Below are 72089 nucleotides of genomic sequence, written 5' to 3' on the forward strand. Positions count from 1 at the left end.
TGCAAAAGTTCTCATTCTGGGTTCATGGCAGACCTTACATTCACTGGTTTCCAGTGTAGCCCTGTAGCCCTACAGCCACTAGATCCTACTATCTCTCAAGCTACAAGCTGCACAGATAAACAGTTGCAAGCTAGGTCTCTGAACTGACCAGTGCTGTAATGGGTAAATGCCCCTAAAGAGCAACCAAGTCTGGTTTCTCTTTATGGTAGGTGCTCACCACTTTTCCTAATCCAAACTTCACTATTTGAATAAGCAATTCCAAAAAGATATCATAAATAAACAAGGAACCCTAAACAACATTAATGCAATCACATTGAAACAAATATATTTCATGAGATTTTTGATTTTCCAGGGTTAGTTGGGGGTGCAGAGTAAGGTATCCCACTTAGAATTAAGTCTAAGGTGGAAGAAAAGATTTTTCTCTGGAGAAATTCAGTGGCAACAGGACCTGCTGTTCAGTAGGAAGTGCTGTAACTATTCGCATTTATTTTCAAACAATAATAGTGTGAAGAACATTGTAGCTGAGGAATTATGTTTGTATTATAGCTTCTTTTCTCCAGCCATAAGACTCACTGAATTGTACCATGGAGGCTTAATTTTTCACTCCGATTTTCTTTTCTATGGTTTGCAAATAGTCTATTTATAATTACTTTCAATTAACTCAGCCTTAACCAATCAACAGACCATAAACAGAACTTAAACTGTTATGAGCTGTGCTTTGTGATGAGAATTTATCCTTACATTAGGTGTTAGTTCATTAGAAAATCTGAGCCCAGGGAATTACAGAAGCTAAGTACAAGTTTTAAATCCATCACAACATAGATCTAAAATGTTCAAAGTTCTTCATTGCAATTATCAGTTTAACTGCAAGGCCACAGATGATAGCTGTTCTCCATTGGTCCTGTTAGGATCCCTGGGATATTTTTAATGAAAAATAAATGATGGAATGTGATGAAAATTGAGTGAGAACAGACACTGTGAGCATAAAATTGACCATAAGACAAACGTGCAGCTTAGCATTAGCTGTATTCCTCAGTAGGCTTTAGGAATGGGTCTTCTTCCAAATATATAATGCCCCCAGAAGGTTAAATTAATATTCAAGTATATACCAAAATACTAGAATGACAGAATGACTTGGGTTGGAAGGGACCTCTAAGTCATGGACAGGGACACCTTCTACTAGACCAGGTTGCCCAAAGAACATCTAATCTGGCCTTGAACACCTCCAGGGATAGGACATCCACAGCTTCTCTGGGCAACCTGTTTCAGTGCCTCAGCACCCTCATATGAAGTAATTTCCTCCACATTTAATCTAAATCTACCTTCTTTTAGTTTAAAACCATTACTCCCTGTCCTACTTCTACACTCCCTTAGTCTCAACTGTTAGTTTGTAGAAAGCTCTAAGGTTTTAATCTCAATTCCAGGAAGCCAAAGCTTTTGCATGTCTTGAGTCAAGCCAATGACCAAAACTGTAAGAGGAAGTTAACATTTTAAATTACTTATCAAAGAAAATACAGGAGATAAAGGAATTACCTTACAAATGTGATAAGTGAAAGACAAAGGGAATACTGGCTCCCTGTGATGAGGAGGATATTGAAAAATGAAGCAATACTAGAGAGGAACAGTATTGCAACATACTGGATCAATAGTATTTAATGATGGAAATTTAGAATATATTTAAAAACTAACTAACAGCCTATTCTGCCAGAACTGTGGCAATAGAGGGCCATTTATTCAAAGTAGATACGACCATCTGGAATCACAGGACAAACAGCACAACATCATTGCCCAGAGCTGGCCACCTGTTGGGTTTTCCAAGTCCCTTTTGTATCCCTTTAGGATTTCATTACTAATGCCACCGCCTTTGGTGAACACAGATCATTATCATCACGTTTACTAGTAGCAGCATCATTCTCCTCTGCTCAGAATTCAAGGCTGAAAATACCTCCTTGGCAAAATAGAGCTACATATACAGTGAAAATAAAAAATTAACATGTTCAATGAAAAGTACACCAGAACAACAAAAAAACAAACAAACAAACAAACACACACACACAAAAAAATAACAAATTAAAAATAAATCTCTCTTTACCAAGGATTTATCTGCTCTAAAGTTTGATGAACAGCCCTCTATGTTTTAACAGCACTGACACACTGGAAAGTGGGTAGTAACTTTGCAAAGTTTTTCTTATATGTCTTTCTTCTGTAGAGATCAATAATAATTCTCTAGTTTCCCTCTCCTGGATGTCCCTCCCCCTTCACTGGACACGTTGCTTTCCCCATGGAGTATCTGGGAGCCACTTTCTTTGCTGACAGCTGCAAGTTCTGGATGCAGGCTTACTTGCCCCCTTCTTCTCCAAACAGTTCTCATGTGTTCAGCATAACTAGTACCAATGACTTAAGATGTTCTATTTCAGTGAAGGTAGTCAAACACTTGCGATAGGGACTTTAACTTCAAAACCTGGATAATCATTTGTTAGTGCTTCCATGAGCCAAACTTCAGTGAAAGTTCCTTAAATAATGTGGCAGAAACACGTAATTATTCTGCAGACTCTGCCCTTTAAAATACATGCTGTATACTTAATAGAATGATCAAATGTTGTATCTACAAAAGTAACATAAGTACATTCTTGTTTATACTACCCATTGTTAAATATATTTGCAGAAGCAATTTCTCCCTCAAATGATCTATGGTTGGCAAAAATGTAATATGAATATCACAAAACACAGATAAAATTGTCATTTATTATTTTCTATAGCGAATCAAATTATCCCCCATTTGAAGGCCATAACAATAATTTGAGTTCTTATTACCTGATGCAAAGATGATAAAAAGAGACAAAAGAACAGGACTACAGTGTAATTTCTGAAGAGTAGGATAATCCTCTGCAGTGCTAATATTTTTTTTTTTGGTGGTGATATTAATGTAATGCTACCACACAATGAAAATTTCCTTTACACTCAGAGCCCCTGATTTTCACTTAAAGATATCAGTGACAACAATGAACTAAATGAGAAGGTGTTAGACATGAATGCAAAGTAAAATCACAAGCAAATTGTGCAGTGACTGAATTATACAACTAAAAGGGTTAAATCATATGTAGAAATATTTCATATAGCTGACATATTTCAAGATGTATATTTACCATAGAGATTTTCATGTACTTCAGCAGGGCTAATTTTTCCGGCATCGAGCCTACTTGAGGGAGCCGCCAGGACCCGGCAGCCCTCGTGAGGGAGGCTGACGAGGCGAAGGCGGAGCCAGCAGCGCCCCCTCCCCAGCCGTTCAAAAGCTGCCCCTAGGGAGCGCGAGCGACCAGGGCGGGCAAACAGGGCGTGGCGCGTCAGAAGGGAGTGGCGCGGCAGTTAGCGCGGAAGTTCGCGCAGGCAGGGCGAGCAGGAAGGGCAGAGCGCTCCCCCCGCCCACACGAACACCTCCTTAACGACAGCCGTTAGCTAGGTGATAATGGTCTCCACCAGGCACGGTGCGCTCTCCAGGAAGTCGGTACACACGCAGACCGACTACCCCTTAAAAAATGCCGCAGTTCAGGTCACCGGATGCAGGGAGTGTCTGAGCCTGTGGCTGCCATCGGCGGGAGGCAGAGAAACCGCGTGCGTGAGGTGCGAGCAGGTGGATGACCTGGTCCGCATGGTGGCGGAGCTCAAGGAGGAGGTGGAGAGGTTGAGGGCCATCAGGGAGTGTGAGCGAGAGATGGACTTGTGGAGTAACTCCCTGCAGGGCCTCAAGGGGAGGTACCGAGGTGAGACTCCTCAAATGGGGGCAGAGGGAGGGAATCTGGGAGTTGAGGAGGAATGGAAACAGGTCCCTGCTTGACATCGCAGGCGATGCCCTCCCCTTCCAGCCTCACTTTCCCAGGTGCCCTTACACAACAGGTTTGAGGCCCTGGAGCTCGACAGACCAGTAGCTGAGGAAGAGGTAGCAAGTGTTCCCAGGAGGATGCCTAGGGCGAGGAGGTCGACTCCACGCCTCAGGACTGCCTCCACCAAGAAAGACAGGAGGGTTATTGTTGTTGGAGACTCTGTTCTTAGGGGAACAGAGGGCCCTATTTGTCGGCCTGACCCTACCGGTAGGGAGGTTTGCTGCCTCCCTGGGGCCAGGGTCAGGGACGTTGCCAGGAAGCTTCCCAACCTGGTACGCCCCTCTGATTATTATCCTCTTTTGATAGTCCAGGCGGGCAGTGACAACATTGAAGAGAGAAGCCTGAAGGCTATCAAACGAGACTTTAGGGGGCTGGGTTGGTTAGTGGCTGGAGCAGGAGTGCAGGTGGTGTTTTCATCCATCCCTACGGTGGCAGGGAGGGGTACAGAGAGGACACGGAAAGCCCACCTGTTAAACACGTGGCTCCGGGGCTGGTGCCAACGCAGAAATCTTGGGTTTTTTGATCATGGGGCGCTTTACTCAGCACCTGGCCTGATGGCCGCAGACGGGTCCCTATCTTTTAGGGGAAAAAGGATCCTGGGCCAGGAGCTGGCAGGGCTCATTGAGAGGGCTTCAAACTAGGTAGGAAGGGGGATGGGGCTGAAGCTAGGATTGTTGGGGCTGTGCCAGGGGGAGCAATGGCAAGGCCAGGGGATAAGGCCCAGCTGAAGTGCATCTACACCAATGCACGCAGCATGGGTAACAAACAGGAGGAGCTGGAAGCCATCGTGCAGCAGGCAGGCTACGACTTGGTTGCCATCATGGAGACGTGGTGGGACCAGTCTCATGACTGGAGTGCTGCAATGCCTGGCTATAAGCTCTTTAGAAGGGACAGGCAGCACAGCAGGGGTGGTGGTGTGGCTCTCTATATTAGAGAGTCTTTCGAGGTTGTAGAACTCGAGGCTGGGAATGACAAGGTCGAGTCCCTTTGGGTTAGGATCGGCAGGGACAACAAGGATAGTGTCCTGGTCAGGGTCTGCTATAGACCGCTGAACCAGGATGAGGAGACTGATGAGGAGTTCTACAGGCAGCTGACAGAAGTTGTGAAATCTTCAACGCTTGTTCTCGTGGGGGACTTCAACTTCCCTGAAATATCCTGGAAGCACAACGCAGCCCTGAGAAAGCAGTCTAGGAGGTTTCTGGAGAGCGTGGAAGATAGCTTCCTGACGCAGCTGGTTAGTGAGCCTACCAGGGGTAGTGCCCCGCTAGACCTTCTCTTCACAAACAGAGAAGGACTGGTGGGAGATGTGGTGGTCGGGAGCTGTCTTGGGCAGAGTGACCACGAAATGGTGGATTTCACTATTCTTGGCGAGGCCAGGAAGGGGACCAGTAAAACTGCTGTATTGGACTTTCGGAGGGCTGACTTTGAGCTGCTCAGGACGCTAGTTGGTGGAGTCCCTTGGGAGGTGGTTCTGAAGGGCAGAGGGGTCCAGGAAGGCTGGGCGCTCTTCAAGAGGGAAATCTTAATGGCGCAGGAATGGTCTGTTCCCACGCGCCCAAAGACGAGCTGGCGGGGAAGAAGACCAGCCTGGCTCAACAGAGAATTGTGGCTTGATCTTAGGAGAAAAAAGAGGGTTTATAATCTTTGGAAAAGTGGGCAGGCCACTAGGGAGGACTTTAAGGATGTAGCGAGGCTGTGCAGGGACAAAATTAGGAAGGCCAAAGCTCATCTGGAGCTCAATCTGGCTACTGCCGTTAAAGATAACAAAAAACGTTTCTATAAATACATCAACACAAAAAGGAGGACTAAGGAGAATCTCCATCCTTTACTGGATGCGGGGGGAAACTTAGTTACAAGAGATGAGGAAAAGGCGGAGGTGCTCAATGCCTTCTTTGCCTCAGTCTTTAGCGGCAATACTGGTTGTGGCTACTGTAACGTAGTAGCCACACTATTTACAGTAGCCACTACTATTTACAGTAGCCATATAATGGCTACTGTAAATTGTTTCCTTCTTGCTGGTAGAATTTAGGCTGTTGTTTCATTAAAGCTAGGCTGCTTTTATATCTTTTGGAAAATATGACTTTCTCTTTAAGAAAGTTTCTTTGGGCAGCTGAAGTTCATGATTAATGGAAGGCTTAAACCTACCAATGTTTGTAATGCATAGCATAGCTAAACATTGTATGTAGAGAATCCCACAGCATTCTCCTCAAGAAACTGGCTGCTCTTGGCTTGGACTGGCGCACGCTTCGTTGGGTTAGAAACTGGCTGGATAGCCGGGCCCAAAGAGTCGTGGTGAATGGAGTCAAGTCCAGTTGGAGGCCAGTCACTAGTGGCATCCCCCAGGGCTCGGTGCTGGGCCTGGTCCTCTTTAATATCTTCATCGATGATCTGGATGAGGGCATCGAGTGCACCCTCAGTAAGTTTGCAGATGACACCAAGTTAGGCGCGTGTGTCGGTCTGCTTGAGGGTAGGAAAGCTCTGCAGGAGGATCTAGATAGGCTGCACCGATGGGCTGAGGTCAACTGCATGAAGTTCAACAAGGCCAAGTGCCGGGTCCTGCACCTGGGGCGCAATAACCCCAAGCAGAGCTACAGGCTGGGAGATGAGTGGTTGGAGAGCTGCCAGGCAGAGAAGGACCTGGGAGTGATGGTGGATAGTCAGCTGAATATGAGCCAGCAGTGTGCTCAGGTGGCCAAGAAGGCCAACAGCATCCTGGCTTGTATCAGAAACAGTGTGGCCAGCAGGGCTAGGGAGGTGATCGCCCCCATGTACTCAGCTCTGGTAAGGCCGCACCACGAGTACTGTGTTCAGTTTTGGGCCCCTCGCTACAAGAAGGACATCGAGGTGCTTGAGCGGGTGCAGAGAAGGGCGACGAAGCTGGTGAGGGGCCTGGAGAACAAGTCCTACGAGGAGCAGCTGGGGGAGCTGGGCTTGTTCAGCCTGGAGAAGAGGAGGCTCAGGGGCGACCTTATCCCTCTCTATAGGTACCTCAAGGGAGGCTGTAGCGAGGTGGGGGTTGGTCTGTTCTCCCACGTGCCTGGTGACAGGACGAGGGGGAATGGGCTTAAGTTGCACCAGGGGAGTTTTAGGTTAGATGTTAGGAAGAACTTCTTTACTGAAAGGGTTGTTAGGCATTGGAACAGGCTGCCCAGGGAAGTGGTGGAGTCACCATCCCTGGAAGTCTTCAAAAGACGTTTAGATGTAGAGCTTAGGGATATGGTTTAGTGGGGACTGTTAGCATTAGGTCAGAGGTTGGACTCGATGATCTTGAGGTCTCTTCCAACCTAGAAATTCTGTGATTCTGTAACGTCAGACAGACTAGTTAATCTAATCTGTTTTTTTTAGGGTTTCTACTTTGTTCTAATTTGCAAACACTAGTTTAAAAGACACCCAGTGAGACTGAAATCCAGGTAAACTAGCGCTAAAACTTCTGTAACTTTACTAGGCCAGGCATGATCCTTCAATTTCTAGGGGATTAGAAATTTCTGAAGCCCAGTAGTGGTCACCACAGCATGTCCATATGAAAAGGAAACTTAAAGCAGAATTAGAAGCAGGTACTGTAACAGCAACAGTTTTACCAGGATAAGCCACAGCACAAAGAAAAGCTGAAGCTTTTCAACAACCCATGCCTAATTTTCTCCTTTTAGAAACAGTGGTATGTATTGCCTAAATACCAAAATTACCTCAGCTTATTACACCAGACAAGTTGTTAGCAATGTCAGGTCTTTAGGTGACAATGCTGAAGGACACATGAAATTGCACCTAATAGTGTAGGGCTTAGCCACATGGTAACCACTGAACGTAGTGGAAACCTGTGGGCAAAATCCTCATGCAACAGGATTTGTGAATGTAAATTCCAGGTAAAGCATTTTAAAATGTAGAGAAGTCTAATAAATTATAGAGTAAACACCACTAAACTCATTCAGATCCTCAACAAACTCCTACACAAAATCAGGAAAGATGAGGACCTGAAGTGCTTTTGCTGTTCAGAGCAGCTGCGTATAGTCTTGGAACAACCTTGCCTTGTAAGCTAAAGCAACCAATAGAAAACAAAAACCCTATGCACACAGAAACAGAAAAACAAAACAAAAACAAACAAACAAACAAACCACAACAACCCTCCCTTCACACTTGCTCCTCACCATTTCCCCCCCAGTCATATTTTCCTAAAACCAAAGAGGCATATAGTTAGGGTCAGTTCAAAATGGGGTTCATCGAAAATAAAAAAGTGCTTCACTGAATAGGAAAAGCGTATGCATATAGAATGCTCTGATGAAATTGGTTCCCTACTTCTAAAAAGTCTTTGCAATTTGAATCTAGCTTCAAAACTTTGTAAGTCGGATTTTAAAGGCCAGGAATTACAAGTTCGTCTTCATGTTAGATTATTCCTTAAGTAGTTAACAACACAAAAATTGCCTCTCATTACTTCATAGAAAATGTTCATTTTTACTTTTGATCACAATGTTTAAACACTGGAGTTCAGATACAGCTACAGAAACAAAAGTGCTACCAAAAATGTGTTATCAGATGCCTTGCATGTTCCTGGCAATGCTTTGTGCTTGAAACAATAGCTCTGTTCAAACCATTGTGACAAGATACTGAAAAAAAAAATTTTTACTTGTTCTGTAGCACATTCCCTCTTCTTGACATGTGCTCTTTCTGCCCTTTTCCTTTGTTGTAGCTTTGACCTAAAGCAATTGAAGAATGAATGGTGAATTTGTATTTTCAGAGCAAGAAATCATGGTTTCAAGTGAGTTTCAGCTAGTTCAGTGAAGTATCCTTTAAGATGGTAATGATACATTGACAATAAAATGGTGTAACAACTGACTCAATATCTCTACTGGTGTATAAACCCACATATGTATATGTATGCATATATATATATATATATATATAGGCATACCAGTACATACACACACTGTGCCAAACAGAGAAGACTGTGGAAGATGTTCTTAGAAAGGCCAGTCTGCTTGCCTGGCTAAGAACATGCAGAAATCAATCCACCAGTGCAGCTCTTGGATCTAGGACCCTAGCCTGAAAAGTGCTAAGTACATGTGTTGTCAGTAAGTGACTGCAGTCAGTACTTTTCAAATGGAATTTCTGAATGTGACAGTGTGATCTTGTATTAAACAGGGGTCTTAAAAGTTACTAAAGTATATAAAAAAAAAAGATTAACTCTCAAATATTTTATCAGCTCAGACTGACACTTAGTTTGCTCCTAACTTCATATCCCCTATGGATTCAATCCATTTTATGAAAATTAAGAGAGCAATTTTTTTTTTTTTTTTTTTTTTTTTTTTTGGTGGAGAGTGAATATTCCAGAAGGAACCGTTGGGAAGCTTCAGTAGATGAACTTGCTTTCATTTCTAGTTCCACTGTAAATGTGAGGATAGGAGATGCACCCCATGAACGAGCAGTTCTATGAATGACTCTGCAGCACTTGCGGTGACAGCTGGAGGTACAAAATACTTGCCAGGAGAATCCTGCCTTTGAGTAGAATTGACAAAGGGAGACATAATGAACCCAGTAACTGAGGGCAGGGTAATCTCTGATCTTTCTAAGGCAGCAGATGTTTCTTCACCTACACACACACACACACACACACACACACACACACACAAATAAATAATAAAATAAAATACTAGGCATAAGAGTTGTTGTCTTCTTGCTTTTCAGTGTGATTTTCCAGAAAAAAAAAATAAATCAAGAAAATCAAGAGGATTTTATGCTAACTGCTCAGTGAATGTAATGAGTCCTTTCCCTGCACTCAGATTTCCATCACCTTTAAGTAAACTGGGGAACTCTGTGCTGTACTTACGGTAGTACTCGGGACTGAGACTGTGTATGGCTTCCTCTGTGTTTTGTCATGAACAAAAAAAAAGAAGACAGACTTCCCATTCTTCAGGCTACATGATATTTCCTGTATATGGCACCAATGAATCTTTACCACGGATTATAACTGAATGATTATGTTGTTTGCTAAGTCATAAGTGTAAATTCATTCCATTTCTAGGAGGCCTCTGTCTGCATATAGAAGGTAGCTGGCCATGCTGTAATGCATGCAATACACAGTAATATCTGAAAGTTTCCCATCCATATTTTCTCATATTAGTCTTTTTTTTTTTTTTTTTTTTTTTTTTTGTTAAAAGGGATGTAATCTTCCTATTTTCTTGATATAACTTTCTGTACTTCTTACAGAAAAATCATTACACATTACTGAAAACAAAGTATCAGGAAAAGCATTCCCCTCTCACCCCCCCTTCTGTTTATATTATGCACACAAAGTCTTGCATTTTCATTACTGTTTTTCCCATTTCAGTTCACTCAGCTAGATCCTAATGTTTCTTATAGGGGTCCTTCCCTTAATAAGGGAGGTTATAATGACAGTGTAAAGAATTTCTCTTTGTTTATGAAAAATATAAACAGATATTTCCTAGTTGGGCTGAAAGTCTGTTTGAGTTACCCATGCTACTCTCCTTCACTTTCACATGATGTATCAATGGCTGCTATCCCCAACTAGTATCAGCCAGACACTTGCAAGGAACACTAAAAATGATCACTATGTCCTGGTCTGTTTTCAGCTATTTATGAAAAATAACAAACCAGACAGTTAATCTTGATAGATTCAGCTTTCAAAAATGATGTCAACGTAGAACTTAACACTGTGTTAAACTAAAAAAGGAAGATGCATTAAACCAACACATAAAGGATAACTTGCTCATAAATCCTTAATTTCTGACTGACTGATTCACAGAACCCTGGCCTGAGAATAACATAGTAGTTGCAATGAGGTCAACAGGAAATATCACTAAAAGGCAAAGTCTGAAGAGCAGAACAGCCAGGTAGTAAATAGATAGAAGGTGTCCAGTTGGAACTGTTCTGTGGACAAGAATGACCTTAACATATTAGGTACCATATGGCAACCAGCGTGCTCAAATGGGCAAGGTGACCACATCCTTTTTCAGCATAAACTTCTGAAAGTTGAAGTATTGTAAAGTGACAGCTGACAGACAAGGATGCCAGAACCCTTCCCAACCAAGGGCAACTTTCAGCTGCTATCATCTACTATTGTTCGATAAGCTGGAAGTCAGCTGAAAAAGTAATTATTTGTGTCAACAGCTATGTTCGAGTCAAAGGAAGATGTTTATTTTCATTTAGTCATTGACAGAACAGAGTTTCTTAATATTTGCCTTCTACTTTGATAAGTTTACCAACATCTGAAGAGTAACATGCCATCCAAACACATATTGTACCCAACATATTACTCACATCAAAGTCAGATTTGCAACAAGCATTAGAGATTTTTTTCCTCTGAATTTCTTAATTTTTTGATTTATTTTCCTCATAAATTTCGTTTTTGGCTAAATGTATTGCTGATGCAAATGTGTCTTTCCTCATCTTGAGAATTCCTGGTAAAGATCCTGTATCAGTCCAAAATCTTTTGCATCAATTGATGACACAGCCAAATAAAATGCTGTAAATGGCCATAAACTGTCATAGTACTTTCTGGTGTTTCTCACATACACCTTTCCATTTCTAGGCAGCATTGCCCTTTCACGGTGCACACAGGAAACCACAGTGCCTGAGTGCTGGCCTGGTCTCACTTCTGTCACGGGAGAACTCATTTTCAGCCTGGCATTTCTTCTATTTCCTGTGTACACCACTGCAAAGGTACCGAAGTGAGGATGCAAGACAGATCTACAGAATTGCAAGTCAAAGCTTACGCAGGCATTTGTCGTGGTTCCGCTCGAGTGGGCAGCCGAGCTCCACCACAGCCGCTCTCTCACTCCCCCTCCTCAAAGAGGAATGGGGAGAAAATATGTGAAAAGTGCTCAAGGATTGAGATAAGGATGAGAAAATCACGCAATAATTATTGTAACGGGCAAAACAGACTCGGCATAAGGAGATAGTAAGATTTATTGCCTACAACTAACAAGCGAGAGAAGTGAGAAAACAAAGGAAAAAAACCAAAAGCACCTTCCCCCCCCATCCACCCTCTTCCACCTCCTCCCCCCGAGCGGCGCAGGGGAACGGGGAATGGGGGTTATGGTCAGTCTACAGCACTTCTTCTCTGCCGCTCCTTCTCGGTCACTCTCGTCCCCTGTGCTGTGGGGTCCCACCCACGGGATGCAGTCCTTGATGAACTGATCCGGCGTGGGCTTCCCACAGGCAGCAGCTCTTCCAGAACTGCTCCAGATATGGGTCCGTACCACGGGGTCCATCCCTCGGGAGAAAACTGCTCCAACCTGGCTCCCCTACGGGCAGCAGCTCCTGCCAGGTCACCTGCTCCTGCGTGGGCTCCTCTCCACGGGCTACAGGTCCGGCCCAGAATCTGCTCCGGCAGGGGTCTTCCACAGGCGGCAGCCTCCGTTAGTGCAGGGCCACCTGCTCCACCGTGGTCTCCTCCACGGGCTGCAGTGTGGAACCCTGCTCCACCGTGGTACTCCATGGGCTGCAGGGGGACATCCTGCTTCACCATGGTCCTCACCACAGGCCGCAGGGGACTTCTGCTCCGGCGCCTGGAGCACCTCTCCCCCTCCTTCTACACTGACCTTGGTGCAAGGCTGTTCTCCCACTCCCTTGACTCTCCCGGCTGCTGTGTGGCGCAGCGTTTTTTCCCTGTCTTAAATATGCTCTCACAGAGGCGCAAAACAACATCGCTTATTGGCTCGGATCTGGAAAACAATGGGGCCCTTACCAAACATGGGGCAGCTTCTAGATCTTTCTCACAGAAACCACCCCTATGGCTCCATGCTACCAAAACCTTGCCACGTAAACCCACTACAGCATTAGCTAACACAAACCTCACCAATTATGGCATTAGTTTTACACTAAAGCTGTGTTTAGTCCAGTTCTCTGAACACGAGAATGTTATTTCAAGGATAGCTCTATGCAAACTTGGACTGACCTTGGCCTATCAGTTTTGTCTGTAGTGTGTCTGAAGCTGAAACAAGAGCTTATCTCTAGCATTAAATAAGGAACAAATGATTTTTCCCCTCTCTTAATTATTTATAGACCATTGTACCTCTCCCTTTTAAGTGTCACTATGGAAGTCCAATCATTGCAGTCAATGTTACTAGACCTGTTATATTGTCTCACAGCAAAGCAAGAACCTGGGGACAGCAGAGTTTATTGTGTGCCTTTTCGATCTCTGTGTACAATATACCTTCTCCACCTGTTTGGAAAAAAAAAAAAGAGTTGTTTATAACAGGAAACAAAAAGACCTCTTTCTAAGAAATAAAATAAACACAGGGTAATGACCCCATACCAAAAAAAGTGTAAGAAAGTGGTAAAAGCCTTTTGTATTACTATAGCTTATGAGACAGTAAAAGAGGAGAGTTACAAGATTAGAAAACTAAATCACATGAGAAATGTGTTACAACTATACTATTCTCTTCTTTCATTACAGTCATGGAGCTCTGTAGTAACTTCATGTTGACCTGTATTTACAGAGACATAATGATTTAGTCTGTAGGAAAGCCAAGAAATCACTACAATGGGGAAAGCATAAGAAATTAATGAAGTACATGTATAAACCTGGCAGATGAAATGGATGCTTAACCATAATTCGGTGAGGGCTTGGGGACATATTAAGGACGATCTGGGGAGCAACTCATCAGCAGGCAAGTGTTCATGCATATGGTGACTACATCGGAACAGGCACCAAAACGCCTAATGGCATGCTAAGAGCAATAGGAATGTTTTGCCAACTTACTTAACTACTGTCTTCTCAGAAAAATACAGCATAAGAACAATTTTAGGGGCTTCACCAGACCTGGTTGTACAAGTACAAGGACAGAAAACGGGATGTGGGAAGTCTGAACAGTCAAACTTGTGGCAGTCATTTGATCCTATTCAGCAGTTATGCTGACAGAGATAACACTAGATGAAAATAGATCTGAAGATGTAACTGATGGTAGTAGATGGGTCAAGAAATTTCCACTCTCAAGTATGCTGTTCTGTTTCTTGCCAGTTTTGTTCCTGTCCTTTTCCCAGTTTCTCACCATAAATAGGAACAGAACACAAAAAAAGGAAAGTCAATCGGGTTGGGTTGATTTCTGACCCAAACCATGCTCCTATGCAAGTAGCATATCCTGGGCAGCCCAGCGCCTTGTTCCTTCACACAGCCATCACACACTTGCTCAGCCACGAGGTATCTTTTCATAAAAGTAATGTGTTTCCACAACTTCTAGCAGCATGGTCTAAATCCTGTCTTTCCCCTTCAAAGCTCAGCCTGTCCCTAATGCTGTCTACCTGGTATAAAGGTGTTAAACATAACCCCAAATCACAATTCTTTACACTGCTGCATCAGTAAAAACAGGGTAGAAGACAGCCTTTTGGTGAGCCTGTTCTACTCTCACACTTCCCCACCAGGCACGCACAAGCTAAAGGCTGCACCTGGCAGTGGGTGCTCCCCCAGGTGCCTCTGAGGCAGCTGCCTGAAGGCCGCACTAAGCCTCAGCTGCCCTCGGCACTTCCATGGTACTCCCTAGGCTGAGCTCCAGTTGCTCAGAAGAGTACCAGGAGGCTGGCTTGCAGCTGCAATATGCTTAGAGAGGAGAGCACTTTTGGAAATATCATTGAGCATTTGGGAAAATAGTAACAAGTGCTCAACGGAGCTAACAGTGGATCTTCCTCTATTCAACAACAGAAGAAAAATAGATCCAATTTAGCACTGCTTAAGGTTGTATAAAATTCTGTTATCTTTCTAATACTCCTCTCCACGTGCACAAGGAAGTTATTTCTTAAATGAAGACACTATAGCTGACCATCCAAAAAATGAAAATGCATCAAGCATAGCACCTTTTGGAAGAGCCTGTATCCTGAAATCTTATGACATCCTCAAAGAAAAAGAAACAAAGAAATTAAATAACAAGAGTTAACGAGCAGTTTTATTTTCTTTCAGCAAAGGTCGTCAATCCCACAGCAGCAAATTAATCCCAATTAGTCATGATATTTTGTCTTGATATATCATGACACTTTTGATTTACTGTGTTTCCAGGATGCAGGCAGCAAATGTTAATGATTCAGTTTGCTGGGAATTTATAGTCCTGCTCATTTCCCATTTGCTGATCAGTTGCAGCTTGTCAAGACTTGGCTGCTTCAACTAATGAACTGACGGCCTCGCAGGAATAATGGTGTGTTCTGCAAGCCTCATTTTTTTTCATGCCATCTGCAAAAATGCAGGTTCCTCTCTGAAAAAACATTCCTGGCAGCCAGGAAGGAGTGATTATGATCATATAAATGTCACTTGTAATTTGTATTTTACTTGTGTAATAGTATTACTGCTAAATGAAGGTTTCTGTAGAGAACAAAACTAATTATAGTAAATTCAGCATTTTTAGGAGAAATTCAAGAAGGGAAGCATACCTAGTTGTTTTCATTTCTAAAAAAAAATAAATAAATCTAATAGAAATTATGTATTTTTACATGATAATTTATCTGCTCAGCTGGTCTAGTTTGAATTAGAGCTACACAGAATGTTTCTTCAGAGGCTTATGCAGGCAGTAAACATCACTTTTCTTCCACACAATAAATGCAAAACCCATTCAAGTTTACAGCAAATGTTGTACCAAAGATGTGGGGAAGTTTTCAGTACTTATAGCAATAATTTTTATGACTGATTATTCTGTGAAATGGTTTATCTAATTGATGATTGCTGGAAAGTTTGATAAAAACACTTTGCAAAACCTTTTAAAATAAAGGTCACTGATTTTCATGCAGACTTCATATCATGCTATGCTTGCATTTAAGCAATGGTTAAATCAGCAGTAATGATGAAGTCTAGGCACCCACATTCCTGAAAATCTAGCTTCAGTAAAAGGGAAACTTCCAACTACATGACATGACAAAAAGTTCAGATTTTTGACTGCTGTGAAAGAACTCAGTAGAGTTCTAATAGATTGCACCAGAAGAAAATCTGCTCTGAGCTCTGGAAGTAGGCTGTGTTTTTTCTTTAAGTCTTGATTGTTTATTTGGGTGTTCTATAGATTTCACCTCAAAGTATAACAGAATTAAGAGTCACATTCCTAGCTATAATCAAGCTATTTCTATATCATGAATAAGTAAAGAAACTGCCTTCAAAATTTCAAAACTGACTTCCTTACATATTAACAGAGCTAGATGGAAACTTTGCATGGAAGTGAATGAAAAAAAAGGAATATATTTTTATATATATTCCTTCATAAGAGGAGGAATGTGAAAAATATTTGATAAGCTCTCCACCCCTTCCACCTCCCATTTTTTCCTTTTTCCAAAACCATTACAGCACTGTTGCACTGCTATAAACAACTAATTACAAAGAACCTATCTGCACCGTCTGTATCTTATAGCTGATTAAATAGCCTAAACACTAGTTTATCTCTGTTAGGCAAAGCAACAGTCAGATAGGGTTGCATAGTGTTCTTTTGGTCACACCATGATCCCTTGATGAAGGCAGTCTGGGATTTTAGGAAAGAGATACACTCGCCCAAGAGGATATGGTCCATTCCATAAAGAAGGTGCTAGCAAAGGAAGGAAGTGTCAGAAGTGTAACACTTTCTAGACAGGTACCAGCAAATCGCTACCCTGCTGCACTGACATCAAGACAGTAACAAAGTTATAAATAACAACTTCCAGTAATTTAAGCCAAGAGGCAGTCTGAGCTAGTGGGATCCCCTAAGCAGATGGCCTGACACATTCAAAATTTGCATTCCTCAGAGAATATGCAGAGCTTCAGACAAAGGGTATCTACAGTTATAGTGTTGCTGGGAAATTATTGTTCTACTTTGCAGAGAATTTATGGGCTGAGCAGAAAATATCTGATTAAGATGCACTTGATAGGCCTCAGAACAGTGGTTCCCAACATTTTCATATAATGCTCTATCTGGCAAAACCCTGGATAACATGAGCTGCATTCACCCTACTGAAGGTTAAGCTGCTGCAAATCCTGTTCTCGTAACCAGGGCAAACCCTGCTGGGAGCCTCCTCCCATCTTTACCCCAGCAGAACTTCAGCCAAAGCCAAACGGCTGCAACCAGTACTTTTTACATTAAGGCATCCTATCTAGGTTATTCTAAATAAACGTGCTCATCCTCATCACAGGGGTTGAAAAAGTTGTACATGTACCTTATGTGGAGGAAATAAAACACAACCCCTACAACTCAGAAACATTTCCTTTGAAATTGCTGTTACAAGGCCAGTCCTTCGATCTGTATGAGCAGAAATCTTGAGAAAGGAGACCATACGACGGATGCAGACACACTATACATAGAATGCTATATTGCTTATGTAGTCGGTGTTAAAATTTGTGCAAAGGGACCATGGAATAGCAGTAGTTAATGCATTTTGAAAACCTTATTTTTTCCATGTGCCAAAAAAACAGGCTGGAGCTAGTAATACCCACCATCAATTATAGGACATTCTCTTTCAGGGCTTAACGCAAGCCTTATAAGAAATTTAGATAGTTGTTTATTGCTCCTCGCACACCTCACTATTTTTTTTAAATAATAGGAAAAAAGTAGAGGAATATTTTTCTCTATTAGTATTCTGGGTTTCCATGTTTAGAAGCTAAACAAATAAAAATAACTTTACATAACCTCAGAGGCTCCCACTCTAACAGTTTAAAAATACAAGCACAATATAGAGTTTTGTACATACTGTATCTATAAAAGATCATTCATGAAAAACACATATATAAGTAGGCCTTTGATAAAACTTTTTTCTTGGATTGCCAGTTTAAGGAAATTAAAAACAAAATAAGAAAAATCTAGAATATAATATAAACTATATCAGTTTAAAAAAAACATATGCTATTTACTATTTAGACATCTATCCCACCCCTCAATCCAAGGAGGCCAATTAGCTATTTTAAACTGGCAAAGAAATATAGGATAAAGTGGTATCTGTGTAAGTCCCGACCTAGCTTGGAAAATAAAATGCTGCCAATAACCGTTTTCACTCTCTGCCTTTGAAGAGAAAATTCAATTCAATTTTTAATGTAAAATGTTTAAAATGTCTTAATGGAAATAAAAACTTAAGAGTGTGAAATACCCTTTAAAACAATTTCAATTAAATATCATTGTCCTTCCTTCAAGGTATTACCTTTAAATGATTTAATCTTAATTTGTTTCTTCCTGGCACAGTAATTGCCATTGATTCTAATTAATATTCAGCTGGCCTTTTGCTGTAAAGAATTACTGTCCTATTTATTTCTCTCTGATAAGACTTTCCTTTGCTGTAGCCCTTATTTGTTGTTCTGGGACTCTATATTGTGAGTGCAGGAACACTCATGTTACAGGCCTGGGTTAGCTCAGCCATGGCTGCACCTAATGCCTGGACGGGCTGGCCCTGTTGTAGCAAGATGGCATGCCTGGCCTCACTGTGCACCAAATCCACGGGGTTCTTACACAGCAGCAGAATTCATAAAGCCCAGACCACTACAGAGCACAGCGTGAGAGCGGATAATAAGATTTGAAGGGAAGAGTTAGTCATAATATTAATTCTTGCTGTCCCTCCACAGAGAAATACTGGCCTTGGGGAGGTTTAGGTGCTCAATTGGCACTCTAAACACCCAGCATCCTCTTGTCATAATGGCATATAAAACAGCCTGTTTAAAAGCATTGAGTAACAGTGAGGGAAAGAGATGGTTCTGCGCATTTTCCACTCACTTGCACTGTTGTTCAAGCATTTGCACGATGTGGAATACCTAGTTTCAACCTGAAGGGTCTCACGACCATGTCCCTCCGAGTTTGCCTATCAGCATCCTTTTCACTGCCTCAGCTCTTCATACTCCATCCTGGCCAGATGTCAGAAAGCCTGTAAAAAACAATAGGAGTGTACTCTCCTCACCCACCCAGTTTCTTCGCCCCATGCAACAGTCCTTTCATGAGTCATGTACAGGAAGATACCCCTACAACTCTCCCTAGACCTTCAGGGGGTGCCAAGACTCACAGGCCTGCTTCTCAGTGGAAACACTGCTTCTGCCTCCTCATCATTGGTTTAAGATTTTGGCTTTCACTGCACACACACATGCTGAATTGGTATTTTATTTAGAATTAGCCACAAATTATTACACTTTTGAAACTTGGTTGACTGGAGCATACCATCGCCAGCTGTTTCCGTTTCTCTTACTGACCATAAAAGCTTGTTTATCGATAACATTTCAACATTTTTCTCCCCTACTGAATTCTTACTTATACTCCGACACCAGACTTCCTATTCAACCTGGCAGGCACCTCTCATGCCTTGGCTATTAATTCAGGACCTATGTCACTACTGTTGTGGTTTCAAGAATTTCATCAGTTTCCCCATTTCAGTAAAACTGAGTCAACTCTCTACCTAGACTTAGGTCACTCCATTGCTTTTTTGACCAAACTGTGACATAGAATTTTTATTTTCTTAATCAAAATTTTTTTTTTTTTGCACTAAGAAGCATTGATTTTCAACACTGGATTACAGAGAAAAAAGTCATAAGTATGGTGCATTAATTAGCTGCACTCTAATGCGTAGACTTGGATTTTCATATAAGGTTACCCTGAAAAGCTCTTCCAAATGGCTGTTTAGAGCAAAGACAAGCACTCCCTTGTTAGTGCAAATTATCACTGCACTTACTGATACCTTTCTCATATGCCCTGCCAAAGATGGGCAGAATCTACTTGTCCTCAGTGCAGAGGAAGCAGAGGAGCTGAGATTACATTACAGGAAAAAACCTGGTGGTGAGCAGAAAGCTGAGATGAGCTCTCATATCAGTAAGGCCCCATATAGAGAAGGCTGGTTTGTCACCTAGTATAAATCAGGAAAATTCCAATGGCCTCAAGAGAGCCACATGTAAGAACCTGTCCAAAAAACCTATATCCAGTAATCTAAGGGCTTTGTAAATTAAATATTATAATTTTGCTAGTCAAAACACAGGACTGCACCTCAATTATTACTTCACAGGGGTCTTGTAGCATCAGTAAAAGCATGAAATAGAAGCAGAGTAAGGAAAGCAGACTGACCAAAACATTTTAGGCCTTTGCCCTGAAAGAACAGTGACACCATTTGTGAGAAACAGTTTAAACCTGCAATAGTCTCTCAGGTTTCTAAGCTAAGATACTGGGGGCATGGTAAGATACTGGGGGAATGGCAGCCTCAGCTCAGCCTGGATGCAACAAAGAACGTGCAACTCTGAGAGCAGTTGCAGTGCCAGCTCAGGTTGAACTTGAGATCTCTGTCAAGAACAAAGCTATTATGGAGAGATGTGCATCAGGTGAGATTCACATCATGCACTCCCAAGTTGATAGTGACAGTGCCACCATCATCTCCCTGATCTTAATGACAGAGAGACTGATAATGAGGGGGAGAGAGAGAGAGACTATTATCTCCATCAGGGCAAACAATTATGGTGGCATGTATGGTGGGTATAATTTACCGGTACAGGAATGCTCTGCTAATGACCTGATATGATGTCAGTGACTGAGTTTGTCCACCTGGGGATGCTCTAGAGAGTTAATCCCATTAAAACTTATTTAATGACTTTTTTCTTTTTAATATACACTGATGTGGATTTTCATTCAGATGTGAAACAGCATCAATTCAGATATGCCTAATTAATTTCCACAATGAAATTAAGCCAGTTTAACTGACATTAAACTGGAGGAGCTGAAATTCAACTAATACAATCATAATAACATATTAACTCTGATTCATCTCCCCAAACCCTTGGTTTGACCTTCTAGGTCTCCATGAAGTCCTTGCCCTCTGCTCCAGCTAGCAGCACAGCCTGGCAGATAGCATCAGCATGATGAGGATGCAGCACCATTGGCAGGGACATGAAGAGCTCCTGCTGCTGGTGCTTCAGCCAAGTTGCATGGTATCAAACCACATGCCTCCAAGCACAGCAGCTCTCATGCCAACATGCAGGGGGTGATGTTGCCTTCATGTTAATGGGAAGACTGAGGTCAAATCCCATTTCACCAGCTCTGGATGAGATAGGAAGACGGACAACTTCCTTTGATAGTGGAGAGATGTGTGGCCTGGGTACCATCTGGGCAGAGGCTTTGCTGCCCTACCTGCTCACTTACAAGAACATTTCCAGCTCCTTGAGTCTGGCACATGAGGACAGGGAGAGCTGGAGCATTTCAATAGTTGTGGATTATTGGCCACAACTACTGTGGGTTGTTGGCACAACAATTACTGGCCAGGATAAAGTGGCTTCAACCCTGCTGCACTCCCAAGTGGAGCATATGCTTGCAGTATGTCCTGTTCACCAATTCCTCTGAAATCCCCATGCTGCTAAGCGATATGATCTTTGTCATGGCCACAAATGGCACCAAAATTAATCTTCACACGTTCCATACATTGTAATCGACAGTGAGAGAAGAAAAAATTAGCACCATAAATGTAAAAGTACCTCTTTCTTATACTCCAGCTGATTCCAGCTTATTAAGATACCTTATGCAACTTCTGGCATATGTATTGTATACAGAATGACAATAATGGTCACAGATAGCTAACTTTGCTTTGAATACAGGAAGACAAAGTTCCAGCATCACTATCAGCACCTAGAATAATAACCCATAATCCAGGGCTAGGGATAGTAGAGCAGAACTTCATTGTGCTAGGATCTAAACTAACAGTTTCTTTACTCAAACATGTTTCAGCTAAAATCCTCATTTAAGTGGATGAGGTAATATTTCTAAAATAAACTTTAAAAATAAAATTAGGTTCTTGGTGCCACTTATAGTTTCGCCCAGATAAATCATGCATCTAATTTGGAGAAGTGGTGCTGCAAATATCACTAAACACCTAAAAATAGGTATCTCAATACTTTCATAAATCTGGTTTCTACATGTTACTATCACCTTCTTGCTAGTAAAAACACTGATGGAAAATGGTAAGTGCACTTATAATACTGTTTTGTAAATCCAGCCAGTAAAGAATCTTGCACAAATATGGAATTGGCTAAAGTAGAATTTTAACATTTATCTCAATTGCCACTGATGCCTGGAGATAGCTTGCAAAGTATAAGCAATATCGTATCTTCTTCTGATGGTCCCAAAGCACAACAGGATTACAGGTGTGTATGTGTGAAAACCAAGAGTGAAGTTCGTTATCTGTGCCTCCAGCCACAAAACTTCAGCCACAGAAGCAAGCTGGAACACTGATATTAATTGGTGGTAATGATTAGATAGACAGATCATTTCACCTGTCTTTGAACCCCAACTGCAATGCATTCTTAGAGATTTTAGCAAAAGCTGCTATAGAAAAGCTAAGCATTATTTTATCTTATCCAAACTAAATCACTTCTCTTGCTATGAAGTCCCTGGTTAGGGTAAGCAATACTTATCTCCACTCTTACATACTAGGACTTTGTGAAAGTAAAATTCACAGCTACTGTCACCCAATACACAAATTTCCCTTTCATCTTGAAACTTCTTAAACACCCTTTCTCAAAGCAGTCATACTACAGATTCATTTTACCTGCCTTTTCTTTCTGAGCAACAATTCTTACTCCTTCCTCAGCACAAGCCATTGCATCTTCATTTCTGCAGCTGTTCTGCTACACGACTTTGTCAGTGTGCCACCCTCATCTACATGGATACCACTACATCCTTACTACTGTGATTGCGTGGAACCCATCTACTGTCAGATTTGCAAATAACAATCGCTTTACATATTACATAGGATACAGCATCAAGAAATGGCAAGTACCACAAGTGAAGGAAGGAACTGTACTTCTCAACCTTTTAGAATTTCTGCAGTGAGAAGCAATGTCCAGGCTATCAGCATCACTCACATCTACAGAAACTGAAGAGGTCTGACCATATTTCATAGCTATATCATAGCTATTATTTCAGCTCAGAAATTCAGGTTGAGTGACCAAATCCAACAGGAATTCTAGTCAGATGACAGGTTCATCTAACTAGAAAATGCACTTACAGTTTGGCAGTTCACTTGTCACCCACAGAAAGACAGATCAGTAAGAAGATTCACTGCCTGTAGAGATGAATACATGAAAACATCCCCAGGGATGCTTCAGGTACCAAGAGTCATTAGGGGCAGGAAAAAAGTCCTTTCTCAGCCATGGTCTCTCATGCTCTTTTCTACCCAATGTATGCAAGCTAGCTAAATTATCCCAGAATTACACTTGCAGCAGTACTAAGGAAAAACAGAGCTGATAACCCGCTAAGGTAAAAGGAGCCAGAGAACTTCCATTTGTGTCTCATATCCCCTCAAACAGCATTCTTTCAGTTCAACTTAATCAAACTGACCAATCTTTGAGTTCATAGCCACAGAAGGGAGAAAACCACAACTTAAAAATTAGTTAGAATCAATGGAATGAACAAAAAACAAACAGCAGAGTTTGCCATATAAAGATGACCACGCTTGCATTTACTTGTGTTTCAGATTGCCCTCTGGAAGCTCTGACTTAGAGGCAACTGTGACATGAACTAGCCATCCCTGTGCCAAAGCCCACTGGAGATTAATTATACAGTGTTTTTATGGTCTTGTATAATGTATTCCCTGGAAGAAGTATGTTTTATTAGTCATGATTTGGAAAACTCCAGGTATTTCATAGATTATAACAGGCTGGAGTTCAGTGAAGTCCTTTTTCTTTCCTTTCTGAATAGGTTTCTAAAGAAACTAACCGAGCCACATATCTGCAGATTGTGTACCAGAAATACCCCATTTCCTAAGTGATCGCTCCAGAACCTGCTGAGCCTGTGGGTGGACAACTCCCTCTAACACCTGCAATCATTTGTCTTCTGAACATCCACATCTTTGTCATTTTGATTCTCTCTCTTTGTTGTGCTATTTCTTAACAATAGGCATAAAGTGAGCTATAAAGATACTTCTTCACAGCAGTACAAATAACGTGTTTAGGATTTTAGGTAATCTATGTTACCCTAGTATGATGCAATCCTTTTTCAATATAGGTGGGTAGACAGACATAGTAACAGGATCAGAACATTGCTTTTTATGAAACACATCCAACTTATTTATATGAAATAATTTCACGCACACACCTCCCCCTCTCCCCCTTCCCCTGTAGCCCACAGCCTTCTACCTCAAAAATAACTGATGCAAGCAAATGTGAATATGAAATAAGATGATGTGATTCTTTGAAGTCATTTCAGGAAATTGCAAGTCTTTCTGAAATGAAACATCCTTGCAAAGTCAATCAGCCATTGCTAGGAGGTCACCAGGTAGCCGTGCTGTGTCAGCCTATTTGCTCACTGGTGCCAGGAGATGCAATAATGCACTGATAGACCAAGTTTAATCACGAGGATCTTTAAAAAAAAAAAAAAAAATCCACATATACAAAACTCACAATTACTTCAGACTTGCAACAGCTTTTTTAAGGTATTTTCTCACTGGAAAGTCAAGCTGAGCAATGATTCCATGAGTCCTGTCACCTCTTCTATAGACTATTATAATATACAGCCCCAAATTATTGCATTTAAATTCTTGTTCCTGCTCCTCTTGAGATCTGCTATTGACTTCAAGAAAATCTGCTATTGACTTCAAGAAAACAGGAAGAGGAATTAAATATGCTTTTTGTTTTATGTGTGCAGCATATTCAAACTAAGCCTACTGGTTTCTAAATTTCAGAAGTTTTCAAACATTTTACATGCTGGCATCCAAACACAATTTGGACGAATAGGAATAGATTCACAATTTGTTTTCTTTCAGGCAAACAAAGAGCTAGATACTAATTCCATGAGAAAATAAATACCTTTTCAAAAGCAAGAGACAGCAGCAATTAGAACATGGATGTAGACATTCATAAGAAAAAGGGAGAAAAGAAAATGAAATTAAACAGCAAGTTAAGTGTAGATGAATATTCCTGTTTCCAGCAACCTTATGATGGGGAAAGAAACCATAGAAGGAAGGAAGAAAAAAATATTAAAACAAATCTCCAAGCTTCTTAGTAGTTGGTCAATCTACATTCCTGGGTACCTGCAGTGTTTGGAGACCAAAAGTCTACCACTTGGGAATGTCAACTTATCTTCATGCAGTGATTTTTCCTTCTCCAGTCACATAATTTCGAAATGAGTTCATAAGGAAACCTGATTTGTACCCATTCCAACCATCAAGGTCTCTATGTTGATTTGGAACTAGCAAGAGCAAGATCAAGAACAAATGATTTTTGAAAGATATAACTCAAGGAAAGGGCATCAAATGTTCTGAAAATTTGATTAAATTCTAATGGGAGAAGGAAGTTCTTCCTTCTGATATTTTTCACAGCCTTATGTGAAACTTGCTCTCCTTGGAATATCTAGGTAGCATGTCAAGTCTTTCCAGGTATCCTCTGACTGCATTACTACAGAGAAAAATAAATCTCAACAAAGCAATTATCTAGTTACTGCTTTAGAAGTTATCCTAATTTCAGAGGAACAGTGTTTCATAGAAGTTGTCATTCATTTCCACACTGATAGATCTCTTAAAGAAGTTATTAAATACATAAATTCTGTATATTATAATTACTTTGACCCCATTTTCTTACCTTTTCCTTCAATAGATTTGAAATAATGTGCAGGAACTTTATGAACAATGGTTCCTTGAAGCAAACTGAATTTGCAGTCGTGTTAGAAATTTAAAAAATCAAAGTCATCCTATTTAGGGAAAAAAAAAAAAAAAAGCATAGGTGATTTAGGCAGTTGTCAAATACCACACATCATTTAAAACTTAAACAAATAAACCCACTATGTGAAAGTAGCAGAGTCTGCAGCACAGCCTAGAAACCATTAACAGTTTTTACAAGCAGTACTTTTCATTCTGTGGTCCACCCCTTGATTAGAAAGGTCTCTTTACACCTTGAAGATGAGACTGACTTTTCATGCTCTATTCCACTTCTGAGATCTTTTGTTATTATCTTACAAAAAAAAATATATATATATATATATATAAATCATCTGTGCTCTGACTTTGAAGCTTGCAAATAAAGATGACTGTCACCTGTGAAACATTCAACTCTCAGCTGATTCACATGGTTGCAAAGGAGTAGGCAGGCAGCTGCGATAGGTCTGAAACAGAAGGTATCAATAACACTGGAATGAATAGTGCCATGCTTGACAGAGGGCAGTAGGAGATATCTAAGGTGTCCAGATTCTGGAAGAATTAATTATACCTTCTTGTTATCTGCTGAACTTTGGAAATATCACTGAACACAGAAAATCCAGTGAAGACAAGAGACCCCCACTATTTTACTTCAGTTGAGACAGAAGTAAGAACAACCTGTTATTTAATGAAAAATACCTGAAATGTTATACCTGTGGCTGTGGTGTGGGGAGAGTGCAAGGGAAGGACAAAGCAAATGTTAATTGCAAGAGATTGTAATTGAACTTTATCTTTCGCTAAAATCTTAAAGTGAGTCAAAGTTTTCTGACACGGTCCCTGTACACACACCAAGCAACTTGATCCTCAGCTCACATAGAGGAAGATCAGCGGCACTGCAACATTTGCTTCTCATAATTAGCTAGACTAGTTGCAGTGCATTTACAGAAAGACAGTGAAAAAATTAGAGATTGAAAACAAAAAATCACACCCAGGTGCTAGGAGAGAGGAACGCTAGTGCTGCCTCCCTTTGAGTGGAATGTAGTTTTCAAACAGATTTGGCTGAGTTTAGAGGTCCACTGATGGTCCACCTCAGCTCTGGCATAGTGTGAGAGCATTCCTCTTATTCTTGAACCCACTCACCCAGTGAATGCAAAGTTGGACTTAAGAGATGAGTAGTGCAAGTTGCAGGCATTTCAGCTGAAGTGAAAGCAACTGAGTAAACCCAACCCTTGTGATACGAGACTGCATACCTTGGGGGGTTGCCTGAAATCTTGCTTTAGTGTAAGTGCTCATGTAGTCATTCATTGTAGGCATAATTTTACATATAAATTCAATATTCTTACTGAAGTGATATTTTACACTTCTAAAGTGATTTTCCTAATCTCACTGGAGAGAGGATAATGAAAAAAAAACGTCAGCAACGATTGCAGTGTTTATTACTTAAAAACAAACAAACAAACAAACAAACAAAAAAAACAACAGCAAGGGACAACAAAAAAAAACACAGTCCACACAACTTAACAAACTCATCACCTTTGGAAATCAATCAAGGGATTTGAAGCTATTAAAAAAAAAAAAAAAAAAAAAAAGGAGAAAAATTATCCTGAAATCTTTCAAGATAAATTTTTTCATTCCCTACAAGGCTGATCCATTTTAAACCTGCTGGTGATTTGAGGAAGGGCTGGTGTCATGGTTAGCTGGGGTTATAGCTTTGGTTGCCCAGAAGAGACCTGGAAAAAAAAAATGCAAAACAGATTAGCAACGTGCAAGTAGGATGCAGAAAGAGTGCAGAAATATGGCAAAGAAGAGTGAAGAGACCTTTCAAATTAAGAAAAGATTTGACACTCAGTTTGAATCTGCTACTGCAAACATCCCCCATGCCTTTCCCTTGGGAGATTCCACTAGAGAGGACATCATTTTTAATTTCTTCAGCCAAATCACGTTACTCAGCAGTTATCATGTTTTGAGCCCTCCCCAGGAGATGGGGGAACAGGCATTTCACACTATTGGTGCAATCCATTTCTGGGCAGAGTTGCCAGCCACTGTGGTTTCTGGGATTCATGCCAGCAGGGATAAGTCTGCTTGTCAGTATAAATCCTGTGTATACATAGGCCATAAACTTGTGCCAGATTTTTTTTTTTTTTTGATTTGCCCTTCCATTCCAATTCAACAAAGCTCTCCCAGTAGCTAGAATTTTTTCCTTTTTACATTGAATTGCCCTTGGAAACCACAAGGGTTTATAAGTTCAGGGGAAGAGGAAGAAAAATACAGTGTATTAGAACTAGTTTTGCAGACTCTGAACTTCAGCAAGGGTTCAGGTGGTTTGGAAAAAAAAAACAAACTCCACAGGAATCCCTCAATCCTACTCAGAACGCAAACCTGGCAGAGCTGCTTTTTATCTGATGTTACCCCCCACCTGGTGCAATTTTTCTTTCCTAAATTTTTCCAGAGAACCAGGGTCAGGATTTTTTTAGGTGCCAAAAGCTGGATTTTGTACTTGCCACCCACACAGAAGAGTCTGTTTGCATATGGTATTTATGCCACTTTTGCGTGACATATGTTTGCGTGTCTAACTCCCAGAATGGGAAGTCTCAGGCAATGGGTAGGAGGAACAGCAGGCCAAAGCCTTCTGCTTTTGAGTGGAAGAGTTATGAAGCTCCAAATGCTTTCATTTTTGTTTTTCTGAAGAAAAGGATAAACAAGGGCAAAGTGCAGAGGGAAGAGGCACTGGTGAGTAGGACTTCATATCTATTGTGCGCATACACAAGAATGAATACGTGTGTACACACATGCATAGCCATACATACGCACTCCCATCTTATTCGTAAGAGGCCAGTCACAAGAGCTCAAGATTTCTTTGAGACCAAAATGTTACAGAGGAATGAATACAAAAAAATTTCCAAACTAGAGATAGTTCTGAGCCATATTTACCACTGATTGCAGTAAACTCTCTGCCTTCTCATAGCCATTTTAATGGCAGCATTTTTTTTTTTTTTTTTTTAATTCCAATACAATGCAGGGGGGAGATGAATAGGGAAATATATATATTTCACAGGCAACTAACAGCCTATTTTTTCAAAGAAAACAGTTAACTAATTTTATGTGTAGCTTCAAATAAATGTGACCACGGTTGATTCATTCCAGTAGTTAAAAGAAAATTCAAGTGTTAGGGAAGATGGCTTACACAGTGCACCACTCTCTCTGAGTGCTCCTGGCCTATGGCCCAGTTCATAAGCACATACATGCATCTTTAATATTATCATCCTGTAGCAGTCTTCTAGCCTGACTATTAGTATCAGCAAAGCTAAACAGTGTGTTTACTGGGTGATCAGAGGAACTAACTGCACTCTGCCCTCCAAAACAACGAAAGCTAAAGGAAATGTCAGATCTACACACCTTTCCATAAGCCTTTTGTGCCTTATATTGCCAGCTATGCTGTGGTGATAACCACATTTGATTGCAGGCTATAATGGTAAATAACTTAATTACTGTGATGCCCATAAAACTAATGTGGAGTGGGCATGAGTTTTTAAGTAAGATGACTTGAAGCCATTTTGTCTCATATAAGTTCCAATCAAAATTGCCATCAAAAGACTGAAACTTGTGAAACAGAAGCACTGTTGTTGAAACAGAAGGCTATGTTGTAAAACTTCTGCTATTAACTACCAAAGTGGAAATATAGCTGTATTAAGTGTCCTGAGGTCAGCATTGAAAAGCTTCAGAAAACATTTGTGAGAGCAGAAATGTGTGTTGCAAATCAGTTGTGATGGGGAAAGCTTCCAACCACCTCCTTGCAAATCATCAGCAAGGCAGTAGGGCAGCAGAGGAGGAGGGGAAGCAATCAAGTCCTTGGTATATACCAGTGTTAAGAACATTTATTAAGTGAACTTTATTTCCTTCCCCGCCACCTGCACCACGAACATCAGAGAGGCATGTGATAAGCCAGGCCCCCAGAAGAACTGCCTGTCACTTGCTACAACCTGATATTTCAGAAATATTTGAAAGAGAAAAAACATACAGTCAGGACTGCCTAGGAATCAATATGGAGTAAATGGATTCCAACTCAGCTCTCGCTCTGCACAGTGTTTGATCTAGGATGTTTGCGTAGCTGATCTGTGCCACTTGTGTCAAGATAGCATTATTCATTAAAGCTAAACAGAACAAACACTTCCCATGATTGTCCCCAAGGCTGTTCTACACAGAGTCTATTTCATGGAGTAAAAGAGAAAGTGGAAAATTTCAGAGCAAGGCCAGGGTATGTATCTATGCAGGCTTGGCACTGGTGTAGCTGAAAAAGCCGAGGAAGGTGATTCTAAGAATAGGAAGAAAGATGCTGGGAGACATGAGAAGTAATTTCAAGCAGGCAGGAGAGGTGGTATCCTCGATAAGTCAAGCCGAAGAGAAGACTGAGCAGCCACCCCGCTTCATGACCTGGACAGGAAATTGTGGCAGCCAGGTGGAGACCCAGTAATCTTCACAAACTTGCTCCACCATTTCTTTCCCAGCTCACCAACACATTCAGTCTCCTGTCCCAAGTAACCCACTCCCCAAATTCTCTGAACCCGCTCTTAACTTTCCACAGGTCTCCTAGTACTGCGTGTCTTTTTGCCTGAAAAAAGACAATCCTCACAGCAATGTATTCTGCTTATGAGAGTAGATAAATCTGATGGCAGGCACTAGGACTGCAAATCCAAGAAACAGATTTGTGCTAACCCTTTTGCATATTCTGTATGTTTTTCATTTTAATTTTCCAGTAACAGCAATAAACCTCCACATCAAGATGAACAGAGCTATTTCCCCTTAAAATACCACAACATCCACATCTTATTTCTGGTCAGAGCATCAGGTGGACAAGTGTCTGAGATTATTCCCTTTTCTGTCACATCACCACAGTTAACTAGGGGACTTCCACAACCTGTCACCCCTGTGTGTGGCTGAAAGTGGAACTAACAGTATGAGGATAGGAGTGGGATTCAGCAGCTGGAATTAAACAAGACATAAAATCTAAAATGAGTCAAATTTATAAATCGCCTGTCCACTTTCTGTCATTCTACTTGTTTTCATCAGGTTATGACAGTCTGACTCCTTTGTCTGCAGAATTTTTTATGTTAGAACTATTCAGCACAGAAGTATGAGTAGATAAACACATTATTCAATACATTTTTTTTTTTTTAATTGCTGCCTCAAATCTATTGAACTAGGAGATGTAAATACTGTAAGGATATATGACTAAGTAGATAGCTGCCTTGTGGTCAATCCTTTTGGACATTTCTCTCCAGCCTTAAAAATGGTATAACCACATTTCATTTAGTGGGAATACAAAGCCTTTGCCAAACTTACCTTGGAGTCATTCCCCAAACAGCATGGATAGTGTGGTCCCACTGGGTAGGACTAGAAGCTCTAAGCTGGCTCTGCCACCAATCTGTTAATTAGGATGCACAAACCTGCTTTCAAGTCACAGAATATTCCATCTCCTCTTCTGTTGCTTATCTAGAAGCTGCAGGTTCTGCTGCTTACACGTTATGTTATCCCACTACAACACAATCTCTGACACCCTCAAGAAAACCATTTTGTACTGTAGCTTCTTCTCTACAGTCACAAATAAGCAGTGGAAGATTATATTGTTTCAAGTGTTTCAGGCACCAGAGCATCTTCCAGTAAACAACAATTCTGTGGACTGGCTAGTGAAGTCTGTGCACCTTAGAACAGCATCAAAATTTTTCTACTGTTGCACAGATCATGGACTGGAGAACATCACAGACGTTTAAAGGCAATTTCACCATTGTCTTTAAATCAATCTATTTTATAGTTTAAAAGCTATTCAATTATGCATTTTTTTTCTATCCAGCTGTAGTGAGATTGGGTTTATGCCATTATCATTCTTAGATTTGCATGCTCTCCATTTGCAAGTGAGCATTCCTCATGAGTGGGAGGTATTTTAGGTGGGGCAAGGACAATATCTTTCTTTCTATTCCAGAGCTTGCCAACAGAAGCATATGTAGTCTGGGTGGATTCCAAAAGTCTCTTGAGCATATGGAACACCAGTTTACAGTGTGCTCAGACCTCCCGCTCAACTTGGTATGTTGGCAGAGCTCCCACCACAAGCACCCCATTTCACAGTCAAAATCCTTTCTGCCATTATGGGTATCAGTCAAAGCACCCATAACTCGCACGTAATAACACAAACATTTTTGTTCTACAATTAATGATGCAGGGAGTTATATACATCCATGTTTAAATTACAAAGCATAGTGGAGAAGTGCTGCTGTTACTTTTTATTTTATGGTAGTGCTGACAGTGTTAACTTCAACTTTGCAAGCATAAATGAATCCAAGAGTTACGCATGTGCATGAAGCTCACTTCAGACAGGTGCTGGACCTTTGGACGTGAACTGCAATGTGATCAGTTTGAAAACTTTTAATAAACGAAGCTAAACAGTTCTCAATGACACCAAACTTGGAAAAGGAAAACACACAATTGGCAGATTGGTACACTCTCCAATCTGTCATCCAGCATTTAAAGTGGAGTCTGTGTATTACATGTACTGAAGTGACCTTGAAGTCACTCATCAGTAGACGGACATTAGCCAATGAGGTGGGAGCATTCATACTTCTATCTCATTTTTCCCAACAGTTTTTTCTCCCTATGACTGTTCACTCTTCTGACAGCTCCCAGAATGTAGTGTTGAAAATATCACTTCAGGGTTGAATTTCATCCCATAATTTCATCTCTGCACAGTGAAGTCCCTATCTGCAGATACTGCCAATTAGCATTCCTCCGTGAAATCAGACAGACAGCATTGATGTACTCCAAATGAAAAAACACAGCAATCTTCCTGACAGCACTCATATGCTGAAGAATAGCCCATTAGGTTTAAAGAAAGAATCAAAGTAGTATCAATTGCACTAATATTTTTTTTCCTCGTGAGTTCTTCATATTGTAGCCTGCCACAGCTAAGAAAGAGCATCAGCTGGTACTGGGCTGGTTCTTCTATTATGGCCCTCTTTTGTGTTACAAAAGGCACCTCTTTTTTGAAAGACTGAAACCATTTTCACAGCTGAAGTTACAGCAACTATTTAAAAGTGGGAAATGAAGAAAATCATCTTATTACTTTCCTAAGGCCCAGGATTATACCCTTTTTGCTTTTCAAGGATTGTGGATTTTTTTTTATTGGTTCCTATTTTCCTACAGCCTCTGGTTTTGCATAATTTTCCCCACTGTCTCCTATATTTTGTCTTCTTCTGGCACTCCAAATATAGTGGTCCCAAACTTCTACCCTTTTTTCCTTGAATTATACCAATGTAGAAGTTGCAAATGGCAAAGGTTTTATTTTCTGGATTGACTGAGGGAAACTATCAGACTGCTTTGGCCTTGGGTCTAGTGGCCACTAAAAGCTGTTTGGAGAAAGGGAATTCACTTGAAAATGACAGATAGAAATAACCTGGACTCTTACATGGGTAACACTGCAGCATGTCTTTTCTTTACCTTTTTGACTCATATTGTTTCATTGCTATTCTCTCTCTCAGACTTCTCATGAAAGATTCTGAGTTTTATTAGTTTCCTTTCCCTAATTACATAAAAATCGCGAGACTGTACATGTTCAACTTGGCCTTCTATTGCATTCATTTTAAAAGAAAAAAAAAAGTACGGAAGGTTTTGGAAGTTCATGAATAAAATAGCACTTTGTACTTGCAAAGCTCTGCTCCTAAGAGGTTTACAAGATCTTTCAAAAACATTAATGAATTAAGACTTATTATAATACCATGAGTGCTGAAGTGTGATACAGTCCTTCGGTGAGGAGATAACAGCTTGGAGAAATAGCTCACTATATTTTCCTATGTCTCTGGGCAAATCATTTAGTACCAGGCCCATAAAGATACAGAGGCTATTAATTCCCCATTGAAACTTGTGGTAAGTTAGACACTAAAATAGAAGCTCAGCTTTTAAAGACCTCTGTGGATCTCAGCTAGTTCACATGAAAAATGAAAAAACGCAAAACAGTTGTGGGTAATAGGAACATAAATACATGGATAAATGAGTAAGAGACATTCACAACCCAAGGCACTCACAGGTTCCCACTGCCAAAAGCAAGGAAACAAACCCTATCCTAGTCACAGAAGACAGAAGGAAAGCCAAGAGCAAGTGACTGGCCATCACAACAGAGGTTTGGAAAACCCGTTGCCCTGGAAAACACAGTAGTCTCCTGCTTGGCTGTCAGGCTCTTATAAGGTGCAACATCTCTGTAACTAATGATCTCTTTTCTTCTTCTATGTTGTGAAGAATCAAGAAGTGAAAGTCATCCTTGCTGTCAGCACAAAAAGAATACATACCCCTCTTGCCTTTCACCCAAACAGAGTACTACCACTACTCAAAGACACTCTAGCTCTGCCCTGTGGACTGCTGTTTCTATGGGAGGCAGTCTTCTCAGCCCAATAAAGCAAACCAAAAAATTTGATTTATGTACTTATATATGCCACCAATGCTATAATGTTTAGAGCTGCTGCAAAAAGAAAAATGGGAGGGTGAAGGACCAATACAAGAAACACTTCTGACTGAGGTTTGATGAGACCCTTGCAGAGTCTGGGGCACCAGGATCATTTTATTACATTTTCCTTTTTCATTATAATTGCTATTTCTGAAAACTGGCTGTGCTTGCTGCTCTCCAAGCTTCTATCACAGCAAGACATCCATGAACTATGGAAAATGGGCAATGCATCCAATATGAACAAAAGAAAATGAACAGAAAATGGAAATGGTAATACTATGTGGGTAGTCAGTTTTGGTTGACGAGGATGAGAAGACAGTTAGTTCAAAATACTTTATTTTGCTATATTTCAACAAAATTTATTCTGTGTCCAACTGGAACTTTTAACACCCCCAGCCCCCAAATTTGGTTATTTTTCTCTTTTACCTGCTGTACTTTGTTTTGAGGATATTGCACATGAGCATAATCAATACAGCCTGTGATGAGGTAGTAAAAAACATATTTAAAAGCTTTGCTCATTATCAGATTTTGCACAATATGGGCGACACAAGGCTGCTATATTTAGTACTTGCACTGGTTTTATCTAGACAGGTCATACAGAAAGCACAAAGTGCCTCTCAGTCTACAGTTTTCTTGTTTTACATTAAGGACTTGCGTTTTGCTCTATTAGTGACCTAGCCTTTTTACTTAACACCATACAATATGCTTTCAGAAGGCTGAAATTAAAGCTTGAAGTTGTGTGAAAACCTTTAGCTCACGTTCCTATTCACACCTACAAACACACATCCCACTAGTTGCTAGAATTGGCATCATTCACCATGGAGTTACATGGCTGTCTAGAGACAGAGAAAGTAGAAATTGCCTTTGCTGTCAGCTTTACATCCAAGGCTTTGAAAGCAGCAGAAATGTATGTAAACGTTAACTCATCTGGCCTTCTGCCCCAACCAACAGTAGCTCATCTGACTGAAGTAGATTCTCTGAGATCACGGCAAAGCAAATTCTGTCTCCAAATTGCCAAGGCACTACTAATAAACTAGAAAATCCCACTGTCATTTAAATTCCTCTGTTCTTTAAGAACTAAGACATAAAAACACAAACCCATTCTGTAACATTACACAGTAAATTACAGTAATGTTTGTGTAGTGAACTGCAATGCATTTGACAAATACTGTGATTTTCCAAGTGCCAGCAACCATATTGCAGTCTCATTGCCTAAAGGCTTTCTAGGTCTTCCGTGTTCCATGGACTGTTTTTTTTGTTTTTTCATTCCATGTTTGCACAGTTCTTGACACAGTGGGACCTAGCTGAGTAACAAGGGCTTGCAGGTGCTACTGCAAGACAAATAGTAAGTAATGATAAAGTGCATACACAGATTAAAGTTATTGAACTTGTAAATAAAGTCTGTTCTGTACAGACTGTTCCGCATCAGAGCTAACCTGGGAGTCAATATGTGACGAACAGTCCCCGTGGAGCTTCTATATTTTATCTAATACAGCATCTTATCCTTCAGCCATGAGCAACCCTTCATCAGAAAAAAACTCCCAAATAAGTTCAAACTTCATTTGATTTTTTTTTTTTTTTTTTAAAAACAATCACATTATTATTGCCATAATGTTCCCTAATGCCTGCCATTTTGAACTCTAATGATACTACCAAAGTGATCAAAGGCACAAAGCTAAGTACACCCTCTGGGGAAAGGAATGTGTTTCCCAGCTTCCTGCACCACACCTTTTAGTCCCCTGTTGTCTTTTATTACTGAAGTCAGCCATTAGAACAGCCAATGCTGCTCTGAACATCATCTCTCATAGCGGTGATTAATTTTTTTTTTTTTTAAAACCATTCAGTAAAAAGTCAGAGAGCAAAAATTTACTTAAACAATAATGTTGCAACTCCCATCTTTCTAACACATACTTGTGTGGATGTCTGCATTTCCACCTACTTTTAAACGATGACCAAATCGTTTTCCTGCAGCTTCATAAAATGGCATACATTACATGCATGTGTGTACATATGTGTTGTGTTGATATAAAAACAAGGAATGGAAAGCAAACACATGCAGGGGCAGAGTGCTACATGTTTCAGTGTCAACAGACTGTATGAGATGGTCACTGTAATTTTAGTAATCTACAAAATGACATTGACAAATAACGATATTAAGATAAACCCGTCCCTTCTCACTGCAGCTAAATCATACAGAGAAGACAGTCCAACTCATCAAAACTCATGAAGCTGTTGAGCTAAAGCAAGGGCCCAGTCCTCAACATATATAAATCAATATAGTTTCATCCATTTTAAGATGAGATGCAGAAATTCACTCCAAAGAAACACAAACTGAACACGTTTCTCCTACAGTTTAACCAGCAAGTCTCAGCTGAAAGCTATCCTAATTGGGCTTACACATTATTTTTACAGTTTAGCCTCAGCTTGATATTTCATTCTAGAAGGAAAGAAACCTGCATAACAATCTCATGGAAATCTGCAGCAAATATATTGGGACTGAGGCAATAGGGGATCTCTATCAAAGGAGGCAGGTAAAAAAATAGCAAAACAAAAACTCAAGCAAAACCAAGAGAAACCCATACACACTTTCAAAAATCCCCAAATGGTCACCACTCTTTGTGGGTTAATAAGGAATCAGAGTCACCATTTTATATGGGCATAGTCAATTGTATTCTGACTAACCCTCTGAAGCTGAAAGCTGTAAAATATAGGCAAATATACTGCTCATATTCAATTAAAAAAGAACCTAAGGAGACTAATTTTAAAGCACTAATTATTTTCTCCTGTGGAAACCAGAGAATAGCTGAACAACAAATTATTATACAACACCCTAACAAAGGTTCATAATGAAATTGAAAAGATTCATATTTCATGTATGGGTCCAGTAAGTCCTCATTTGTCAAACTGATCACAAAAGTCAATAGATCAGAAAAACTAGTAGAATCCCTGTAAACATAAACTAAATGCTGTAGCCCCTTTTTCTTTAGGCACTTTGCATTACCAGAATCCCCAACAATAAATACAGGGAATGACAGCATTAAGTGAGCTTTGTAGCTTCCCTGTGTATGGACACTGCCCCGGCAATACGTAACATGGAGACATTCAGTATCTGATAGAAGAATTATTAGCTCAAAAGAAAGTCTAGAAAAAAAATCAGACCAAAATGCACTTAAGCAGGATTAGGTAAGGGAGAGAACCCTGGGCACTTCACAATCATAGGCTCACAACCTTCATTAATCACAAGAGCAGAAACACACAGCAGAAGATTAATTGTTCATGAAACCAAAGCTTGGCCAAAATGTTAAATAATACAGAGCTGTAGCCCACGCAGTACCAAACCAGTACAAGATGCATATGATTCTATAGGCTATTTGTGAGAAGATAAAAGAAAATGATGTCCCACTGGAAACTAATGAAAATTAATGAGGCTGGGAGTATTCCTATGGCTGAGAGGGTGTTTTTTTCTTTTTTTTTTTTTCTTAATTTTACAAGATGGATTGCAAGTGTGCATGAGCAAAACACACAGTCATTTTTATACTCTGCAGACTTATATGCATTGGTGTGAGATGTAAAGAGATAAGCCAGGTTGTAGCCATGAACCTCTAATCAAAATGGGACAATGTATTTTAACACTTGTGTGCATTTACATTGCATTATATAAATCTCCACAGTATTTCACTGCAGGTCTCTGCTGCTGTTTCCCCTATTTCTATGTGATTCATTATAAAACCAATAAACTATCCAAACAAAACAAAAAATATAAAAGCAATTTTCTTTAGCATATGTTTTTTCATAGCAGCTTACAACCACCATTACTTTTCTATTCCCCACCCCCCTTTTGCTAACTTTGCCCCCTCCCTTTTTCCAGTATTACTTCCAGTTAAACAGAAATCAGCTGGGCTTCTTTATCTTCTGGTTGCTTCCTTATTTATACATAACCATCAATAACATTCCTAAAACTCCAGAAACAGCGTTTCTTTGGTTTGTAAATACTCTGTGTGAACGTAGTCTTTGCAAATGATGTGTTGAAGTTGTTAAAGGATTTCAAGCATAGAAACAATAAATAAAATACAAGCAACATTAAGATACTGCCTTCTCCTCCCCCCTACCTTACCAATATTCCTCACAGCTGACTGAAGAAATTCATCTTCTGTGTAGTATGTTCAACACTTCACTGGAGAAGGCCAGTAAGGATGTCAACTATTACATTGAAAGGAATCCACAGAAAAATTGACTGATACTTCAAAATCTCATTTCACTGAAGCCATTCATCAACAATCAACTGATAAAAACCCTTGGTCATTACTGTTCTGTCCTGCATTTGCACACTACTTCAAGTCAGACATTAAATCCACCTTCTAGTCAACAGAACAATTTGAAGTTCTCTACTGAAGACGCACAGGATTAAAGCACACCATACATAGCCAACATTTTCTAGAAGAGATTCAAAAGAACTGTAGTGACCCTACAACACTAATCTTGAAAAATACATCAAAACGTGTTTATTTATGTCCTTCAGAAAGTAAGTTGAATTGTCCTTCAATTGTAACTCACTGAATTGTTGCTGCCTGGTATGCTAAGTCCTCACTGGAATATTATGTAAGAACTGACAAACTTTTGCCCTGAACACGAAGAATGTTACAGCAAGAAGTAAAAAGTCTTACCAAAAAGAAGCAGCAGTGAAGAAACCAGCCTTAACAACACGTTGAGAACCACAGGTGATTATCTGCCAAATTTAAAGTCACACCCAATGCATAAGGCATACTAGGTAAATTGTACCACTTCTGTTAATGATTCGAATTACATCAGCAATAGATCCTCCAGTGACGAATTTCATTTTTAGGTAGCTTTCTAAAACTGGAGTTCATTGTCTGGGACTAGGGTTAAAAAAAACCAAAAACTATTTTATGTTAAAAACTTTTACACTGTGTTTTGATCCCAAGAGTGAAGCTACAAATTCCAGACTTGTCTCTGGCTACCTCCTTATGGATGTAAATTTACTACAAGACCTAGTAAGTTGTAGTCTCTGCAAGTATCTTGTTCGATCTTTGCAGTAGGAGAGCTGGGGAGCACATGGGCTCTGAAGTCTGGAGCAGCAATGATTGTAGGCACCTGAGAAGACAACAAGACTATTACAGAGGCACTTGCCTCTGTAATAGTTACCAAAATCTGCAAAACCACAAGACTTATTACCCAAGATATGTAGGCTTGTTTTCCCTCAAAAGTCACAAAGCACTGATAAAGTGGAAATTCTTTTTGTTTGTTTGTTTGTTTTTATAAGTACTATTTAAATGTCTTTGAGTATTCAACACATCTGGATGTAGCTAGCAGATATGCTACAAGACCCAGGAGAAATCCATACATTTTTGGGATGAGAGTTGGAGGCCAAACAAATCAATCTGGGTAAGGGCTCATAACACAACACATGAAACAGCTATTTATGCAATGGAATCTCATACAAAGAGCCTTGGAGAGACAATGTGTTTCTCCATGTAAGGACATGAGTTTTGGTCTTGTCTGCATGTCCTGATCTGAAGGCAGCTCTTTATTAGACTACACACTACACATGGGCTACAGGCACCTGGACTAGGAAGTCAAAGGTAGTGATGGCACCCCTTCTTTGTTACTGACAGCAAAACTAGCATTTTGTTTTACATGCACTCATATACATAGTTTAGATGTACCAGTGACTTTTTTTTTTTTTTTTTTTTTTTTCCTCCATTGACCACGGGGTCAAATCTAAAGGGAAAAGTTTGAAAGTTGGAGACAGATCATTCAATTAGAGTGGACAAGGATGAATGGAGTAAAAGTGACCTTCTTACTAACAATCCAAGAAATTGCCATATTTACTCAGTTCAGCAGAGCAAATGATGGCAAAAAGAGGACCAGATTCTCTGTCAGAGCACAGTAGCATAACTCCACTGACTACAATATACTTTAGCATAATAGTGGTGTAGCTGGACTCTAATGGATTGCTGCCACATTACACTACTAAGGATCTTTACCACAAGAGAAATTAAAACACTGAGTAATTTAACAGTACTAGTTTCATTTTATCCTGATTTTGCTGGGGTGTAAATGTTTTCAAACACACAATGCTGTTGACAATCAGTACAGTACATTTTGCAATAGAGCATTTATAGACTTATAAAATGCATCAGACATTAAGACAGGTGTGTTATATTGATAAATATGTTGACCAAAATTAAAGTGACACCAGTAATATATGTGAAAGAAGAAGAGCTGCGTGCTGGGTTGGAAATATAGCTGGAAAGGCAGAGGGGAACTACTGTGCAAGAGAGATGGCATGAGGCCAACTGTCTCTGGATAATAGCCTTCTAGGTATTTGCAGATTAACTAGGTACTTGGAGGAGTAATACAGACCTCCTTCCTCTCCCCAGCTACAACACATGGCAAATAAGAACTTCAAACCCATCTGACTTTTCTGGTTTGCTTTGATGTAAGATACCTTCTCCCCAGATGTGGTCCAGTCAAACCGATACCTTATTTTGGATATAAGGGTGGATGGAAGAATCTTTTGTGGTCCATATGAAACATAGATATAAAATATTAAAAATATATAAAATATTTTGACTTAATAATTTTTGAGACAGTTGTGTCAATTTTTCAACAAAAACAAAACAACCAAATCCTAAAACACTTGTTTTAAAATATTGCAGCTTTTCCATATGCTAATCAGTTTCTAGCCTAACCTGTTCTCTGAATTTAACCCGAAACCAGAAGGAGTTTGATTTCCCTGATATTCATCTTTCTATGAATTTGTCAAGAAAAAGCAATCATTTATATTTTGTTACCAAGACATCTGAAGGAGAGGAATGACACAGCATTCATAAGGATTGTATGCTACAGAAGTGAAAAGAGGGATTTCTAAAAAAAATGTTACCGAACATGACACATACTAGTTCCCCTGGCATCAAGTAATAAGAACAGAGAGAGAGACAAAAGCCATGTATAAGTAGGTGCCTTGTAGCCATCAGTTCAGATTACAGCATGAAAAATAGTTCACAATAAATAACATCCAAGGACTCTCTAGGAAAAGTAAAAGGTACATAACACAAAGAATGATTTAGAGATAGAATCACACTCAGACTTAAATGCATTCATCATGTTCATCATTCACTAAAACTCCCACAAACTCCTGAAGTTTAACTGTGTCCTCAACCCAAATTTCCCTTACTGCTGTTAAAACGCCACGTTTGTTTGTATTAGGTGTCCTCAGATGACCAAATCTTCTACAAAAACAATTCGGGACCCCTGGGGCACCTCATGCTTTCCTGTGCATGCATGAGGAGACAGTCACCATGTCATCTTGGGGAAGCCCATGGGCTACAGAGAACCTTCTGGAAGAGGCTGAGTGGCCACCCTCAGGGCTGAGAGGAGGTGCAAGCAGTAAAGGGAGTGGGCTACGGTGGGAGGCAGAACCCATCCTGCCTTCGGGGGCAAAGTCTGTCCTTCAAACCTAGGCCCCTCAGCCTGAGGAAAGCGCAGGGACTCACTGACAAGAGTTCTCTGCCACACGTGTGGTAGAGGGCTGTTTGAAATTGTTTTTGAGTCTCTCACTGAGCCTGTATCACCTGCCAGGGCCATTTATTTCACTTTCTGAGAGAAATGTCATCTTCCAGCTTATTTGCTCCAATAGCAAATAAGGGCCTGGAAATCTCTCCTGAGGCAGTTGTGCCTGTCAAGGCTGGTCAAGCCAGGCTGTGGCCTGCCTTAGAGCAGCAAGGAGCCTCCCTGATAACTGAGTGGCATCGTGAGGGTTGCCATTTACCACATCTCTGCGTTGCAGGGACTGCAGCCACAATTTACACCGATGTAACAGGAATGCCTCAGACCATGCCTAATGTGCTCCATGCTCCAGAGTCCAAATCCCTGCTGGACAGGCTGGGGTGACATACTGTGTGGGCTGAGGAAGGAGGGGTGATGCACAGCGCAGGGACAATTTGACGAGGAGAAGGAAGGGCCCTGATGACGTCCTCACAAGTGCTGCGAGCAGCTGATGCATCAGCCTCTGACTAGCACTTCCGCAGCCCAGATGGCGTGGGGAAGAGCAGACGCTGTGTGATGCCTTGTGCTGCTGGAGAGGGTCATCCCTTCTACATGCTTCTGGGTCTGAGGAGAAAAGGTGACCCCAACTGGGGCTTGTTTCACGGCTGGCAGCGGACCAGCGACTGCTCTCTGGATCTGCTTGGCTGAATCGAGTTTCAAGCAAAGCAGTACTAATTTGCTTCATCTGATGATCAGTCTCATTATGCACGCTGTTCTCCTCTTAACTTCCTTGAGTCATGTTTTACAATGTGAAGTCCCAAATCCTCTTTCTGTTCCTCTTTTGTATGTGTACATACACATCTGTCCAACTAGGCAGATGCTGATTTAGCAGAGTTGGGAGTAAAGAAGAAAAAAGAGAGAGAAGTACCTTTGATACCAACTTGGTGCACCCCAGCTTGTTTTTCTTGGGCCAGAACAGAATGGAAACCACAAAAGACCCTGAGAGTGATCTAATCCTTTCCCCAGGCCAAATCATGGGAGTATCTTGACATACCTGAGAGTAATCCAAAAACCTCCATGTACTTAAAAATCTCCAATGTTCCATTCTCCACATCATCCTCAGATTACCAGTTTTAGTGCTTTATTTGTTTTAGTGCTTTATTTATCTTCATTGCTGGAAAATGTTTCCCTATGTCTAACCATAAATTCACTTGTAAGAATGACACGTTAGTCCGTTTGTTATTCACTGGAGTTGTGGAGAACCGTTTATTTCCTTTATTTTTACTGCTTCCAGAAAAATGTTGGTTGTGTCTGTACGATCAGGTCCTCAGTCCTAGGGCCGCATGTACAGGCTGGCTGTGTCCTGACTGGCGGCAACCACCCCTTTTTGTGGCCTTCGGTTCCCCTGGGAGGCCACCCGCATGGACAAACATAGTCCAGCCTCTCTCAGTAGTAGCTCCTGCTGCTGTCACAACACAAAGGCAACACAGAGCAAGCGTTACCTGGGACCCTGAGGACAATTATGTTTTGCTCTGTATGTGTCATGCAGAATGGTAGAATTTGCTTCCATGCAAAGTGGCCTTTGCTTGTGTATTATCATAGAATCATAGAATCATAGAATATCCTGAGTTGGAAGGGACCCTTAAGGATCATCAAGTCCAACTCTTGACACCGCACAGGTCTACCCAAAAGTTCAGACCATGTGCCTAAGTTCACAGTCCAATCTCTTCTTAAATTCAGACAGGCTCGGTGCAGTGACCACTTCCCTGGGGAGCCTGTTCCAGTGTGCAACCACCCTCTCTGTGAAGAACCCCCTCCTGACGTCCAGCCTAAATTTCCCCTGCCTCAGCTTAACCCCATTCCCGCGGGTCCTGTCACTAGTGTTAATGGAGAAAAGGTCTCCTGCCTCTTGACAACCCCTTACGAGGAAGTTGTAGACTGTGATGAGGTCTCCCCTCAGCCTCCTCTTCTCTAGGCTGAACAGGCCCAGTGACCTCAGCCGTTCCTCGTACGTCTTCCCCTCCAGGCCTTTCACCATCTTCGTAGCCCTCCTCTGGACACTTTCCAACAGTTTCATGTCCTTTTTATACTGTGGTGCCCAGAACTGCACACAGTACTCGAGGTGAGGCCGCACCAGCGCAGAGTAGAGCGGGACAATCACCTCCCTTGACCTACTAGCGATGCCGTGCTTGATGCACCCCAGGACACGATTGGCCCTCCTGGCTGCCAGGGCACACTGCTGGCTCATATTCAACTTGCTGTCTACCACGACCCCCAGATCCCTCTCTTCTAGGCTGCTCTCCAGCGTCTCATCGCCCAGTCTGTACATGCAGCCAGGGTTTCCCCGTCCCACGTGCAGGACCCGGCACTTGCTCTTATTGAACTTCATGCGGTTGGTGATCGCCCAGCTCTCCAACCTGTCCAGATCCCTCTGTAAGGCCTTCACGCCCTCATTTGAGTCCACAACTCCTCCAAGTTTGGTGTCATCAGCAAACTTGCTCAAAATACCCTCTATTCCTACATCCAGATCGTTTATAAAAATATTGAAAAGTACCGGCCCTAAAATGGAGCCTTGAGGGACCCCACTGGTGACCGCCCGCCAGCCTGACGCAGCCCCATTTACCATAACCCTTTGGGCCCTGCCCGTTAGCCAATTGCTCACCCATCGTATGATGTTTTTATTTAGCTGTATGGTGGACATTTTGTCCAGTAGGATCCTATGGGAAACCGCGTCAAAAGCCTTGCTGAAGTCCAAAAAAATCACATCAGCTGGTTTCCCTTGGTCCACCATACGGGTGATCTTATCATAAAAGGAAATCAGGTTAGTTAGGCAGGACCTACCCTTCACAAACCCATGCTGGCTGGGACCAATGACTGCTTTGTCCCCCAGGTGCGCCTCAATAAGTCCGAGAACCAACTTCTCCATGATTTTACCAGGCACTGATGTGAGACTGACAGGCCTGTAATTGCTAGGGTCTTCTTTCTGACCCTTCTTGAAAATTGGCACAACATTTGCCAGCTTCCAGTCTACCGGGACCTCTCCAAATTCCCAGGATCGTTGAAAAATAATTGATAGAGGTTCCGCGATGACATCCGCCAGCTCTTTCAGCACCCAGGGATGAATCCCATCCGGACCCATGGACTTGTAGGGATCCAGGTGGAGTAGCAAATCCCGCACACGTTCAGGGTCAGTTGGGAGTTTGTCATCCCCACCGTCCCGGTCCTCCAGCTCAGGGCACCCTGGGTCCCGAAGCCCATCATCGGCATTGAAGACAGAGGCAAAGAAGGCGTTAAGCGTCTCTGCTTTGCCTACGTCATCGTCTGTGAGGAGACCTTCCCTATCAAGGAGCGGCCCTATGTATTCTTTAGTTCTCCTTTTTCCATTTACATATCTAAAAAAACCCTTTTTATTTTCTCTCACAGACACAGCCAGCTTCAACTCTAGCTGTGCTTTGGCCACTCGAACTTTCTCCCTACAAACACGAACAGCATCCCTGTATTCTTTCCATGACGCCTGGCCCTCCTTCCAGTAGCGAAACACTCTCTGTTTCCGCCTAATCTCCATTAGAACATTCCTGGTTAGCCACGCCGGCCTCCTGCCCCGCCTGCCTGACTTGCGATATTTTGGAATTGCCTTATCTTGTGCTTCTAGGAGGCATCGCTTAAAGAGTGACCAGCACTGGTGGACATCGAGGCCTTCAAGAGCAGTTTCCCAGGGGACCTTGCTGACTAGTTCCCTGAGCAGCCTGAAGTCCGCTTTCCCCATATCTAGGGATGAGGTTTTGGTGGCACTTTTCCTTCTGTCACCATAAATTTTTTTTTATTATCCAAAAGTCCTTGAATTAATCTCATTCTCTTGGTTTGTGTACAAAGGTACATCTGTAAATATTGCTTAAGACAGCATTCCTTATCTTCAGTGTAGTAGAGTTGCAACATTTTATTTATTTATTTATTTTTAATTTTATGAATATTGAATATAACTGCTTATGAATCTTTTGTCTGTATCATGTGATAGTGCAAACTCAGTCAGGCTTCAGAAATTTATGCACCCTCATTGTGCAATCATTGTAAAAATAGTTCTTAAATTAAACACAAACACTTTATGCATATGATGGAGGTATTATATTGTGGCTACAGTCCTTTCTGCTAAAAGATTATAGCTAGGAAAAGTCATAGAAAGTTTTGCTAACTGGAAGCATGTTTAAGAAATGTACGGTAGTGCTATTAACGAAAATTGTTATCCTTGTTTTTAATTTATGCAATTTTTATCTGACCAGTCTGTAGTAATTTATATAGATACAGCTTTTGGATGTCTGTTTTTGTTATTAAATAATAACAAAAAATCCTCTTACATAAAAAGTCAGTTACCTGCAGGAAGAGGTTCCTATTAACATATATTGAAAACAGAAGGTCTAAGGCCGTATCTCTGTGAAAGATCACCAGCTTCAGCACAGTGCTCCTTGTCTGCTCTCATGTCGTAATGCAGTGGGAGAAGAAAGGCAGTGATATTTTCTGACCCAGTCAAGGGTGTGTTGACCTTGTACTGTGTTGATGAACAGGACTTTGGAAGACTACATGAAAGCATCTCAATAACAGTGCGTTGTTTAAAGGAAAGTTACTTTAAGAACACACGAGAATTTTAAGATCCCATATGCCAAGGAATAGTTGTTCTTGATTAAAAATAAATAAAAAATAAAAATAAAAAGGTGTGTTTATGGCCTGGAAATTTATGAACCATTAGAAATTAAAGCTCTCCAGGCAGTTTAATTTTCTTTCTTAATTTGGCTACCTCTAAACTCAAGATCCCCTAACCTTTCTTCAAATATTGCAACTCATCAGCCTGTGAAATAATTAGGCTGATTTTCTGGGGATGTCAAAGATATGTTTTTTCTTGAACCACAAGTAATGAATTAGTACACAATCTTGTAAACATTTCTGTCCTGTGGCTTCTGTTAGCAGTTAGATGTGTGGTTTGAAAAAAAACTCTTAAAATATTAACTTAAATATAGTAAAATAATCACTATATATGTCGCTATAATAGTCACTTATAATGCTGAAATTGCTTCTAGATTATTATTATTTTTTTTTTAATTACTTTTCACTTGTGCTTTGATGAAGCCATCTAGATGGTAGGACCATGCACAACACAATCCCTTCAATCTGTAGGCATTGTATGTGGAAATGGGAGAAACATATGTAAGCAAAACAACCAAGCCTGTACCTGGGGCCTGAACTCTTCAGCAGAGTCCTAAAGACCTATGTAAACCCTCTAAAAATTGCTTGAAACGGGTTTGAATAGCATCTATGTCTTTCTGGTGTTGGTGAAGTATTAAATTCACTAAAAATGAAATTCATCTATGCAATCATGAATAACTGTAAATATAACCTGTAGAATTACCATTGTAAATCTACAGATGCCATTTGCCTTTTTAAGGCTGCACTTAACCCGTTTGCCTTTAGGGTACATTGCGCCCTAAAGAGGAATTGTGAATAACTACAAATATTAACTTCAGAAGCCCAGTTTTAAGACCTGTATCCATCCAAACAGAGAAGAAGAGCACTATCATTTGACAGACAGTGTTACAGCCTAACATTTTGTAAATACTCATACTGCCAACAATGCTTGGTAGAAATTGAACATGTGAGTAAAGCTGAAAGAAAAAGACATCTGAGGAATTTGTATAAAATTTGCAGTGAAACAAGGTCACGTTAATCAGTTAATCACTTTCTTCTTCTTACTATTATCATGGTTTGTACCATTTCTGATACTTAGTCTTTCAGTATAGCAGCAGTCACCAGTGCTGGATTGGAAGATGACTATTCAGTGCACAGGAAACTGGTGCACATGAAAAGACAGATGTGAGCATGCATACATACGAACGATTTCCCATTAAAATCAATATTGGATCTCCTGTTATTAAATCTGAGTATCAAAATTCACTCAAGGCACGTTTCTGTAAGCCCAAGCAACAAGACTGTTCACAGGGTGCAATGAAACAGCTAGGAGCATCACTAGTATTGATTAATGCAATAGGACTGAGGGCAGAAATTAAGCTGGGGATAGGGGTCTCCATTAAAAATGTTTATTGCCAAGTGCTCACGTATCACTTCAGTTCCTCTGTAGATCTGAAGAAAAAAGAAAACAACAACAACAACAAAAATATTAGAACTTTCTTCAGGGATGAAGAAAGTCATTTAGCTGACATGTTCATCACAGAAATTTTGCTTCCTTTCTTTACTCCAATCTTATTTAGGGTGCTAAGAGTGCTAATAAAACCTGATAGAAGTACCAGTTTGGGAAAATAGTTAAGTAGGTGCTTAACACAAAGCAACACTTTAAACAAAATATATACTTTTCCAGTTCAGCATTCAGTAGTCTGAATCTCAGAGTGGGAAAACAATCTCTGTTATGATATCTCAAGTTGGGTACATCAAAATAGCTCCCCCTGCCACCCTTTGTATTCTTCTTATCCCACCAAATTAAATAACTTAGCCAGCAGCTCCACCAGTTTGTAATCAATTCAGGAAAACATCCCATAACAAAGAACAGTGAATATATCGATACCATCTGCTCATCCTGCCACTTTCTCCAAGCTTGCCAGTAACTTCAGAACCTGATTGTCTGGCAGGGACTTTTCAGAATGACCCACCTAGATCTGTGTGACTCTGCAGGTATCGACAGCTGCTCCAAGGCTGCTTGCTTTTACATCCATCTATTTCACTTGGTGTTCCAGGCTCGTACAGAGATATCTCAGATCTAAGCATAAAATTTTGCAGCATTCAAGCATCTGGAGGACTAAAATGGTACTCCACTTTTTAAAAATCAGGAGACAGTTACTGATGTTTTTGTTTATTTGTTTTTATGAGTCCTTTTGAGTTGCATCAGCCCTGTAATAAAACCTTCTCTATTTGCCTGTGCTTCTACCCAGAGCCAGAGCAAGGAACGAGTAGCAGGAAGAATTCTGATGAACCTTCATATGAACCCCTGTGAGCTCTGGATTTGTTTCTGTTTGCTCCTTACTGTTCTGTGGAGTCCTGTTGCTCTAAACTCACGCATTACATTTATATGAATCCTACCTTCTTTCCATGTTAAATTTTGTCTAAGTTTAGCTTTAGAATGAGGTAGCCTAGGATGTAGTAATGGGACTAGGAAGCAGAGTGTATAGCTAAAAATATGGAGGAATAATTTCAGGCACTGAAGAGAAACTTCTGAACAATTAGCAGACAGTAGAATGCTACTGGCACAATGCACATGTGAAGGATTTAAGACAGAGTATGCAGGAAAAACTTCCTACACCCTTGCACTGACAAGCAATTACCGGTGTAGCAGCACAAGACCCTACTCATGTCTCTGATGAAAAACTTCCATTGCACTAACTCCAAAGGAAAAAATGGTTCACAAAGCTGTGTGGATTCCTGTCTCCATCTCCGGCAAGGCTTAGCAAAACCTGCATCACTATAACGTATACTTATACGTATCCTAAGAAAACAAGAGATCAGTTAAACCAGGACAGAAAAGCTCAGAAACTTGCCAGTGCTATAGTTAGCCTGCACCCTGCTGGTGACCTATCCTAATCCCTCTCAACTGGAAGGTTTGCCATCTGGTGGGGGTCTTGGCCCACAAACAGCAAATGCTGTGATCTCAGTTCAGTTTCCAGCTGTTAGCTGTTCTCACAAAACCAGTGTCACTCTTACTGGGGAGCCTCAAACACAGACTCATTCTCCCCTGGTCAGTGAGGCAGGTCACATCAGGGAAGCGTGGCTCTTAGACCACAGTATCAGGTTGGCAGGAACTTGTACCTGTGCTGATATACTAGAACAGCGGCATATCCAGCTGTCAGCAAAAACCTCTTGTTATATCCTTTGTACTCCAGCTTCAGCAAAGCACGTGAGCTTACCCCAGAGCAGTGTGCAGGAGCTCCACACCTGGCCTCAAGGCCCATGAGCCCAGCCCACAGATCCTGATCGAGGGCAGGCAGGGCAACCTGCTGCTCCATTCTCCAGAGCTACCATCCACACAGATAAATCAGGAAAAGAACTGCTGTTATCCCTGCTTCATAGCTGATGAACTCTCAAAGAAAAACTGAGCAAAATAGAACTGTGATTTACATTTGCATTTCCTCAGTCCAAAGCCAGCAGTATTAACAATTCCAATCTTCTTCTCACAGTTCTAACATGCACACACACATAAACAGGGTGAAATGACTTTTTTTTTTTTTTTTTTTGAATAATTTTTCACATACTGAGCACACAATAATCTGCACAACACATCATTATTTGTAACATTTTATCAGTCAGTGCTCAGAGATTAAGTCAGGGATACTGCCTGATGCTTGTGCCCAAGCCCTCAGTGCTTCTTGGAAGTATGTCAGAGGAAGGAACAGCTAAAAGGCTGGAAAAAAAACAGCAAAGGAAGCAAAGTGTGTGTGAGTGAGTGAGAGCAAGAGAAAAATCCAGTCAGGCCAAAATTCTCTGCTTGCCAAAAACAAGCTGAGAGATCTATTTCCAAAAGAAATGAGTCAAACCAGGGAAACAAAAACAATAATGCTGTGTGCAACTTAAAGCAGCAGCTGCTATCTGAGAGAAAACATGAGATGAGTTAGAAGACACAGAATATTAGTCTTTTTTTTGGTTCTCAAATTACTACTTTTGTGAAGCTTTTGGCTGAAAAATATTTGACCTAATCACATCTGTTTTGACAACTTAAATGAGAGGCCCGGCAGCTGTAGCTGGCAAAAGGATCCCAAAAGCTGCAGACACCATTCCAATATTTGTCCTCTTGTCTGAACAATCTAGGGATAACATAAACTCTATACCCCAAAATTGCCTATGCAGTGCATAACCACTTAGAGATGAATGCTGCAGCCACCCTGCAAACAAGCCTGCTTCTTAATTCAGCTATTTCTTGCCTTAGCCTCTGGAAATGGGAACCTATTACTTTGATGAATGTAATGTATATAATATTCTTGCAAACAACTGAAGCCTTTTTGTCTACACCCAGATCCAAGAGTAAAAAAAAAAAAAAAGGTTGCTGAAGAGATGTGAGTGCTGACAAGTTAGAAGACTTGTTAGAAAGTCTCACAAGTAAGTTGAAGCCAATCTGTCTGAGTCTTCAGTGAATACAGAAAAGATGTCTTGCAGAAGGTTCAAATAGCATACAGAAGTATTCTTATTGATACACAAATATATAAATAGCCAGAAAAAAAAAAAAAAAAAAAAAAAAAAACCAACAAAAAAGAGAGAGAGAAATATCATTAATATAGTTACACAAAAAGGATCTGGCTAGATGATCTAAGCTGTTTTTTTGTCCCTCTGTAACCTGCTGGGTTTTATTTAGTGAGAATTTCCTGTCTGTAATTTTCATTGGCACATCAATTTTCTTGCAGTGCCTGATTCTTTTTCAACATCTGCTGCTCAGTTTGATGGTATTAATTTTGGATTTTTCCCCAGATCAGATTAGTTGAAGATTGTGGTGAATGTTGGCAAAAGATCTAAGTTTTCTGTCTCTCTTTTCTCATCTCCCTAATGAAAAACTGTTTTCTTGAGATTCACAATCATTGCTATTATTGCACCTGATACTGAAAATCATAAAATGGTCATGGAACTGTTATACATACTAGTAGAAATAGGTTTTCTTCTCCCTCCAAATTTCTCTCCACCTGTGTATACACATACTTATTCATGGTTATTGTGTCCATGATTTGTAAACAAAAATGTTTACACATACATGATGAAAATGTTGTTTTTTAAATGTATGTAAATGCTGAAGCATTATGCTATAAATACTACTGAGGCAGGTGGGTTTGGATAGGGTGTACACCTAACACTTGGCTTACACGTGATGATAGATTATGTATTTTACATATCCAGAATCACAGAACACCAAAATATGAACAAATGCACTGATACATTGCATTTTTTGTTGTTGTAGTCAATAGTCACAGACGGGTGCTTTACTTTATTAACCACATTTCAAACATAGTCCTTACCCCAAGGAACTCACAATCTGTGTTTAAGGAAAGAGACGAGATGCTCTCAGGCAGAGTGAAGGGAGATGCTCAGGAAATAATATTTCTCAGTATGATCAGTGGCAGCATCATACACTAACAATGTGACACTATTTTTGCACAGATGATGGCAATTTAGATGTTTGAGCAGAAGCATGTAGCAGCTCTGGGGAATCCCTTTGACTATGTTGCCTATTGTTTTGGTTTAACCCTGGCAGGCAGCTAAGCACGACACTGCCACTCCCTCCGTCCCTCCACAGTGGGATGACAGAAAGAATCAGAAGGTAAAAAGTGTGAGAACTTGTGGGTTGAGATTAAGATAGTTTACTAGGTAAAGCAAAAGTTGCGTGTGCAAGCAAAGAAAAACAAGGAATTGACTCACTACTTCCCATGAGCAGGCAGATTTCTTGGGAAGGCAAACATCATCACTCCAATGTACCCTCCTCATCCTTCTTTCCCCAGAGCTTTTATTGCTGAGCATGATGCCAAATGGTATGGAATATCCCTTTGGTCAGTTTGGGGCAGCTGTCCTGGTTGTGTCCCTTCCCAACTTTTTGTGCACCCCTGGTCTCCTCACTGATGGAGCAGCAGGAGAAGCAGAAAAGTCCTTGACTCTGTGTAAGCACTGCTCAGTAATAACTAAAACATTGCTGTGTTACCACTACTGTTTTCAACAAAAATCCAAAACACAGCATCATATGAGCCTCTACAAAGAAAATTAACTCAGACAAAACCATGAAATCAGTGTAGAAAAGGAAGAGAGAAAGGTACATTGGATGCTCGTTTGAAAAGCACAAAGTGTGAAAGTGGCAACAAGCCAGCCTAGGGAAGGAAGCAAAGGGTGGCAAGCAGAAAGTGAATGCAAACCATCTCTCCTTAGCTGTGTTAGAAGAAGAAAACTAGTTAAGTAGTGTTACATGAAAGAGGGTACATTAATTTACCTTACTTAAATGAGAAATGGGTAAACTCTGTATTGCCCAAATTAAACTCTACTGCCTGCATTTGTCCTTGACTATGGTACTGCGAAGATATAGTTAAAGCAACAAGCTAGGAAAATGGTCTTCGCAGCAACATTCTAGATGGATACGGACAGAGCAAAATGCAGTGGCACCACCAGTAGGAAGGAAGGTACAGTAATCAAGATGTGATATGAAGACTCACTGGATAAGCATTTTAGCTGTGAGGGTAGGATTGAAGAAGTTATACCTGAGACTAAAAGAAAAAAAGAAAAGACTGACCTTGCAAGACTTAGGTATAATGTGATTGTGAGGACCCAGAGAGCATTACAAGACAAATATGATGCTCCTGTTATTGGTCTAAGTAAGCAGCAGGATGGCAGCATTATCCACAGAGTTTTAAAAAGGAAATGACAAGGAGGTAGCTTGGAGAGAAAGATTAAAAGCTCTGTTTTAGTCATGTTGAGCTTAAGCTTATGGCCAGACAACCACAAGCAATATCAGGAAGACAGACCAATTTTCCTTTGAGCAGAATGAGACAGGTTTGAGGTCTGGAATACAGAAATAAAGCTGTGAGTCCTCTAAAGAGAGATGGCAAATTTAGATTAGGTTAGTATGAGTTAAATAGTTCATGCACAAATAAGTTCTGAATACCTGAAAGTGATAAGAAGGAGAGGCCCTTTACATATAAGTGTAGCATGCATAAATGCCAGACACAATGAATATACCTTCCACACTGCATCTAGGACCTATATAATTGCATATCCATTTTACTTCAATTTTACTTCATTAATGAGATGCCTTTTTTTTCTTTTTTTCTTTTTTTTTTTTCTTTTTTTTTTCTTTTTTTTCTTCAAAGCACTGTGTTTATGCTGCCACTTTTTGTAAAGGGGAACAAAATACAGCTGCAGCTTGGTGTAGGTATCTGGTAACTTGATGTTAGAATCTTAAATAAAATAAATCAGCCTGATCTGAAAAATAATCTTCAGAGAGTAGGAAATCCTGATTAGCGTAGAGGCTGATCTTTGTCCTAATTTATAATCAAACAAACAATAGATATCCATCAAGCTGTTCTTCTCACAGGTTCTGAAAAATAATTATTTTGTTTTTAAATATATGGAAGGTGTTCAGAAACTGTTGGCCAGAGAGATCTGAGAACTATCGGCTGCTTGTGGGTAATTTATTGCCTGCATTTGTGTATTAGCAAGATCTGTCATTTAGCTTTGTAGAAACCCATATGCTTTCATGAGGCACTTGACTTTTATAGTTGTTCCATTTAAAAATCAGCTGTCCTCACTATTTCACTTCTAGATCTTTTGATCCTTATGCTTTAATGTACTGGACTGTTCAAAGTTAGTGGGAGCTGTCAAGTGTACAAATGATATTTTAGCTTGATTAGCTCTGGCTTACCGTCCTTGGCATGAACTACACATAAGTGCATGCAAATATTATTGATTCAGAGTGATTGATCTATAATATTGTTCTGGAGGTGAATTATTACAGAACCAGGAGAACTAAGTGCTCTGTCTAAGCTGTACCATTAGCAGCAAGACTTTGGAAGGCTAATTTTTAAACTACAGTCTCCTTGGATTTGGGGGATTAACTTCCTTTGAGTAGGCACAGACAGGCTCAGTTCACAGCACTAAAGCTTCCCATTTGTTTATGTACCTTTACATGAAATGTGCACTTTCTCTTCATAGTTGGAATTTTACACATATCTCTACATATTACTGATAACATTTAGATCAGCTTCATTATACCACAGTCATGGTAGATACCTGTAGATTTTGATGTCACCCAATGAGCATTCACAGCAACGGGTATGTCTGCCTATATCTTTCTAAAGGTGTGACAACTGCTTCTGTTCTACAGCCACTTTCCCAGGTATATCACATCGGAAAACTTGCATTTTCAGCTCATCAAGTACTCTAAGAATTAGCGGGTAGCTGTTCTTATGTGTATACAGGTATTTTAAGTTTGATACAGAGCAATTTCTAGATACTACTTCTTTTCAGTCCTTAAACACGGTTGCTGCATGTTACCCCTGCTGACATACCCCAGAATGGGCAAAATAGCCAGCTATAGCCGAAGTCACTTTAAATATGCTTCAGTGGCAGAATTTAAACAGAGGTGTGGAAGGCAGTGCCTCTTATTAGTAAGTGTGCTGATGTCTCCCATTTTAAAACCCCATTTTCAAATAACGTTTAACTCTGCCAAACTTAATCATTTAGTCTGAAATTTTATTTGCCAGGTGATTTGCATCATAGAAAAGCCCATTGCAAAATTATTAATTCCATCTTCAGAGCTGGGTCTGGACACATTGTCAATGATGAGGACAGAACAAAGCACTGAAGAGCTATTCGCAGCCATTGCACTGAACATGGCTGAGGTCCAGTGGTAAAAAATATTACAGTAAATCATAATGTATGTGCTTGAGAAGGAAGTATAACAAATTAAAGCACAACAGCAACCCATGCTCTGGAAAACCTGAACTCTGGAGTTTCTGTCCCTGCAATCTGCTCTTGGTAACATTATTTTTGTATGCATTTAAGCATAGAAAATATTCATCTGTTTGCTTTGTCAATAGTTTCAGCATCATTTAAGAACTCCATTTTGTTGGCTGAAGAAAACATTACTGCAGGAGATGCATAAGCCAGCAGTATGTTTCAGGATGAATGTAAAAGGCTTGCAGCAAGACCATTTCATGAGAAACTATGCCATCTGGAGCATTAAATATGGCCATGGCACAAGTTCTTTCTAGCAGGTATCTCAAACACAAAGAATCACATTTCCCTGAATCTGGTCATAGATGACTCCACATTTCTCAGTAAATTGAATGGCCTTTGCTTGCGGCTGTATCTGTGCCGTCATGCAAGGAACAGATTGACTCTGGCTTGCAACTGTTGGATTACTCCCTGGAGCTGACAAGTGCTCCGTCTTAGCCACACGCGCTTTGTTCAGTCTTTCAAAAGCCCTTTAAGCTTCCACTGATTAGAGGTGGCTGTACTGCCAACATAGCTTTGCTTTGGTTTTGGACAGCATTTGTAGCTCAGGTGCTTCATTGACTTAAAGGTACATGTGAAAATCTAGTTTGGGAAATTTACAGGAAGTGCTTCTATCAAAAGGCAATGACCACATACTGCTTTATTTTGGGGCACAATGTGATGAGTCATTTTTCTTTATCTTTATCTTTGGGATCTGGCTTGAATTTTCCTTTGAAAAATAAAAGTGTAACTGATTCTAGATGCTTTAGCATTGTTTTCCAACATATTCTTCCTCATTACTATCTAAAAACTGCTAATATTTTTATATTATTTCCATCAAATACATGTAGAGAAACATAAACAGCAACACAATTTCATGGAAATAAATTTTGTGAACTTTGTTCTTTTTAAAGCTAAGTTTCAGTTTGAGAGTATGTTTTAGCTGATAATTGTTATTTTTTCACTGGAGAACATATTTAAAAAAAAAATTTAAACACCACAGTAGTGATGTTTAAATAAACCACACACAGTAGTGTGGCGTTAATTAAAATATGTATACATATATATTTTGTAAAAATTTTGTAAAAATATTTTGTAAAGGTTTTATTTAAACACCACAGGAAATTGAAATACAAAAGACTAAATGTCTTTTGGGAAAATGTCAGGGTGCCAAAACACTTGTATTGATAAACTAAGGACTCATTGACTAGTGAACATAGGAGACAAGCGGATCTGGAAACATTCCACAATCAAGAAACTCAGGGCTGGAACACCCTCAGGAACAGGCATTCTTGCAATTTTCTTAGGACAACATCTTGCATTTATTCTGTGAATGGAGCTGCATTATCACAGTATGAAATGCTTTGCCATAAGTTTCATACCAATTCTGTTACTGTTACAAAACATTTGTAAAATGGAACCAGAAAGGTCACTTCATTTTGCATCTGTGAAAGGCTCTAAAAATCTCTGGGGTAGAATTTTCTGGATCTCAGTGGAATTACACCTACTTATACCTGGTTGGAATTTGGTCCCTGCAATCCTTTTTGTCTTTCTTACTGAAGTGAGGTAGAGTGAACACTCATTCTTGACAGGGATCAGTCAGATGTGTCAAAAGCAGGAACAGAATTACTTAATTTTTGTCATTAGACACAATCCAAAAATATTAGGGATTTTTAAAAAGGTTACTTTTTGAGAATTGTTCAGTGTTCTTACTTTTTAATTTGCCTGCAGGCAGTAAAAACAATGCAGCATGAAAGAAGTATAAGTTCTTGTGGTATTTTCTGAATGACTGAAATCTTGAAGTCTCAGAAGTCCTTTGTATTTTTTGCAAGATTTTCATCATCAAAAAGTCTAGATAGATAAGCTTCCAGATTTTGGGGTACTTAGTCAAACTGATCAAATGGGTTTGCAGGTCACCCCCTTTAAGACTACATTTTAGTAGTACTAGCATTTTAGTATTTCTCTGTCTTCTCATGCATTGATTTTAACACTTCTTGAGTATATAAAATGCGAGCTTTTAGTCCAGGCTTGTGCTAAATTGCCACAGTTTCATAAGAGAATAACAAAAGCGGAAGATTTGGCAGCAAGCCTCACAGAAAACTGTTCCCACAGCTCAAGCAGTATCATGAGTTGTGACAACTATTTGAAAGTCATTAATGCAGAATTCAGTATGCTATCTAATATATTGCAGCCTGCCATCTGATGGAGATTTCTGCCTCAAAGGTTGTACACTTCAATATAAAGATATACTGTTGATTTTTTTCAAGACCATGGTTCAGGGAACTATGAATGTTCACAGTCTTGTTTTCTTCTTCAAATTTCATTGTTTTAAGAAATATTCCTTTACCAAGTATCTGAGGGTATGTTCATTTTGTAATAACAACAACTACTTGTGAAAGAAAGGAGTAAGTATGTTTTGCACAAACCTTACCCCAAAGCAGGTAGAATAATCATGCAATGATACACCGTTAGGAGAGAAACCTGGAAATCTCCAACAGGAGGAACCAATAGACTAGCTGTCTCCCCAGAAGAGCAGGCCCATAAAGACCCGGACCAATATCAGTCTGTTTCTTTTATTTCCTTTTACCTTAAGTAGAAACACTAAATATCTTCCAGAGAAGCTGCATATTGCTGACAGCAAATGGATGACTATGCTTTTGCTTACACTGATATAGTAATTTTTATAATCATTAAAACCATTAATACCACCTTGATTGTTTCCATGATCTTAAAAAATTCCTAGCACACGTAAGAACAGAATGTGGGCCTGCAACATCATCATCATCTCTCATAGAAAACCTGCCCTGGGAAGCAAATCTCCACAATATTTTTGCTGTTCATCTCCCATTGCCCGTGTTCCCCTTGTTAGCACATTTTCAGGAAATGGTGGAAGACTACCACATCTGTATAGCCAGAAGACCAGCTCCTTGTCAGGGCCTCCATCCACAAGTGCACAAAACACTTCAGGTGTCTCCTGAGGGCTATACTATATCAGGTCGTCATAGTGCTCATGTTGCTAATTCAGCTCCTTCAACATTCAAGCTATCCTGCAATGGTAGGATTCATTTTGCTCAAAACTTTAAAACATGGTCAACTATTAGCTGTGCTATTTTTGGCAAACATACAAATACACACATTTTCTTTGACTGCTACTTTTTCAAAATCACCATAATTTTCAGCAGTTGCAAAGTAATTAATCCTGCTAGCAACCCTCAACCCTCATTTTTACAGATAATTAATGGACGGGGGGCAGCCAGTTGTTTCTATTATAGTTGGAGAGATCCTTTGTTCTCAATCTTCAGTTTACATGGCAAAATGTTTCATGCTAAATTTATCATTGTTGATTATTTGCTCGAATGCTCTGGGTGGCCTTTTGGGATTTTTATGGAGCCTGCTGGTGTGTTGCTTGACAGCTATACCACAGTATAACAAAGCTATGATTATACACACTAGTAAACAACTCCCCTTCAAAGAGGAAAAAGAAAATAGGGAGACAAGAGAGAAAGCTGCATAAGATATGAGGGAGTTTGTTTTTAGACTTGAGGTTTATGTTTGGTTAGACAATGGCAAGGGCAAAACCAACTTCTTTGCCCTCCTGTAATTACCACCCAGGGTGAACAACTCCCTTCTCATATAGACATTTTTCCATCCACCTTCCATGGCTGGATAAAATTCATTGTTATGCTGATACCCAGTACCAATCCTTCCAATATGCTGGGGGAGAGGCATATTTTTATTAGTGTTAGTGTAGCTCCTTGGCCAAAAGGCATTTCATCCATGACAGATGTCTAATAAAGTTTAATAACGAAGACACATTGCCTAATTTTCTTCAATAGGGACATTAATAACATTTAAGCAATCATCAAAAGGGAGACTGTAAAGAAACCTTCAAAATGGGGACTACTGAAAGAGCAGAAAGCAGTGTTCAAGCTATATACTGAATTCTGGTGTCCAAGCCCTAGATACTGAATTTCAGTGGAAATGAGATCCTGACTTTCTATCATAACTTTCCTAGTTTTTTGTTTGTTTGTTTGTTTGTTTTTATTATTTATATATATATTTAATGTTTGTTCTGCTGCACTGTTTGTCTTAATAACTTAAGTCATTCAGAGAGAAAAATAAGGCAGATCTGTGCTCTGACAACAGAATCTCACGTCCTACCTACTCTTATTGTTCAGCTGCTTATGGCTTTAACAAATAAGACAACTTTAAAAATCATTCTGTAGCTACTGTCACCGATCCTGCTGTCCAGGCAACATGCCACAGGAGAAAATCCATAATGAACTCAATCTTGTTGCATTCATTCTCAAACTGGAAAAAAAAAAAAACATATTAAAAAAAAATAATATATATATATATATACATATACACATATATACGTATCTTTAAGGATACTTCCAGTTCTGCTTATCTATATTTCAGTGTAAGAGTCAGTTTAATATTTTGATAGATGTTGGGTCTTTCTCCCATCTGGAAAATAAATTACATTAACTCTGGGATTAAGCCATTGACAAGACAAAGGTAATCATATACATGTAGCGTTATGTTAGTTTTATTAGTCTGAATCTTTTAAGCCTGCACATATTCAGCAATGAAGTAATGCAAAATGGAAAATCCAATTAGCCCACACATATGGGTAGAATGAGATTGTCAGTTTTGAAGCAACTAGAGCAACTGGAAAACGTCCTAGAGAAACAACCACTTAAAATAAAATAAATCCATTTAATCTACATACATTGACACTTTTTAAATTTTGGTTCAGATGTTTTGAAGTTTATAGAAGACACTGTTATCTGAGAACACACTGATAACTCTGTAAAGTATCTGATAGTGTGGGTGCATCTTGGAAGGCTTTCTTTCAGTCCATAATGAACGAAGATGATAGCAAAATAAATGAAAGTATAGAATCTTTCCTGTTTTGTTGACTGTAAAGTTGATTATAAAGGTCAAAGGCAGTAAGTGTGTACTACTACTACATGTACTACCTATAGCTTTAACAATAACTTATACCATTCTGTTCTATATTAAGGTAAGTGGAATATATGCTTTTATCAATGATACACAAAATATTATGCTTCTGAAAAAGCCAAAAGTTTCCATTATATATATTTTTATCAGGTTATTTATTTGATTTTAAATCTTTTAAAGTGCTTTAAATGTGAGAAATTTAAATGCTGTATAATTGAGGCTATGAACTAATTTGAGAAAGGAGAACTTTGCTCTTCATAAGATGTAAAGCCTTCTTTCTTTTATTTATATAAATTAAATTGACAGATACAAATATGCCCAATTTCCTCCTGTTTTGCAGGTTTATATCCATTTAGAATTCAGTATGGCAAAGTACACAGGCTCTGACTCCAGAGTTTATTCTCTGGAGAAAGAAACTCTGAAAAGAGTGAGAAAGAAACAAGAGAAAATCAGATAGGATATAAAAGAGATGTCTCAATCCACAAAAGGAGGATGCCTGGCTAAGTTTGGCTGTACCAGTGTACCAGTACACTTTTTTTTTTTTTTTTTTTTTTCCCTCAGGAACTAAGATGGGGAATGAAAAAGCACCACAAGACTGAATCACTTTCATTCAAATTCATTCGTTCCAAAATGAAAGTAAAGTGCAATTAAAGCTTGGATTTTCTCCAAGGAGCTCTAAATAATAATACATTTTCCTCCTTTCATTCAGATGTTTAAATAGATTTCAAAAAAAAAAAACACGTGATAAACATTTTTAATGTTATTTTTGGCTTTAAAGTCCAAGAGAAATGGCAATATGCCTCTTTAAATTAATACAATGTAATATATTAAGAGGCAATATGCCTCCTTAACTTGAATCCTAAACAAACAAACAAAAAACAACAACCAAGGAGAATAAGATACCTTTCATTTAATCAAGATTGGGTTTACCCTAGATTAAAATGATCTAACTTTGGGCACTAAAATGATCTAATTTTACACATTAATCAATGCTAAAAGTGTTTTCATCTTTCCCCTATAGCCAGTAAAGAAGAGGCCTTGCAATCAACCTGAGACCTGTCTTTTGGAAAGGTCTGGCTTCCTCTACCAGATATGTAGGGGCTACTCCCAACCCCCAGCAAAATCATATATTAGAACTAAACTAATCTTTCACTCTTCTGTTCATCTGACTGCTCTGGCCTCATAGTGGGCTGCTTCAGGTAGCTAAACCTCTAGAAAGTAAATCCTGCCCTCCAAAAAATTAACACTTTCTTGTCTCCTTTACCTCCCTAAATTAGCTCATCCCACAGCAAAAATGATCACGTCAAACTTAGAGCAAGGCTAACAGTACTCGTTGGAAAACAGCTGAAGGCACAGGGAGGAAAACAAAAGCGTCCCCATTTCAGCAGGAGCCAGCTTAATAGAATCACAGAATAGAATCATAGAATCATTAAGGTTGGAAAAGACCTCCAAGATCATCTGGTTCAACCATCACCCTACTACCAATATCACCCACTAAATCACAACCCTAAGCACCAGGTCCAACCTTTCCTTGAACACCCCTAGGAATGGTGATGCCACCAGTTCCTTGGGCATCCCGTTCCAATGCCTGACTGCTCCTTCTGAGAAGAAGTGTCTTCTAATTTCTAAACTAAACCTCCCCTGGTGCAAATTGAGGCCATTCCCTGTAGTCCTATCACTAGTTATCTGTGAGAAGAGGACAATCCCCAGCTCCCCACACTGTCCTTTCAGGTAGTTGTAGAGAGCAATTATGTCTCCCCTGAGCCTTCTCTTCTGCAGGCTGAAAAACCCCAGTTCCCTCAGCTGCTCCTCATAGGACTTGTGTTCCAGGCCCTTCACCAGCTTCATAGCCCTTCTCTGGACACATTACAGGGCCATAATGTCCTTCCTGTACTGAGGGCTCAAACCAGAACACAGTACTCAAGGTGCAGCCTCACCAGAGAAGAGTACAGGGGGACAATCACCTACCTGGTTCTGCTGGCTACATTATTCCTGGACACCATTGGCCTTCTTGGCCTCCTGGCCACACTAATGGCTCATGTTCAGGCAAGCAGCTGGAGAATACTATTGGAAACCATGTAAAAGGCCTTGCTGTAATCTAGGTAGACTACATCAACAGGCTGCCCTCCATCCACCAAGCAGGTCACACGGTCATAGAAGGAAATAAGGCTGGTCAGGCAGGACTTGCCTTTCATGAATCCATGCTTACAGGGCATGATCCAAAGGTTGTCCCACATATTCTGCGTGATTGCATTCAAGATGACCTGTTCCATCACCTTTCCTGGCACTGAGGTCAGGCTGACAGGCCTGTAGTTCCCTGGGTCCTCCTTATGACCTTTCTTACGGATGGGCATCACATTAGCAAGTCTCCAGGCATCCAGGATCTCTCTGGATGACCAAGACCATTGATAGATGATGGACAGTGGCCCAGCAATCACATTCACCAACTCCTTCAGCGCCCTTGGGTAGATCCCATCTGGTCCCATGGACTTGTGACAGTACAGGTGGAGCAGCAGGTCTTTGTTTCCACCTGAACTGGGGGGGGGGGGGGGGGGGTGTTCTTCTGGTCCCATTTCTAGACTTCCAGGTCAGGAGGCTGAGTATACCAAGGATAAGTAGTCTGGCTAGTAAAGACAGATGTAAAGAAGGCATTAAGAACTTCAGCCTTTTCCTTATCCTAACATGACAGTAGTCATGTTCCCCCCTGCATCCAGTAAAGAATGGAGATTCTCCTTGGCCCTCCTCTTGCCGTTAATTAGAAGAGGAAACTCACACTTCCTTAAGTTTGAATCCAGGCTTTCCAAATTTGTGTTACATATAACAGAATCCTTTCTTCCCATATTGCCCTCCTTGAAGGAGGCAGTGATTCAATTTTCTACCTAAAAAAAGGATGCTTGTCAACTCTGCTTGTCAGAGATAGTCATCACCAGATCTCTAATGAATCTTTAATAATTTCTATAAGGCATTTTCTAATATTGTGGGAACTAATACACAATTGGCTGAAACAGTCCTTATGGTATATATATATTGTTAACGTTAATTAATTGAACAGAATATTAACAACACTTTGCACTTTACAGAGTCCATTCTTCAAGGAACTCAAAGCACTTCAAAAATGTTAATTGATTAAGTCTCCTGAGCTCATTAAAGATTTGAATAAACAGGTCAGAGAAGACAATCTCTGCTAGTAAGTTTATTTCTCATATTTGGAGAAAACTTTTATAACAGACTTACAAACCTCCAAAAATAGATGTTTTTAATTGAAACACTGACATCTTCTTAATTTCAGTGTAACCAACAATTATTTTTGTAATTTACTTGCACAAAAAGAATGATCATTGCCTCCTATATTTTATGCTATAGACAGAAATAGCTGAATTTACACAACAACAACAAGAAGAAATTAATCCCTTGAACACCAATTAATTATTCCTCAATTGGTTTGTAATGAACAATTCTTGAAGCACGTAGCAGATTTAAGTTCCGGTCAAATGGAACTTGCATATTTAATAATTCTAATTGAAAGACAATATATACTGAATATTCTTATCTCCAGAATTGCCTTTTTATTTTTTAATCACCATGAACAACATTACTTTAAAATACTTCCCATTTTAACATTGCAAGAAATAGTCAACTTCTGACATCATGAGTTTGAAATTAAAGAAAAAGCATTTTTTGGCTTTTCGTCCTGACCACACAAATGCATCCACACAATCAAATATGTAATGATACCTCCTATAAAATCCTCATCTCCAAATAGCAAAGGGAACTTGTATATATTATAATATAGAACAAGACAAAAAGTTTTACTTCCTGCTTTTTTAAATTACTTTATAAAGTCTAAACAGCTACATTATTTATGTGATTTTTTTTTTTTTTTTTTTTTTTATTATTAAATGACAGTAGAGCACAAGACCCATAACCGGACAGAACGTATGTGCAGGTTTCATAACGAATAAAACAGAAGGCCTCTGCTTCAGGGAGTTTATAATCTGAGCAAAACAAACTACAGTGTCCAAATTGTCTATAGCACTGCTGCCATATTTCAGTTACATAGGATGCTTTTTTCAGTAAATTTTCTTAGGCCTTTGATTTGCATTATCAAGGCTTGTTACAAAAAAATAACCTACAGACTTCACAAGAAGTGCCCAGTTATATGCTAAGTTTAATAAGGTTAAATCCTGTGTTCAAAGAGTTTAAACACACCTCTGAAACTAAAGACTTTTTAAACTTATTTTGTTGAGTGTATTTACAGATACATTGATGTGTATCGACACACTGACACCTAATGTAGTATTAAGAAAAACAAACAGCTGGCCTCATTGATTATAATCTCTGTGGCTGTCTCTGTCTTCATCACTTGAATTACAAATTCTTTTTTATTACTATTATTTATTTATTCATATAGGGTGAATGAAGATGCATGAAATCTTATGTTATGGCATCATTCCGTGTATTCAGGGCAGCGTGGTTGCTATGTGACACCAGCCCTCAGTTAGGAGGCAGCCATTTTATAATGCCTGTGCTCTCCTGTTCACTGAGGCTGCAACAGGCCATTGCAGTGCTGTACATTACACAGAGTATCTCAGGGTAGAGTTACAACTGCCTAAAATATTTCCTAGAACCTTTCTTTTATTGCTATCAACATTAAAGCTACATTTACTGACTTAGATCTGGGAATCACAAATTATTACTACATCATTGGTTTACACGCAGTTAGAGCTTTTCTGCCACTACATAAAGGGAAAGGTTTCAAGAAACACAGAGGCGTCACAGCTAGAATGGGCCTTGGAGAATGTCAAAGCACAAGAGAAGTGACAGCAGACCCTCTGCTTGTTCTCAGATGGCACTAAGATCTTGCCTTCACAGAGCATAGAATCATACAATCATGGAATGTCTCTGGGTAGAAGGGACCTTAAATATCATCTAGTTGCAACCCCCTGCCATGGGCAGGGGCGCCACCACTAGATCAGGTTGGCCAAGGCCCCATCCAGCCTAACCTTGAACACCTCCAGGGATGGGGCATCCACAGCTTCTCTGGGCAACTTGTGCCAGTGCTTCACCACCCTTAACAGTGAAGAATTTCCTCCTAATGTCTAGAAGGATGCTCAGAGTTGGGCAAGTAAACTTGGCACCTTGTGGTCTGGATTTTTCAAGATCTCTATCTAGAATAGACTTGTGTCAGGTATACACTCCTGGAATGTCAAATTAAATCAGCTGCTACATCAAGCAGCTATCGATCTGATAACAGATGCTGCATCGAAGCATGAAGTGTAGCAAGATCAACTGTATTAGACAATAAGTTATCTCTGAAACATTTCATTCTTCTCCTTACAATTTAGGACAATTTAGGACACAGATTGTTTACATGAATGTTTTCAGACTGCAGATCTTTGGATAATGTTTCACAAGTGCTATAACTTATATATATATATATATATATATTTTTTTTTTTTTTTCCCCAATCTGTTTTCTGGTATGGAAAAGTGAGTTACCCAACTTACTTTCTATAACAAGTCTAGCAATATGCTACACTTTACAAAATGCTATTTCTGTTGAATGTGTGATTCACTCCCTTAGACACTTTAAATAGATTTTTATTCTTATTGTCACTGGAAATAAGAGTAAACAGCCCTGCAGCTGCAACAAGGAAGAAAGTTCACAGTGAAGGAGAGAGCACACTTACAGGGTTCTTCAATTGACTCCTACATTTTGTTTAGCTTGTAGTCTGTGCTATGGCCCATTTAGCTTTGAAAGAGCTCAGCTTCTGATCTCTGTGCTATTCTCAGTATACACCTTGATCCTGTATCAACCTATAGAGAGGGACCTTTCATCTAACTAACAGAATCTGGGATGAGAGCAGAGACAGGTATGTAGGGTACCAAAGGCAACTTCTGTGTGCTTACATACTGGTAAATGTTGCTTAGTGACACAAAGCTCTTTACCATAAAGATATGCCAAAATCATTCAAACTGAATTCACCTCACGTGCAGCTAAGAGGAAGGGCAAGCAGCCCTTCAGAAGCACAAGGCTCTTCAAACTTTCTTTGCAGTGCTCTCTTTTTTTCTTTCTCCAAAAAGTGTCCATGCTCCAAGCTCACTTGGAGAGTGGTTCTTCATTTGACATTGATCTAAAAAAAATGTGACAAAATTGTATCTGCAACACTTTTCCCACTAAGATTTGTGAGAACATGCATAAACTTTGGACTCCTTTCTATAAGACCATTTCTTACTAACAAAGGACTTTAAACAGATATTCCTATGCTAGAATGAAATCTAACATATTCAAAGTTCATACACTATACTTCTGGTCCACTTTTTCATTAGACTGCTCCAATTAGTTCTCCAAATGGGCTAACACAAGGTGTTTGAATTTTGGGTTAAGTCTTCATGTAGGAGTGTGTATCGCCTGATGACTTAAAGGAGAAAGTTAGATTTCTCAGATGGTATATTCTCATGTGGGGAAAGTAACGCCAATACAGATACATAACATAACGCCAATACAGATACAGTACATGCTGAAGTTATGTTGTAGACAATCTGTTTGCATGAAATAGAAGGTAATTTGTTTTCAGGGCTTAGAGTGTGGAGGGTTTCAGAAGTTGGCACTGTTTTTTCTTGGACTTCTCATTAGCACTTCCTCCGGTGTGCCCCTCTGCTCCACATATATTTTTGGCAAACAGCTCCTTATAGTGATGCTATAATACTGTAGGGTCCCAGCCAGATTTTAAGGGACCCTGCAAATTACAAATTTTTAAAATAAATGTATAAAGCATTTTAATCTTTCAAAATACAATATCCAGCTCATCAGTTTTCCAGATCTGTTCTGAACCATATCTGTGTGTCAGTAAAAGATATTAGCCTAATTACATATTAATGTGGCATCAGTGGGAGACACCAATTACAGTGTTTCATAAAACTTACTTCATCTCTTGCTGTGTGTAGCTAATGAACAAGGACAGGAACTTTCCAAGCAAGAGGGGAGAAGATAATCATTTTCTGAATCTGGCCCTCAGCAATTGTGGTCATCTATGAAATTACTTTTTCTGTAAGCAGAAAATTCTCACTTTCAATATTTTACAGAAGAGTGATGGAAAATGCTTCCTTTGTGAATCAGGATAGCAATACTTAAAATGAAATCATTAATAAAGGATCAGAGGCTCAACTTCATTCCAGAAAGCATGAATACTTTATTGACTGTTAGGGTTTTAAAAGAATCCGATCTGTACTTTGTGTACTTTATTCACAAAATCTTTTGCTCTGTAATTTGGGTGATTGCTATATAGAAATTGGAAAACAAATACGAATGGTATAAGGGTGTGATATAGCACAGGCAGAGACTTTCTCCTCCAAGGTATCTCCTGAGAGCTACCCCCATTAGCACTGGCTGAAAATTGTTTCTCTGTTTTTAAGTGACCATTGGAGAGAGTCAGTCTCAATCAGTCTTAGGTCTTAGCAAATAAAAGTCTGTAGCAGAACATAACTGTATTGGTTATAACCCTCTCCAGTTTCTGGTTTGCCCTACCAAAAGAAGGAGCCAAGCAACAAAAGTTATTAATACAGGAAGAAAAGAGAAAAAAAAAAAAAAACAAAACAAAACAAAAAAAAAACAAATATCTTCAAACAAACAAGCAAGCATTTCAGTCAAAATCAAAATCATTCTCCATTCATTCATTTCAAATCATTCTCCAGGATTTTTGTTTTATTAATCTGCTCAGTAAACCACTATGCTATCTAGTAAAACTACCCATGCTGTTACTGACAAGGTCATATTTGTGCTTAAAATGACACTTTCATATACTGGTGGAAGAGAGACCTAGTTGTATACTTGCAGCCTCAACATCTGAAGGTCAGCTCGACTTTTCTGCTAAAGGGCTATTTGCTAGCAGCAGAAAAGTAACAGAGCAGAGTAGGGGCTCTGAAAGAAATCAGCTGGTGTGGAGCCATGCATGAATTAATAGAATTTATACTGACCTTATTTCACCCCATTCTGGGAGCAGAAATAAAGGCAAAAATCACAGTACTCATGTAGTTTGTTGGTGTCACTAGCTAATGCTCTATTCTTGTCATGACCATTTCCACCATTTGCAACTTCTTTTGGCTACAGTGAAAGCCAGTTGGAGCTGGGACTAAAGACATATGGAGAATTTTGTTGGTATATGGACAGCAATCCAAAAAAAGAAGAAGAGTTTTTACTTTGCCATATGTGACTATTTTCTCTCCTAAACAGCCTATTCATCCCATTAGTCAAATGGTGTAAACAATTTTCTTGACAACAAAAAAAAATTATCATACATCAATCAAAAAGCAACTCTAATGTGTCAAATATCTTAGTAACTATATGCCTCTTTCTTAACTGTATTTTTATATTTTAGCTGATATAACTGGCAAAAACACCATTTACCAAAGGACATTTACCCAATGACTGATGGACAGACCCACACTATTGGTGCTAAAGGACCAGGAAATTTCACCTGGACAAGAACAACTGAATGCACGTGGGAGAGGTGCAATATCCTCTGGCAATGCAGAATTGCTCTGGGGTCATCCACCTCACCACAGCACAGCTATTTTACATAAGCCACTTTTAAAGGTCTACAAATAAAACTTAAAGAAAGTTTGCTATGTAATTACTGAAGAGAAAGAGGATGCAAAGGAGTAAGCAATCTTTCTAAAAGGCTGTAAAATCCTTATGGGGCTAATCTTCAGATAAGGAAGGCATCAGAAATAAATTTAATGAGCAACTTTCTCAGTCCAGACGGCACTGAAATATCATCTGACATAGATATCCAGTTTAGCCTCCACTTAAGCTTAATGGTTAGATAATAATGGATCATAAGTTTAGTTTAATAACGACCACAGCAGACACTTTATTAGCAGATTTTGCAGGATACAGGCTTGTCATTTGTCATTATAGTGATTTTCTGGTTTAAATATTGCATTAATTTGTTTTTTTCTCTCTCTCTCTCTTCAATTAATGAGGTTAGATAATCATCCTGAATTCTCTAATACTGGGTGTTGCTACTTTGGCCATTTGGGAGTTTTCTGGCCTGAGCAAATCTTCTAACAGACAGCTACTAACTTACAGGGCTCACCTGTCACCAGAATTAATATCCTCTTTAAGGCAACTGAAGAATTGCCTCAGACTTACTCTGTTTTCTTAGGCCTTCTGTGATCAGGGAAATTCTATGTCAATGTCCTTACTGGTAAGTAGATCATGGGGTGAAAGCCACCTACCCTCAAACTACCCACACAGTTTTGTACATACATTGCAGCACTGTCTCTGGGAAAAAAAAAAAAAAAAAAAAAAAAAAGACATTGCTCTAAAGTAAGGCTGATACACAAACCTTTTCTAGAGCAGGCTACAGATGTAAATATATAGTCCACCTGGTTTTTCTTGCATACCACCTAGTTTTACTGTACTAATAAAGAGTTATATGAGACAGAGGGCCTTTCTTGACCATATACATCAACTGAAAAATGAATTGACGCGTGCTGCAGTGTGTATATGCTACAGCATATACACCTTATGTAGCATGGAATTTTGTTTGAGCCTAAATTGTTCAGTTTGACCAGAAGTGGTTGTGGTCAACAAAGGCATAGGGATGAAGAGGCCAGTAATACTTAAGATATGAGATTTTTGGATAAATCACTTAGCTTCTTTGTGGCTCTGTTTTCCACTATACTAACATAAATAACAGCGTGTTTTATTTGTAAAGCCTTTTAAAGTATATCAATAAAATGGCTGTTGTATATGTTTGTTACCATTGTATCAGCAGTTGCTATGCATTATTTGATTGGGAAAATTAGAAGCTACTACAAATACCCACTTAGAAAATAAACATATTTTTTCTTTCAAAATTTCTCCTTAAGCTCAGCATCATTGTGATACTAGAGCCTTATATTTCTCAATCTGGAACTGTGTGAGAACACACAGGCAACTGGTTAAATTTCACTTAAGTTTTAAACAGAGTAACATTACAGTATTTTTCCAGCTGTTTGTTCCCTTGGAAGAAAAGGGGTGAGTGCTGTATCAGGAAAGCAGTAAAATAGGTTGCTTCATACAAAGAACCAATTTGTGGGAAGCTCTGGTATAACATCGATATAAGAATTTTATCCTTCTCTGGCATGCAAGTTTTTGGTAAGTGGTTTGTAAAGTAACTGTTAACATTAATGCACAACATTTCAGAAGTTAACAGTGAGTAGAGTGTGCTCTAATTTCAACTGTCACTTTGCAAATACTCTTATCAAAGACCTGACAGTCAAAAAAGATACCAAATGTAAAGTGGAACCTGTTCCAGTGCCTTCTCTGATCATAAAAAAATATGCTAGGGCTTTTCTGTGGCTGCAGATGGCCTGCTGGATAAAATATCTCTCAAGGAATCTTCACAGAGGAAGGCTGAGGTATTCCCATTTTTGCACATGGTCATTCTGCTACTCAGGCGTCCTAGTCAAGAATGAGGCTAGAAAATTAGAGCCTTAGTGCACACATCTTGCTTATTTTACTGATGGCCAGAACTTGTCATCTTTCTACAAGCTGAAAATAGTGTCAGCAGCAAGTTGGTTAAAAAGAGGTGGTTTTGTATCTTAACATGACAATATTCAGTGGGTCTCATCTATTCACCCAGCATGGAGAGGAAGAATCTCAAACTATTCTGAATTATTCTTGCAGGAATTGCTATATAGTAGTGGTAAATATTATAAATATTTTGTTCTACAGTAATGAAAATTGTATTTCACTATCTCTGAACTGTTCACTTTAGAGAGACACAAGAAAATACAGTTCGAAGCAAAACATATCCTAAGAAATCAGATGAGTAATGTGAAAGTGGGTGATTTATGACATGACAGCAATTATTCATCAGTTGTTTTTACACACACACCCAAAATGTATATGGACTACTATACTTAATTAAGTGAAATAAAATATTCATTAGCATTATGTTTTCAAAGCAGTAAGATATATAACTTAGTTATTTTAAATCTTATTGCTTGTGATCTCAGCTGATTAATTAAGAGGGGTCAGTGCAGATCCATGAGAAACAATAGACTATGGCATGAAGCAATTCTAACAGTTCTGTAGATGGCACTCTTCTAAACCAGCAGTCTAAAGCCTTTAGGTAATGTTCAGCAAGGAAGGCTTTGGGGTGTTAAAGATTACATCTGATTTATGAGAACAATGGAATGGTTAATCTAATTTTCCAAGTGGAATGTGACTGTGTATCTCTACCAGCTGGAGTTCTGTGTGTCCAAGACATGAATTCCACCTTGATGCTTTTAGGACTATCTCTTTGCATGCTGAATGGTTCATTTCATAGCAAATGCTTCAGTTTTAAGCAGAAAGAGTCAGCTGGAGAAGCTGCAGCAAAGTAACCCCAAGCTGTTACTGCTCAGCAGCTTATTCTTAAATCAACATTGGATGTTATACCAAAACGTGGAAAAAAAAATAAAATGTAGAGGAGCTAAAGTATGGATTTTCCATGGTAGAGACAAGCAAATGCCTAAAGGAAAGCTGTTATGTTGTAAAAAGAGCAAATCTTCAAGCCACAGGGGTTAATACCAAATTAAAAGTAAGATCAGGAAAGCAAGTTGGTGTCGTGGTTCCGCTCGAGTGGGCAGCCGAGCTCCACCACAGCCGCTCTCTCACTCCCCCTCCTCAAAGAGGAATGGGGAGAAAATATGTGAAAAGGGCTCAAGGATTGAGATAAGGACGAGAAAATCACGCAATAATTATTGTAACGGGCAAAACAGACTCGGCATAAGGAGATAGTAAGATTTATTGCCTACAACTAACAAGCGAGAGAAGTGAGAAAACAAAGGAAAAAGCAAACCAAAAGCACCTTCCCCCCATCCACCCTCTTCCACCTCCTCCCCCCGAGCTGCGCAGGGGAACGGGGGAATGGGGGTTATGGTCAGTCTACAGCACTTCTTCTCTGCCGCTCCTTCTCGGTCACTCTCGTCCCCTGTGCTGTGGGGTCCCACCCACGGGATGCAGTCCTTGATGAACTGATCCGGCGTGGGCTTCCCACAGGCAGCAGCTCTTCCAGAACTGCTCCAGATATGGGTCTGTACCACGGGGTCCATCCCTCAGGAGAAAACTGCTCCAACCTGGCTCCCCTACGGGCAGCAGCTCCTGCCAGATCACCTGCTCCTGCGTGGGCTCCTCTCCACGGGCTACAGGTCCGGTCCGGAATCTGCTCCGGCAGGGGTCTTCCACAGGCGGCAGCCTCCGTCAGTGCAGGGCCACCTGTTCCACCGTGGTCTCCTCCATGGGCT

At 40.0% G+C, this 72089-nt stretch overlaps 2 long non-coding RNA genes across 4 annotated transcripts in view; both read right to left on the reverse strand.

Moving 5' to 3' along the window:
* LOC311442597 overlaps nt 1–3562 on the reverse strand; it is a 119121-nt gene extending 115559 nt beyond the window's left edge. The window contains exon 1 of the long non-coding RNA XR_014696769.1: nt 3147–3562. This is a non-coding gene — a long non-coding RNA (uncharacterized lncRNA). The remainder of the gene's footprint in view (nt 1–3146) is intronic.
* A 7443-nt stretch (nt 3563–11005) lies between these two features.
* LOC311442544 lies at nt 11006–39149 on the reverse strand. Of its 3 annotated transcripts, XR_014696719.1 has the most exons (10): nt 38553–39149; nt 38003–38088; nt 27063–27133; nt 26937–26964; nt 26654–26789; nt 25975–26081; nt 25803–25870; nt 25351–25459; nt 12664–13056; nt 11006–11600 (listed from the first exon to the last, which is right to left on the reverse strand). It is a non-coding gene; the product is annotated as an uncharacterized lncRNA (long non-coding RNA). The 3 variants fall into 3 exon arrangements; XR_014696720.1 differs by lacking the exons at nt 25803–25870; nt 25975–26081; nt 26654–26789; ... (2 more) ...; nt 38003–38088; nt 38553–39149 and adding an exon at nt 25551–25719; XR_014696721.1 differs by lacking the exons at nt 25803–25870; nt 25975–26081; nt 26654–26789; ... (2 more) ...; nt 38003–38088; nt 38553–39149 and adding an exon at nt 25551–25717 and having other exon boundaries at nt 11006–11544; nt 12964–13056.
* Between the last annotated feature and the right edge of the window lie 32940 nt (nt 39150–72089).

This window comes from Aythya ferina (assembly GCF_964211825.1).
Source record: "Aythya ferina genome assembly, chromosome: 11".
In the NCBI taxonomy this organism is placed as follows: domain Eukaryota; kingdom Metazoa; phylum Chordata; class Aves; order Anseriformes; family Anatidae; genus Aythya; species Aythya ferina.